This window comes from Cricetulus griseus, chromosome 6 (genome assembly GCF_003668045.3).
Source record: "Cricetulus griseus strain 17A/GY chromosome 6, alternate assembly CriGri-PICRH-1.0, whole genome shotgun sequence".
Lineage (NCBI taxonomy): Eukaryota > Metazoa > Chordata > Mammalia > Rodentia > Cricetidae > Cricetulus > Cricetulus griseus.
The window spans coordinates 86,410,078-86,482,166 of record NC_048599.1 but is presented as its reverse complement, the minus strand read 5'-3'; the positions used below and the strand labels follow the sequence as shown (position 1 = coordinate 86,482,166).

The window sequence follows — 72,089 nt, the reverse complement described above, 5'->3', positions numbered from 1 at the left end:
CTTCTAACTAGTGCTTAATTACTTGTTACCTAGGAATAACCATGGCAAGCCTGAGTCCCTCTTATTATTATTTAATGAGTTGTCACCTAGGAATAACCAGCTCAAGCCTGAGTCTTTCTAACTAGTGTTTAATAACTTGCTACCTAGGAATAACCAGCCTGAGTGCCTCTAACTACTGTTTAATGATTTGCCACCTAGCAATAACCAGGGCAAGCCTAAGTCCCTCTAACTGGCTTCTAATAGCTTTCAGATCCAAGCCATTCTTTCTATTGCCCAGTAAACTTCAACTTGTGTATTTTCAAGTCAGTGTCCTCTCCATCTCCATAAACCTATCCTGTTCATTGCACCAGAAACACCCACTCCTTGTCCCTTCCAGCCCTGTGCATCCTCTAGGGCCAGCTGCAGTCCTGTTGGTTCAGTGAGTTTGCATTAATTACATGATCCCACACATATCTTCTCCTCTCTAAACACTGGGGAAATGCTTCAACCATTTTCCTTATGTACAAATCTAACCACATGTCTTTGCTACTAAATCTTACCAACTATTCCCTCACTGCCCTCAGCATGAGTTTTGATATCTTCCAAGAAATGTAAGGCTATTATTACACTGACTATAAACTCTTTCACTCTTATTGCCATCCCCTAACTGAACACTCTGAGGCTCTATTCTAACTTAAAATGCTCTTACATCTTTCTTTGCTATTCCATCTTTCTAAGCTGTACAATGAACCTCATTACTATAAGAATGAAGCTCTGTGGATTTCTGTTCCAAAGGTACCCCATCATATTTCTTTCAAAGAAATTAATATAATCTTGTGTTATTACAGCTTCTTATTTATATCCCTTACTAAAAAATACATTGTCTAGTGTTGAAATTACAATTAATTATTTTGCAGTTGTTTGCATGCTAGGTTAATAGAATAGACTATCATTTCAAAACTACATAACATATCACACATTTTAAGTGCTCTATATGAATTAATATATTCAGCATGTACAACAGACCTATAAAACGGGTGTGATTATTGTCTCTCCTTTTTTCAAATGAGAAAACAGAAACACAGAGAAGTGAATTACATTGTCTAGGTTTACACTTCAGCACAACCAGGTTTTGAAAGCTGGCAACCAGATTACAATACCTGTGTTCTTTAACTACCACACTATACCTAGTAAGTGGTAGGTAAGTTCCTATTATAGGCTCCAACTTCTTTAAACCCAAATGGTACCTCACAAGAACCCCAAAATTTCAAAGGACTTTAAAAATATGTAGATTCTTCAGTGCTGGGCAAAATTATCAACTAAAATAGCAACTGTCTCCAAATTTTATATATATGAAATTATCTCAGTTAACAAATGAACTCTAACTCTAGAGAAAAAAATCCATGTCTAACATCATGTGACTGCTAAGAAATTTTGTACTTTGCTTCTAGGCAGATTATCACCTACCTTTAAGTCAGAAGAACTGCTGCATGCTTGCTCTGCCTTGGAAAACAAATCATCGAACAAGAGGGAATTCAAAGACACTCAAGATGCATCCAACATGAACTTATAATGCAGCAGAGATGGGGATGACCATTGTATTCTTCCTTTTAAATCCTGGCTCCTAGAAAATAAAGTCACTTAACTAAGAGCATCACCAAATAGATATCCCACCAATTACATGATGCTCCAAATCCAGATTAATGTCAGATAAACCCTCAAGGGTGATACAGAAAGAATTCAGAGAACTGTTTCACTTCCTAGTTATAGATGAAGTGACAGAAACTGACAGAGGTTATTTAGCTTTCTAAGTCCACACTCTAGTTTTTCCCAGTTACTAACTTAAAAATCAGTGCTTCTTCATAACTTCTTGATGCTTCCTAAAGGAACTGGACAGTGAGTACAACTGTGCCTTAAGGACAAATCACCAGTGGTTTGGGAGCTTTTTAAAGCAAGATATATAATGCCTAAGACAAATCACAAAGAAAATCCAAGGGATTTGAATCAATGATAATATTTGGATCTAAAAAAAATTAAGAGTCACAAGAAGCAAAAAAAGGGGGGAAATTAAGTTTTAAGATCCTGTCACACTGCAGGAATCCTACCTCCTCATTCAGACACCAAGAGTTGTGATTAAGTGCTCAGAACTTTGAGCTATTTATAATAAATGAAGCTACACACTGTAGTCAAGAGACCAAATTCCCCATAGAATTCCTGTTCTCCAGAGTAAAAATTTACCAAACAAAGTATGATGCAAGGACAGGATCAAACTGTTTCAGTTAATTCCATGCACAGCCATAAAATTTTAGTACTGCAATGGAAAGGTAATTAAAGAAACAAATTCAAAGGATTTCCCACATACAATTCCACTGAAAATAAGTACCAGATTATAAATAAACTTGCCCCTGGACACTAACTCAGGGTAAGCAGTTGATGAACTATGCCACTATACCCATACCATCTCCCCTCCCCACATCTTACTCTTCCATGTTTCTTCTTCTATATAAAATGAAAGTATTGGCTTTATGGACACCACTGTCCCATGTTGATGCTCGCTTCAGCCATGATCTTTGACATTGTGGCTGACAGCAAGTCTTTGGGCCATACCTCCTTTGAGCTGTTTGAAGACAATGGCTCCAAAGACAGCAAGAAACTTTTGTGCTCTAAGTACCAGAGAGTAATCATTCCTCCTCTCACAAAATTATTTCAGGATTCATATTCCAGGATGACAACTTCACATGTAGTAATATAGCACGCCCATCAACAGGGAGAAATTTGAGGATAAGAACTTCAACCTAAAGCAAACAGTCCCTGGCATCTTGCCTATGGAAAATGCTGGACCAACTGCCAGTTGTTCCTAGTTTTTCAGCTGCATTCCAAGACTGTGTGGCTCGATGGCAAACAAGTGGTCTTAGGGAAGGTGAAAGAAGCCATGAGCATCGTGGAAGTCACTGAGAGTTTGGGGTCAAAGAATGGCAAGACCATCAAGAATATCTCCATTGCTGACTCTGGACACCTCTAATTCTTTTGACCTACAGATAGCTTAGCCACCAGACCATTCCTTCTGTAAGTCAGGAAAGCACCTCTACCCATCTACTCACCATACCTGTACTCACTGTTCTCATACAAGTTCTTCAGGTTCCATATTTTTCCTCATTCCCCTCCAATCTAACTGGATTGCAGAGTTAAGTTTATGGTTGTTAAGCAAAACTAAATAAGAAATTAAATAAAGAAATATTGGAAGTATTCATCTAAAATGTGTTTATTGAAACTTCTAATTCCACATTCATATATTTGAGTGTAATAGTCTTGTATTAAATCACTTAGTCAACCTCTGTCTGTGTCAATGAGGACAATGCTCATAATCATAGACTATGACTAGAATTTTCTCTGAAAAAGATGCTATTCTTTCATTCACTCAATCATTCAACACATAGTGTTAAATCCTATGAAATTCTAAGAACTATTCTCAGTAATGAAGTATACACAGAGGAAAAATGAAATACATAAACATATGGTAATAAAAACCATCATAATAGACATAATGGAATTGGACATAAACATAAACAAATGCAATTTGATAAATAATTGAGTAATAAAGTCTATGGTAACTAATATTGGTTGTCAACTTGTCACAACTGAGAAGAGGGAACCACAAACTGAAGAATTATCTCCACAAATTTAGCCTGTGGGGGCATTTTCTTGATTGGTAATTGATATAGGATGCTTGGCCTCTTGTGGGCAGTACCATCTCTAGATAGGAGAGTCTGGGCTGATTAAAAAGCATCTTCAACAAATGGTGCTGGCACAACTGGATTTGGACATGCAGACAATTGCAGATAGATCCATATCTATCACAATGCACAAAACTTAAGAACAAATGGTTCAAAGATCTCAACATAAATCTAGCCATACTGAATCTTCTAGAAAAGAAAGTGGGAGATACCCTTGAACAAATTGGTACAGGAGACCACTTCCTGTACATAACACCAGTAGCACAGACATTGAGATCTACAATTAATAAATGGGACCTCCTGAAACTGAGAAGCTACTGTAAGGCAAAGGACACAGTCAGTAAGACAAAATGACAGCCCACAGAATGGGAAAAGATCTTCACCAACCCCACATCTGACAGAGGACTGATTTCTAAAATATACAATGAACTCAAGAAGCTAGCCACCAAAATACCAATTAATGAAATTAAAAAGTGGAGTGCAAACTAAATGGAGAATTCTCAACAGAGGAATCTGAAACAACTGAAAGACACTTAATAAAATGCTCAACATCCTTAGTCATCAGGGAAATGCAAATCAAAACCACTCTGAGATACCATCTTACTCCTGTCGGAATGGCCAAAATCAAAAACACCAATGACAATCTATGCTGGAGAGGATGTGGAGAAAAAGGAACATTCCTCTATTGCTGGAGGAAGTGCAAACTTGTAAGACCTTGGAAATCAGTATGGCAGTTTATCAGAAAAATGGGAATCAGTCTACCTCAAGATCCAGAAATTCCTCTCTTGGGCATATACCCAAACAATGTGCATTCATACAAGGACATATGTTCAACTATGTTCATAGCAGCGTTGTTTGTAAATAGCCAGAACCTGGAAGCAACCTAGATGCCCCTCAACTGAAGAATGGATAGAGAAAATGTGGTGCATTTACACAATGGATTACTACTCAGGAGAAAAAAAGCAATGGAATCTTGAAATTCACAGGCAAATGGATGGAACTAGAAGAAACCATCCTGAGTGAGGTAACCCAGTCACAAAAAGACAAACATGGTATGTACTCACTCATATGGATTTTAGACATAGAAAAAAGGATTACCAGCCTACAATCCTCATCACCAAAGGAACTAGGAAACAAGAAGGACTCTAAGAGAGGAATGCACGGACCCGGAAAAAGGGGAAGGGGCAGATCTCCTTAGCTAATTGGGAGCATGGGGATAGGGGCGAGAGAGCTGTGAAAATGGGAGGGAGAGAAAAGGAGGGAAGAGGGGGAAATGAGGGAGCAGGAAGATTGAGTAGGAGGAAAAGTAGAGGAGTGTAGGGGTCACCCTGATCAAGCCTCCTGGGGATGACTACAGGTGTACCTGGCCACGCCCCCTAGGATGTGGAGAGGGTGATGTCAGAGTAGTTTAAGAGTCTGGGAGTGCAGTATGGGACTGATCCAGACCCCCGGACATGGATGTCAATGAGGAGGCCTCAGCACTCTATGGGGCCCTTAGTAGTGAATCAGTATTTACTCCTGGTGTAAGAAGGGACGTTGGGAGCCCATCCCACATGGAGGGATGCTCTCTCAGCATGGATACATGGGGGAGGGCCTAGGCCCTGCCCAGGATGATGTGACAGACTTTGGGGAACCCCCATGGAGGGCCTTACCCTCCTAGGGGAGCAGAGGGGAGATGAGGTGGAGGGCTGGTGGGGGTTGGGGGGAGGGGAGGAGAGGGAGAGGGATTGACATGTGAAGCAGCCTTGTTTCTAATTTGAACTAATAAAAAAATCTCTTGGGAAAAAATAAAATGGTTAAAAATACTTTGTAACATACTGTAATAGTGAAAACTGACATTATCGATTTGTCAAATTTCACAGAATGTTATAATATGGATAGAAACTTTCATAAAAATTAGTACAAAAAAGACATTTAAATGTGAGCCTGGGAGAAGCCAGTAAGCAAAATTCCTCCAAGGTCACTGATTTAGTTCCTTCTTGCATTTTCCTATTTGGATCCCTGCTTTAATTTCCCTTGGTGATTTATTATAAGTTGTAAGATGAAACAAACCCTTTCCTCCTCAAATTACTTTTAGTGAAGGTATTTTATCATAGCCACAGAAAAGTAACTAGAACCAAGTCCTATAAAAAGAAATAAAACAGATTAAAAGTGACAGGAATTTCTGATAGATATTATTTTAGTTACAGTCACAAAGAAAATCAACCTCATTCCACAGTTCCTCCCAAGAATAATAAAGAATAGCTGTAAAAACAAGAAATAGTTAAAAGACCATACCAATCAAAGTCAAGGAGGAATATAGCTTCATCCAGGATGGACTAGTAAAGATCTTAAGAAGTAAACAGAATCTGGGCATGTTTTGAAGGTGGAACTAATAATATCTTCTGATGCTTTGACTAAAAGCAGAGAGATAAAGAAAAATCAATACCTACAAGAAGATAAATATCTGCAAAACTACAGGAAAGAATAAAGCATGCTAGAAATGTTAATTGTGGAATAGAAAGACCCAAAATCTATAAAAGCAACAAAATGACACAAATTAATGCACACCTTCCAATAACTATAACTTCCAATACCTATAACTCCAGCTCCAGAGCATCTGAAACCCCCTTCAGGCCTCCTCCACAGGCACCTGCACTCAGGTGCACATACACATATACACAGAGACACATAATTAAAGGTAAAAACTCTCTCTCCACCATGCCCTCTGAGACAGAGTCTCACTATGTAGCTGTGGCTTCCCTGGAACTCACTATATATAACCTTCCTCTGCCAAGAGTTGGGAGTAAAGGCATGCGCTATCATTCCTGGCATAAAGTAAATGTTAATTTTTTTAAATCTATAAGTTTATCACCTCTGAAAAACCAACCTTACTGTCAAAAACAAATGCAACCTGAGAGTGAAAAAATACGATGTGAAAGCAAATGGTACCAAAAAGTAACCAGGAGTCCACTACTCTAATATACTTCAAGCCAAATGTCAAACAAGAATTAATCAGAAAAGATAAGTACAGTCACTCCAAGATAATTAAGAGGACGACTTATCCAGAAGACATTATAATTTTCAACATTTATGCATCCAAAATTGATGTACTTAGTTTTGTAAAGTGGACACTGCAGGATGTAAATACACAGAAATAAGCCCAACACAATTCTAGTAAATGACGTCAGTACCACACTCTTTCAGAAACAGGTCATCCTGACAAAAATAGATACATAAATGTCTGAGTTAAAGGAAATTATAGATCAAATTGCCAGCAAGCACAAACAGAGTATTATATCCAAATACTTTGGAATATACATTCCCCTCAGCTGCCCACAGGACTTTCTTTGAAATAGATCACAAAATAGGACACAAGGCAAGTTGTTAACAACTACAGAAAAATTGAAAAAGTTTTTTTTTAATTCTATCTGGAAACAATGAAACAAACTGAGAGATCAAAAGGAACTAGGTAATATACAAATCCATAGATACTGAGCAATACACGACTGAATAATAAATTGATCATCAAAGAAACTTAAAGAATTTTAAAAATCACTAATTTTGAGTAAAAACTTAAAGTGAAATCCCTACCAAAAACCTCTGATATTAGAGAAAGCATAATAAGACAGATACTCACAGTTATATGTGCCTACATTAAAATTATAGAGTTCCCAAACAAATAACAATACACTCTAAGGCCTTGGGAAAACCATGAATCAATTCCAAGATAAGTAGACAGAAATAAATAATTAAGACCAGAGACAAATTAATAAATAGGAAACAGAAAACTAATCAATGAAACAGATTTGGATCTTGGAAAGGATAAACAGGACCAGCAAACCCTTAGCCAAAATAAACAAAAGAAAGAGAAAAGATCCAAATTAACACAAATTAGAGGTGCCAAATGAGACATTACAAGACACTGATGCAGTTCAGAAAGAATCATTGGGAAATAGCTTAAAAACTTATATATCACCAAGCTGAAAAATCTAAAATGAATTGATAAATCTAGATTCATATGACCTTCCAAAATTATACACAATGAGATAAAAAGCATAAGCAGATCTATAACAAGCAATGAAATTTTATCTCTCAACTGAGAAAAGTCTAGGCCTAGATAGATTCACTACTGAATCCTGCCAGGCCTTTGAAAAACTAACACCAGTGTAATTCTGATAGATTTGCCTTTATATGATACTTGACTTTTTTCCTTTACTGCTCTTAATATTCTTTCTTTATTCTGTATGTTTGAGGTTTGATTATTATGTGGCAAGGAGACCTTTTTTGTGGTCGACTCTACTTGGTGTTCTGTAAGCTTCTTGTACTTTCATTGGCATGTCTTTCTTTGGGTTGAGAAAGTTTTCTTCTATGATTTTGTTGAATATGTTTTTTGCACCCTTGAGTTGGGTTTCTTCTATACCTATTATTCTTAGGTTTGGTCTTTTCACAGTGCCCCATATTTCCTGGATATTTTGTGTTAGGGATTTGCTGGACTTAGGATTTTCTTTGGTCGATGAATGTATTTCTGCTAGTGTATCTTCAATGCCTGAGATTCTGTCTTCTATCTCTTGTATTCTATTGGTTATACTTGCATCTGTCATTCCTGATCGTTTGCTCAACTTTTCTATTTACAGCATTTCCTCAGTTTGTGTTTTCTTTATTGTCTCTAATTCAGTTTTCAGGTCTTAAACTGTCTGAATTATTTCCTTCAGTTGTTTGATTGTATTTTCTTGGCTTTCCTTAAGAGATTTGTTGATTTCTTGTAATTTTTTTGTTTTTTCTCCCATTTCTTTAAGGTATTTTCTCATATCCTCTTTGAAGCCCTCTATCATTTTCATGAAGATGCTTTTAAGGTCATTATCTTCTGCTTCATCTGTATTGTGATTTTCAGGTCTTGCTGAGTCTGCACTAGGTCTCTGAAAATATTCTATGGTACTGTAGCTTGCTATTTTTGTGAGGCTCCTAAAAGTGGGAATTGGGGTGTCTCTGACTCTTCTTGCCTGCTCTTGGGACATTTTCCTCCTACTGGGTCCCAGCCCTGATATGAGGGTTTGTGCCTAGTCTTATTGTAAGCTGTTATGCCATGTTCAGTTTATATCCTTGAGAGGCCTGTTGTTTTCTGAAAGGAAATGGAGGAGGAGTGGATCTTGGAGAGGGGAGGTGGGGGAAACTGGTAAGAGTGGAGAGAGGGAAAACTACAATATGGATATATTGTATGAGAGAAGGATAGAAAAAAGAAAGGAAGGAAAGGAGGAAGGAGGAAAAAAGGTATTTTTACAGATATTTAAAACATACTAATAAAATAATTTGAAAACCTTGCATGAATACATGCAAGGTTTTCAAATTATTTCAAACTTTTGAGTCATATAGTGAAATCAATGGTAATTTTAAAGTATAATTTGATTTTGCATATAAAGTCATAGAAATATACCTTATATATTTTTAGCATTTTTCTGCTTTTGAGATTATAACATAATCTCATTTCTCCTTCCCTTTCCTCCTGCCAAATCCTCCCATGTACCCCACCTTGCTCTCCTTAAAATTCATGACCCCTCTCCCTAGAAACCCAATGGCCATGATAGCCAGGGAATCAGATAGGAACTTCACTACCCTTGCCATTCTCCAATTCCAATTCCCTAGTCTTAGCCCAAGCTTAGCCCACCTTCAGTGGCTTCTGCTTCCATTTCCAGGGAAATAAACAGATCTTCACCCAAAGTCTCCCTTCCTTACCTCATCAGTATCATCTGCTAACACCCAAATCACTCTCTCCCTAGAAGTCCACTGGTCACACCAGCCAGAAAAATCAAGTAATCAATCTTTATTTTCCTTTCTGTCTTTCCAATTCCTGTTCCCCAGTCTCATCTCCAACCCTGTATCAGACCTCTGCAAAGGCCAACTTCCTTCTCTTTCTCCATTACCTGTGGACTCCACAAATCCTCTTGATAGACCCAGCTTTTCTCCCTTCTCTGTACCCTCTCATCACCCTGCCTTTCTAGCCCATCCCCATTTTTGCCTGTAAGCACCCAATACCTAGAAACAAGTTCTACCCAGGAACCCAAGTGGTTACTGCAGACAGAGATTCAGAAGTACTCCCTACCAAGCAACCCACCCACAGCTATCACATGCTCCTAAGATCTAAAGAACAACACAAACCAGGGGCTGGAAAATCCACCCAACATAAATCAACACCTAGGATCACAATCATCCCAAACCAAGAAAACTAGACGCCAGCATAAAAACACAATCAATAGTAGTCAGGGCAGTATGTCTCCATTAGAGCCCAGCAACGCTACCACAGTTGGACCAGAGAAATATAATATAGTTTCAGCACAAGCAAAGGACTTCAAAATAGCTATTATGAATATACTCAAGGACATTAAAGAGGATATGAATAAATCCAGTAATGAAAGCTATGAAAACAAAAAACAAACAGTGAAATGAAGTGAAGAAAACTGTTCAAGACATGAAAGTGAAAATAGAATAAATAAAGGAAACCCAAACTGAGTTAAAACTTGAAGTGAAAATTTTAGGAATTAAAAACAAAACCCTCAGAGGCAAGCCTCACCAACGGAATACAAGAGATAGAAGTAAGAATCTCAGGTATTAAAGACAAGATAGAAGAAATAGAGACCTTAGTCCAAAATGTTAAATCTAAAAATAAAATCCAGCCATTAGTATCTAGGAAATCAGGGACACTATGAAAAGACCAAATCTACAAATAATAGGAAAAGAGAATAAATCCAGGTCAAAGGCACAGAAGATAGTTTTTAAAAAAAAAAAATCGAAGAACAGAATTTTCTTAACCTAAAGAAGGAGGTGGTTATCAAGATACAAGAAGCATACAGAGTACCAAATAGACTAGACCAGAAAAGGAATTCTGCATTATACATAATAATCAAAAAATAAGCATATACAACAGCAACAACAAAAATAGTAAAGCTCCGAGGGAAAAAAACTAAATAACATCCTAAGACTCAGTAGAGTAACACCTGACTTCTCAGTGGAGACCCTAAAAGTCTAAAGGACCTAAACTGATGTTCTACAAATTCTGAGAGACCACAGATGCCAACCCAGACTACTACACCCAGAAAAACTATATTTAAGCAGTATCTATCTACAAATCCAGCTCTACAGAAAGTTATAGAAGGAAAATTTAAACCTGAAGAGGTTTAACAAACCCAAGAAAATACTTTGAATAAATAATCTCACACCAGAAAATCAAAAGAGGCGGGGAGGTGGGGGAAAACCCACACCACAACAACAAAATAATGGGAATCAAAAAACAACGCTCATTGATAATGCTCAACATCAATGTTCTCAACTCCCGAAAGATAAACACACATACTGAATTAGAAAACAGGATCCATCCTTTTGTTGCATCCAGGAAACACACTTTAACATCAAGAGTAAACATAACCTTAGGGTGAAAGGATGGAAAAAAGTACTCAAAAAATTAACCCAAGAAGTAAGCAGGAGTAGCCATTTTAGTATCTGACAAAAGAGACTTTGAACCCAAACTTGTCAGAAGAAATAGGGAAGGACAGTATATGTTCATCAAGGGAAAAATTCCATAAAGAGAATGTTGAAATTCTAAACATCTATGCCCCAAACTCAAGGGCACACAGATCATAAAAGAAACATTACTACTACTAAAATCATATGCTGATCCTCAAATAGTGATAATAGATAATTCCTATACCCCATCTTGTCATCCAGACAAAAACTAAACAGAGAAATGCTGGAGCTAAATGGCAGCATACAATAAACAGACCTAGCAGCAGATATTTACAGAATACTTCACCCAAACACAAAAGAATATACCTTCTTCACAGCGTCTCATGGAACTTTCTCCAAAATTGACCACATGCTCAGACACAAAGCAAATCTCAACATATTCAGCACCCTATCTGACCATCACTTATTAAAGCTACAATCAGAAAGAAAAAAAAAACAGAAAGACTACAAATTCATGGAAACTGAACAATTCACTGTTGAATTAAACACAGGGTAAGACAGAAACTAAGAAATAAATGTAAATATTTTAGAACTGAATTAAAATGAAAACACAACATACCCAGAGTTATGATGCATAATCCAGGCTGTTTTAAGAGGCAAGTTCATAGCATTGAGTGCCTACATAAAAGAATGGAGAGATCTCATATTAGTAAATTAAGTTTTATTCTTTGTTTCTTTTTCTCCATTTTTATTTAAATTAGAAACAAGATTGTTTTACATATCAATCTCAGCTGCTCTCCCTCTCCTCCTCCCCTGCCCCCCACTAACACCCTACCTATCCCATACCCTTTCTACTCCCCAGGGAGGGTGAGGCCTTCCATAGGGAGTCTTCAGAGTTTGTCATATCCTTTGGGATAGGGCCTAGGCCCTCCCCCATGTGTCTAGGATGAAGGAGTATCCCTCTATGTGAAATGGGCTCCCAAAGTCTTCTTATGCTAGGGATAAGTACTGATCTACTACAAGAGGCCCCATAGATTTCCAAGGCCTCCCTCCACACTGACATCCACATTCATGAGATCTGATTCAGTTCCATGCTGGTTTCCCAGTGATCAGTCTGGGGACCAAGAGCTCCCTTTTGTTCAGGTCAGCTGTTTTTGTGGGTTTCACCTGCTTGGTCTTGACCCTTTGCTCATCACTCCTCCTTCTCTGCAACTGGATTCCAGTTCAGATCAGTGTTTACCTGTGGCTGTTTGCTTCAACTTCCATCAGCTGCTGGATGAAGGCTCTAGGATGGCATATAAATTAGTCATCAATCTCATTATCAAGGGAGGGCATTTAAGGTAGCCTCTCCACTGTCACTTAGATGGTTAGTTGGTGTCATCCTTGTAAATCTCCAGACATTTCCCTAGTGCCTGATTTCTCTTTAAACCTATACTGGCTCCCTCTCTGATGATGTCTCTTATTTTGCTCTCCTCCATTCTTCCCCCTACACAAACTTCCTGCTCCCTTATGTCTTCTTCACCCCTCCTCTTCTCCTCTTCTTATTCTCCTAGCTCCTTCTCCCCTCCTCCCATGCTCCCAATTTGCTCAGGAGATCTTGTCCCTTTCTGCTTCTACAGGGGACCATGTATGTCTCTCTTAGAGTCCTCCTTGTTGCCTAACTTCTCTAGTGGTGTGGATTGTAGGCTGGTAATCGCTATGTGTAAAATTCATATATGAGTGAGTGCATACCATGTTTGTCTTTTTGTGACTGGGTTACCTTGCTCAGAATGGTTTCTTCTAGTTCCATCCATTTGCCTGCAAATTTCAAGATTCCATTGTTTTTTTTTTCTGCTGAGTAGTAATCCATTGTGTAAATCTACCACATTTTCTCTATCCATTCTTCAGTTGAGAGGCATCTAGGTTGTTTCCAGGTTCTGGCTATTACAAATAGTGTTGCTATGAACATACTTGAACATATGTCCTTGTTGTATGAATGTGCATTGTTTGGGTATATGCCCAAGAGAGGAATTGCTGGATCTTGAGGTAGACTGGTTCCCATTTTCCTGAAAAACTGCCATACTGATTTCCAAAGTGGCTGTACAAGTTTGCATCCGACCAGCAGTGGAGGAGTGTTCCCCTTTCTCCACATCCTCTCCAGCATAAACTGTCATTGGTGTTTTTGATTTTAGCCGTTTTGATGGGAGAAAGATGGTATCTCAGAGTTGTTTTGATTTGCATTTCCCTGATGACTATGGATGTTGAGCACTTTCTTATGTGTCTTTCAGTCATTTTAGATTCCTCTATTGAGAACTGTCTATTTAGCTCTGTACCCCACATTTTAATTGGATTATTTGGTGTTTTGGAAACTAGCTTCTTGAGTTATTTGTAAATTTTGGAAATCAACCCTCTGTCAGATATGAACAAATAATATCTAAAAGGTGTAGAGGGTAAGAAATAAACTAAGGCTGAAATCAATAAAATTGAATTTTTAAAAAGCAAAGAATTAATGAAAGAAAAGTTGGATCATTCATAAAATCAATAAGATTGACAATCATTAGCAAAGTTAACTACAATGCATTGGGAAGTAATCAAATTAATGAGATTAGAAACCAAGAAGGGGGAATTAGCAATAGATACCATGGAAATCCAGAGAACCATAAGGACATACTTTAAAAAACATGTATTTCACCAAAGTGGAAAAGTTTAAAGAAATGGATAATTTGGGGGTATGTACTACCTACCAAAGTTAAATCAAGATCAGATAAGCAACTTAAACAAACCTCTAACCCCTAGTGAAACAGAAGCAATAATTAAAAGTCTCCCAGGGATTTTGTTTTTTACTTGTTTTTTAAATGGAGTGTGCTGGATGTCTCTACAATTTTGTTCAAATGACTGCAAAACATGGAAAAGCTGTTGCTGCTATTGATGCATAACATACTGCCATTATTGGTATATATATATATATATATATATATATATATTATATATATATAGTCTCCCAGGGAAAAAAGTCCAAGTCCAAAGGATCTTAGTGCCAATTGCTACCAGACTTTAAAAGAAGAATTAATACCAATACTCCTCAAACTATTCCATAAAGTAGAAACAGAAAGAATATTGCCCAATTTGTTTTATGAAGCCATGGTTACCTTGATCCCTAAACCACATAAAGACCCAACGAAGAAAGAGAAATACAGGCTAACTTATGTTATGAACATAGACACAAAATTTCTCAATAAAGACTAATGACTACTTTATATGCCATCCTAGAGCCCTCATCCAGTGGCTGATGGAAGCAGAGGCAGACACCCACAGCTATACACTGAACTGAACTTTGGAACCCAGTTGCAGAGAGGGAGAAATGAAGATCAAGGGGGACAGGACCAGGTTGGTGAATCCCACAAAAACAGCTGAACTGAACAAGGGGGAGCACATGGACCCCAGACTGCTGTCTGGGAGGCCATCACAGGACTGATGCAGACCCCTGAAAGTGGATGTCAATAAGGAGTCCTGGGCACCCTATGGGGCCTCTGGTAGTGGATCAGTATTTTTCCCTGGTGTAAGAAGGGACTTTAAGAGCCCATCCCACGTGAGGGGATGCTCTCTTGGCCTAGACACATGGGGGAGAGCATAGACCTAGACCAGGATGATGTTGTGGAATTTGGGGAGCCCCTGTGGAGGGGGGGCTGGTGAGGAATTAGGGGGAAGGGGGAGAGGGAGAAGGGATTGACATGTGAAATTATAATTTTGTAAAAAATTAAATAAAAAAGAGAAAAAATTTTCTCAACAAAATACTTACAACCAGAACCCAAGAAGATACAAAAAGATTATCTGCCATGTTCAAGTAGGCTTCATCCCAGAAATACAGAGATGGTTACATTTGTGAAAACAACAAATATAATCTACCATATAAACAAGCTAAAAGACAAAAGCTACATAATCATCTCATTTAATGCACAAAAATCCTTTGACTAAATCTAATATGATTAAAATCATGATAAAAGACACAAAGAGACCACAGGTACAAGGGATATACAGCAACATAATAAATACAACATACAACAAGCCCATAGCCAACATCAACTTAAATGGAAAGTCAAAACAGTTCCACTAAAATAAGGGAAAATATAAGGTTATCCACTCTCTCCATACCTATTCAATATAGTCACTGAAGTCTTAGCTAGAGAATTAAGACAACCAAAGGTGATCAAGGGAGAACAAAGAGAAAGGAAGGAAGTCAAGGGTATCTTTATTTGATGAGGTTATGGTGGAAAGCTCATGGATTGATACAGTTAACATAGTGAAAATGGCCATACTACCAAAAGCAATCTACAGATTCAATGCAATCTCCATTAAAATTTTAACCCAACTATTCACAGAATTGAAAAGAAACTTTTTAGCTTCCTATGGAAACACAAACACACACACACACACACACACACACACACACACACACACACACACACACACACACAAAGGATAGCTAAAACCATCTTAAATAATAAAAGAATTGCAAAAGGTATTACCATCCCTAATCTCACATTGTATCACAGAGCTATGGTAATATAAAACAACAACATGTTGGCATTAAAACAGACACATTGATCAAAGGAATTGAAAGAAGACACAGACATAAGTCCACATACCTATGGACACCTGATATTTTTACAAAGAAGCCAGAAATATACAATGGAAAAAAGACAGCATCTTCAACAAATGGTGCTGGCCATACTGGATGGCTTCATGTAAAAGAATGCAAATAGATCTGAATTTATCTCTCTTCACAAATCTCAGCCCCAATTCTCAGTTCTGGCCTTGGTGTAAGGTCAGATACCCTGAATCTTATAGAAGAAAAGTGGTGAATAATCTTGAACTCCTTGACACAGGAAAAAACTTTCTGAACAGGACACTGGCAGCACAAGCACTAAGATCAACAGTTATTAAATGGGACTTCATGAAACTGAAAAGCTTCTGTATAAAATAACACTATCACTGGGACAAAGTCAGAGGTACAAAATGGGAAAAGTTCTTAACCAATTACAAATCTAATATCTAACATATATAAAGACTAAAAATCTTTGCAAGAAAAACAAATAACCCAATTTTAAAATGGAGTACAGAATTAGAGCGTTCTCAAGAGACGAAATCACAAATCACTGAGAAACACTTGAAGAAATGTTCAATATCCTAGTCATCAGGGAAATCAAATAGGAACTACTGTGAGAGCTTATTTTATACCAGTAAGAATTTCCAAGGTCAATAAAACAAATGACAGCTAGTTCTAACTGGCAAAGTTGTTGAGTCAGGGGAACACTCATCCACTTATAGTAGGAGTGCAAACTAAGAAAATCAGTGTGGCAGTTACTCAGGAAGCTGAGACTAGATCTATCTCAAGATCCAGCTATACCAACCATGGACATATCCCCAAAGGATCTACATACTATGACAGAGACACTTGTTCATCTGTGCTCATTGCTGCGTTACTCATAATGGACAGAAATTAGAAACAACAGATATGTCCATCAACAGATGAGTAGATAATGACAATGTGGTTCATTTACAGAACAGAATATTACTCAGCTTTAAAAAAAATCATGAAACTCAAAGGTAAATGGATGGAGCTAGTAAAGAATCATCCTGAGTAAGGTAACCTAGACCCAAAAAGAGAAATATGCTCTGTATTCTCTTTTATTTTGATGTTAACTTTTAAATATTTGATAAGCAGGCTACAGTCTGTAGAGCCACAGAGATTAGACACAGAATTAAGGGAGCAGGGCAGGATCTCCTAAGGAAGTGGAAATAGAACATATAGTTATGGAAAGACAGAGGCTGAATAGAACAGCAGAATTAAATTAGGAGGGGGATGGAAGATGGTGAAAAGGGACAGAATATAAGGAGAGACAGCTAACACTAAGGGCTACTTGAAGGATCATACAAAAACCTACTACAGTATAAGCTTCTTAAAATGTGTATAAACATAAAAGATATTTAAATGGAATTACAAAATAACAGGGGAGACAAATCCCCAACTGGACATCTCTCACCACGAAATAAAAATTACTGAGAATGTGTTACATGTAATTGTTGGCCAAAAGACCTCCATAGATACTCCCAAACAATTCAGGCTAATGCCATGGCTATTGGTTGCTCTCTGCAATGATGGTATGGCCCTATTGCTGAAAACAACCCTCACATAGCTCATTGAACACAGAGAAATCAAACTGACACCTTACTGGAGCCTTCATTCCAGATTGTAAGAGCCAAAAATGTTAAATGGCACCAAGGAAACATCTTCCAAACACAACAGGGCTATCACACACAGGGTTTGCACAGGTCCAAACCATCTGGAGTCCTAGGACAAAGAGGATGAAGTGGATATAGCTCCTATCCTTAACCAAGAAGCTATCTCCAATTGACAATAACAATATTAGTTTTTCCAATTTAGCCCCACTGGGAATACAAATCACACAAAGAGCAGGCCCCGTGTCCAACAGTAGATGACCAACACAAAACTCAATGCTATTTTGAAGATTTTTTGTCTCAGTGCTTTGTTTATTGCTTATATATTATGGTTTCCAATTTTGTGTTTTTATTGGTTTTGTTTGTGGGTCTCTGCATATCTATGTGTTTCTTGTGCCTTTTTTTCTAATTCATTTTATTTGCCTATTTGCTTTATAAAGAGAGGAAAAAAGAATGGGTGTATTTGTTTGGGTGGAGAAATCAGAAGAATCTCGGAGGAAATGGGGGAGGGGAAACAGGGATCAGGATACATTGTGTGAAAAAAGAATTTATTTTCACTTTAAAAAACTAAAAATAGACCCAGATATACCATTCATGGGTATTTGCTTAAAAGACACCAACTTACTACATTACAAAGTAGTGTAAGTACTTGTAAGTCAATCTTTATTCTGCACTTTTCACAATAGTTAAGGTTGGCATTGTGAATTAAGATTCAAGCATGAGGTCTAGGTAGAACTAAACAGTTTGAGAGTCACTGGCACATGACTTACTCAAAGCTACATCACTTGCATGGGTTCATGCGCAATAGTCAAGTAGTATTGAGGGATAGGACAGTGGTCACCCTGGCATCTCTGTCAGGAAATGGGATAGTAAGACAGTAAATAGATAAAACTGAGTTACACATGCAAAAACTGATAAGTGAAGAGCCTAAAATTAGAGAAAGTTATCCACTAAATCACCAGGGTCCTGGAAAATGAACTGTTTCAACTCTGACCATGAGAGTTAGTCACAGGTTTGAAGCGGAAATAAACATGAAGGCAAATAGACTTCTGCTATCCATTTTGGTAGCCATCAGTATGTCATTAAACATAACTTCAATTTAATTATAATTTAACAAGGTAAAAAAAAGAATTCTCTGTATATTTCAAGTGTCCAGTGGCCCTGTGGCATGGACCACCATGAATTAACACAGAGAAACTGCGATCAGATAAATTCCTATAAGCAATGTTGACCCAGATAGACCACAGGAGCTTTGAAGCAAAAGGTTTGCCTGGGGATGTGAGCTCAATGATGAGATGTGCTCAGTGTATGTGCCATCATTTCACTACTCTTAGAACTATGCTCAATTGATTTTGTTAAATAAAGTATTAAATCAATCCAAATCCCTGAAATGGATCATTGGTTAAGAAAATTATGTTACCATTAGGCTGTATGATAACACCATGCCATAAGTCATATTTTGGGGAAAAATATTACATGAGAAATGCAATGGATCTAATGTTACATGAAAACACTTTGATCCATTCTCCTCTTCCTCTTTGGGATTAGGGAATAGACCTAGGAATAGAACAAAATTAAATTCAGATATTTAGATGAACACAGCATAAAATACTTCAATTGTCAGCCTCATTTGTTATTAAGGGAGGCCACATGACTATTTTCTCAGCTAATATGAAAACAAAAGTGTTGTGTGGGATATTAAATAGTCTCCTAAAATCGAAAAAATCAGATTATCCTTCTGTTTCTTACTGCTTTCTGATGACATAAATGAATTCAAAATGTTTTGATCCCACAAAGCAACCACCAACCTCATATGATTGCTAAAATTTAAACTTTTTAAGATTGAATTGAGAATTCTGTTGCCCAGTCTTTCACTACAATGGGCCTATGATCACTATCACATTAGATTACCTCCAGTCAGGCTGCACTTTCCACCTCCATACTTAGTAATTCTAAACTAGTCATTTTCTCCTTTTTCTGTTAATATTCAGTCAAAACTGAAGGATACAAATATTTAATGGGAAAAGAACATAAGACTATATATGCATAGTGGGTTCCTATATTCTGTAATTTCTCTTGCAAAAAATAATTATATAGTGTTTATTATCTAAACTATATTTTAATGTGATGAGTGAAAATTACACACTCTCCAATGCTGGGGTGATATAACTAGACTGTCACTATTTCTTGAATTGAGCAGCTTTTTGGTTTTTTATGTTTTTAATTTCACAAGATTTTTATTCTTTAACAAATGGTCAGCCCTGAAAACATATATACAAGTGATATTATACAGGTTGAGTATGTTGTATTTATGAATATGTATGTATATATGCTTACATATGAATGCAACAACAATTAATGAAAAAAGAAGCCATAAATTTGAAAGAGAGAAAAGAGGGACATATAGGAGGATTTGGAAGGAGAAAGGGGAAGTAGAAAATGAAGTAATTACATCATAATCTCAAGAATAAAAGAAGTAATTAAAATACAATGGGAAAATATTTTCCTTTAATCTCTGTGGTTTTCTTCCTGTGAGAGTAGAACAAAGTGAGTAATTAGCTCTCAATAGACTCATCATGTCTCAACACTCGGTAGGTGAGGTAATTTCTGAAAATATTGACAGTTCCATTACCGCAGACTTTATCAACTTCTGCCGTCCCCAGCCCCTCAGAGGTCACTGATGAAGTTATGGTTGTAGCTTTAGCTGAAGAAACCAAACCTGCCAAAGAGTGAGGAACTTCCTACAGTCCTAACATGCTATAATACAAGCAATGTATCAAGAAAACAGGGCATTCTCCACTGTATTTAGTTCTGAGCCAAAAATGTTAAATATGCATTAAGAATGTGAACAGCATTTAGCATAATATATACAGAGGCCACTGCAGCAAAAACATTACTATAAAAATATAAATCAAATACCTATGATATGCCAGATACAGTGTTATACATTAAAAAGCAATGCAAAATTTAAAAAAAAAAATGTTACTTCAAAGGAGCCCTTCTCAAAAAAGCCTTGAACTTATCAATCAATCGAAGAATCAGGCATAAAGCCGGGTGTTGGTGGCACACACCTTTAATCCCAGCACTCGGGAGGCAGAGGCAGGCGGATCTCTGTGAGTTCAAGGCCAGCCTAGATCGAGTTCCAGAACAGCCTCCAAAGTCACCCTGTCTCAAAAAAAACCAAAAAAAAAAAAAAGAATCAGGCATACTATGAGCAGCTATACAGGACAAAAAGACAAGCATGCAAACATGGGTACAGTAATCACACAATTTAATGCTTAGCACTAATGATGGTGGTGGTGGTGATGTTAAACCTTATTAAGGGCCCTGTTCTCTGTATCATGTTCTTCCATAATGTCTTGGGCTGCAGTCCTACTGCAGCTGTGTTCAGGTCCTGAAATGGAAAGGAGCATAGAGACAAAGAAGTGTCTGACAACCAGATGAGTTTCACACAAATAGTCCAGCCTAGAATAGCTCAACTTATCTTTAATATACTTCCAAAACAAGCATATTTTCCCACCTTCCAGCATTAACTCTGGAAAAAAACAAATATTTTTCCTAACTTTAAATCAAAACAACTTTTAAGCCAAAAACAATGCTCAGCATTTTGTTAGCTTGGCTAAATATCCAGTCAGGCACATATTGCCCTTACAAAGCTAAATGGTAATAGACATAGGCGCACATTCTCAAGAACAACAATATCATTCAAAACTTAACAAAGCATATTTACAGAAATAGGGGTGATTTGCCATAAGATGCCTGTATACAGTTAGCTTGTGTTTCTCTAACTGCTCTCCTGTCCCACAAAAGGGTCCCATATGCCTAAGCCTCTCTATGAAGGGCCAACTTTGATAAAGCACTCTTTCTGCCTTAATGCTTTTTCCCAAAATTAGGAGATGTAGTTAATGTTCCTTTTGTTGCTTCTTTGTATGTTCCCAAGAACTTTTATTGCTACTAATCCTACCCAGGGTCTGAGGTGAAAGCTGATTTTTCCAGATAAGAAATCTGAGAACCATCAGTTCCCAAAGAATGTTAGAGGAAAATATTGGAGAAAAATAAATGGGGTTTCTGGGAATGATCAAATCTGCCCCATGTATGACTGGCAAAGTAAAACTAAAAATCACAAAAAGAATCATCAATATTATGAGAGAAAAGAGAGCTTTCAGGCCTCACAGTCCCAGCAGTATTCTGCACTGTCCTGAGGTCCACTAGTTATGCTAAGTGAGAGAATATCTCCATAGGCCTTGCCTCCAGGAGACCTGTTGGGCAAGGACACACACTGATTCCAAACTAGACCACATGACTCCCAAAGGTGTTACATGTGGGCTAATGAGATAGCTCAGTAAAGTATTTAGTTGTAAGTATGAGGAACTGAGTTCAATGACCAGAACACAAACAGATAGTGAAAGATGGTGAGGTACTTAAAAGCTCTGGGTGGGAATGGACAGGGATGTTTCCAAGGCTCACTGGCCATTCAGCTTATTCTAATCAGCATACACCAGACAAAAAAGGATCCTGTTTTCCAAAAAGCAAAGTGATCAGCAGCTGAGGAACAATAACTGAGGTTGACCTCAGGCCTTCAGATGCTAGTAAACACAGTTAGATATAGATATAGATATAGATATATGTGTATGTATATATATTCACATATTCACACAGACACACAAGAAAATGTTTTCATGTTTGTTATCAGACTAAAGAGTCAACATAATCATATGGATGTCTTCCTAGTGTTTGTCTTGCTAAATGTGGGCCAAAACTATTGTTCACAGAAGTTGGACACCTTAATTCTCTGGCTATAACTGGCAGGCAATATTAAAACATCCTAAGGAATTCATGGCCAGAGCTCCCTTAAAATTTAATAAGGAGAAAAACTGTGCTGCTCACTGTGAAAATGTTCAAGTAGAATCTGCAAGAGTTGATGTAGCAAGCATTGCACATCAGCCTCAAGAGTTGTTCACACATGTGGCATTTATACAGCATCAGTTATAATATTCACAGCTACAAGGAAGAGACAATGAATAGTCTTCTGCTTGAGAGCATAGAGTTTGAGAGAAAAACACACTTATACTCATTATAAATTATAGAACAATGAAATCATGACAATTTTGGAAAATTAATTCTTCTCAAAAGGGAAAGCAATCAGCAAATACTTCACAAAATGGGTGGTTTTAAAGTAGGACTCTATAGGTTTCGTGCATAGGAAAAGGAAGTAAAGTCATCCCAGGCAGAACAAGCAGCAACTTCTTGGGGAATAGATGGTGACTTCTAACATACACCCATGAACAAGAAATAGTGAGGGCACCAAGAAAAGGAAGGGAGCACGGGGGTGGGAGGTGGGGACGAGGGGAGAGGGAACTAGAAGAATGAGAAAGGGAGAAGAGGAGTGAGAAAGACATCATGGGGCAGGGAGATTGAGTTGAGGGAAGAACAGAAGAGAGCAAGCTAAGAGATAATATAATAAAGGGAGACATTATAGGTTTAAAGAGAAATCAGGCACTAGAGAAATGTCTGGAGAGCTACAAAGATAACACCAACTAACAAACTAAGCAACAGAGGAGAGGATACCTTAACTACCCTCTCCTGATAATGAGATTGATCACTAATTCATATGGCATCATATAGTTTTCATCCAACAGATGGTGGAAATAGAAGTAGACACCCACAGCTAAACCTTGAACTGAACTGGAATCCAGTTGCAGAGAAGAACTGATGAGCAAAGGGGTCTACACCAGGCTGGTGAAACCCACAGAAACAGCTGACCTGAACAAGGAAGAGCTCTTGGTCCCCAGACTGATAACTGGGAAACCAGCATGGGACTGATCCAGAACCCCTGAATGTGGGTGTCAGTGAGGAGACCTTGGAAATCTATGGGGCCTTTTGTGGTGGATCAGTACTTATCCCTAGCATAGGAATGGACTTTGGGAGCCCATTCCACATGGAGGGATATTCCCTGAGCCTAGACACAAGGAGGTTGACCTAGGCCCTATCCCAAAGAATAAAACAGATTTCAAAGACCCCCTAGGGAAGGCCTCACCCTCCCTTGGGAGCAGAAAAGGTATAGGATAGGTAGGGTGTTAGTTGGGGGGCAGGGGAGGAGGGGAGAGAAAGGAACCTGGGATTGACATGTAAAATAATTTTCTTTCTAATTAAAATCAAATAGAAAAAGAAAAGGAAGATTCTGTGCTGCCATTAAAGACGTTGCAGCTTAAACCAACTCATACAAGAAAGAAAAATTAAAATCCATAAGATTTAGTGAAACCACAGATATTCAATCTCTCTGCTAAGGATAATTTTTTCTAGTTCCATCCATTTGCCCACAAATTTCATGATGTTATTTTTTTAACAACACCATATTCCATTATAAATATGCCACATTTTCTTTCTCCATTCTTCTGTTGAAGTACACCTAGGTTCTTTCTACTTTCTGGCTATTATGAGTAGAACAACATTGAACATGTTTGAGCAATTGTCCTTATGGTACAATGGACAGTCCTTTGGGTTTATGCCCAAAAAATTGTACAGCTGTATAGCTGGGTCTTGAGATAGATCAATTCCCATATTTCTGAATAATTACCATGGTGGTTGAATGAGTTTGCACTCCTATCAGCAATAGATGAGTGTTCCCCTTATTCCACATCCTTGCCAGGGATGAGCTGTCATTTGTGTTAATGATTTTAGTCATCATACATTTACACAGTGTAGTACTACTCAGAAGAAAAAAAAAGAACTCTGAAATTCACAACTAGAAGAAACCATCCTGAGTGAGGTAACCCAGTCACAAAAAGACAAAAATAATATGTACTCATTCATATATGGATTTTAGACCTAGAGCAAATAAGTAGCGGCCTACAGTCCATACTGCCCGAGAAGCTAGGAAACAAGGAAAACCCTAAAAGAGACATACATGGTCCCCTGGAGAAGGGGAAAAAGACAACTCCTAAGCTAATTTGGACATGGGGGAGGAGAGAGGGAGTTCGAAGAAGGAGAAGGGTAGAAGAGGAGGGGAGGGGAGGACATGGGGGAGCAGGAAGATCTAGTCAGGGGAAGAATAGAGGAGAGCAAGAAAATAGATACCATAATAGAAGGAGCCATTATAGGTTTAAAGAGAATTATGGAACTAGGGAAATGTCCAGAGATCTACAAGGTTGACTCCAACTAACAATCTAAGCAATAGTTGAGAGGCTACCTTAAATGCCCTTCTCCAATAATGCGATTGATGACTACCTTAAATGGCATCTTAGAGCCTTCATACAGTAGCTGTTGGAAACAGAAGCAGACAGCCACAGCTAAACACTGAGCTGAACTCTGGAATCCAGTTGCAGAAAGGGAGGAGTGATGAGCAAAGGGATCAAGACCAGGATGAAGAAACCCACAGAAACAGCTGACCTGAACAAAGGATTGCTCATAGACCCTAGACTGATAGATGGGAAACCAGCCCAAGTCTGTTCAAGACTCCCTGCATGAGGATGTCAGTTTGGAGGTCTGGGCAATCTATGGAGCCTCTGGTAGTAAATCAGTATTTATCCCTAGCATATGAATGGACTTTGGGAGCCCATTCCACATAGAGGAAAATCCTCGAAGCCTAGACACATGGGGGAGGGTCTAAGCCCTGCTCCAAATATGACAGACTTTAAAGATTCCCCCATGGAAGGCCTCACCCTCCCTGGGGAGCAGAAAGGGGTTGGGATAGGGGGTTGGTGGAGGGGAGGGGAGGAGGGGAGGGAGAGGGAACTGGGAACATGTAAAATAAGCTTGTTTCTAATTTAAATTTAAAAAGAAAAGAAAAAAACACACACAGAAAGAGTCCTGGATCCACAGTTTTTTTTTAATTAAGAAAAAGATTAAATCTCAAAATAATTTAATTTGCATTGTCCTGGTGGTAAAGGATGTTGGACATTTCTATTTTTAATCTTTTATACATTTTACATAACAGTCACAGTTTCTCCTCCCTCTCCACCTCCCCACAATCCACCCACTCCTCAGTGCCCTATACACTCCTCAGAAAGTGTTTCTCAGCCATTTGAGTATCCTCTATTGAAAATTCTCTGTTTAGGTCTGCACTTCGTTTTAATTGAATTATTGGGGGGAGGGGTTATACCTTAGTTTCTTGAGTTCTTTATATATATTTAGATACCAGCCTTCTATCAGATGTTGTTAGTAAAAAAATGTTTTCCCTTTCTGTAGGCTGCCTCTTTGTCCTCATGACATGTCCTTTATCTTACAAAAGCTTTTCAGTAGCATGAGGACCCATTTATTAATTGCTGATCTTGGTTGTCTGTACTAACAGTATTCTGTTCAGAAAATCATCTCCTGTGCCAATATGTTCAAAGCTATTCCCCATTTTCTCTTCTTTCAGTTTCAGTTTCTCTGGTTTTATATTGAGTTTGTTGATCCACTTGGATTTGAGTTTTGTACAGGGTATGGATGGATCTATTTGAAAACTCTACATGTAGAAATAAATCCACACACCTATAGATAACTGATACTTTTTTATAAAGAAGATAGTAATATACACTGGAAACAGACATCATATTCAACAAATGGTGCTGGTCAAACTGGAATGTCTTTGTCATTTCAATATTGTCTTCATTTATAAATTTTGGACATTATACGAGAGCCTAGAGTAATTTCTTAAATGCCAAAATGTCACAAGAACAGAAATTATTCACAGGAATTGTCTAGTGATCATAATTATTATATGATACAAGATTCTAAGAAGCAATCAGAATAATAAAAAATCCTTGCACACAATCTTGTTAGTTTTTCCAGACAGAGTTGCTCTGTAACTTTGGAGTCTGTCTGGAATTTACTCTGTAAATCAGGGTTGCCTCAAACTAATAGAGAGCCACCTGTCTCTGTCACCCAAGTGCTGGAATTAAAAGCATGAACCACCACCACCCAGAGCTGGATGTACTTTTAAATGATACATTTTTCCACATAAGAAGAGATAACCACATTGATAACCTTATCACTCACTATTTCCTGATTAATGCCTCTGGCTGGTTCCCTTTCTAAGTTAAATGTAAAGAACTTCCTTCTTAAGTTATTATCCTGATGTATTTTAAATAAATAAGGCAAAAAGAAACAGAAAAATACATTTTACTTAAATGGTATTTATGAAAATATTCTCCTTATACTGGGTGCAACTGGGTTAAGGAATATCTCCTAATGTTTTACATTTCTTCATAATAAATATTAGTGTCAACAATTAATTAAATGTTCAAAATAGCTAGGAGAAAGAATGAAGAATTTTTCCAACAAAAGCAATGGTAAATATTTAAGATGACACACATGACAATTTCCCTGATCAGATAGATTACTACACATTTCATAGATGTATTGAGATTTTTATACTATACTCCATAATTTTGTTACTGTCATTTAAAAATACATGTTTCCAATTTTAGAGAAAAAATGTTTTCTTCTTTTAATTATGTTTCTCCTTTCCCTTTCCTCCCACCAAACCCTCCCATACATCTTCCTCTCTCTCCTTCAAATTCATGGCCTCTTTCACTAATTCTTATTGTATATTTATATGTTTATATACATATATACTCCCAAATATAACTCATTCAGTCTGCAAAATGTTACTTGTATGTATTCTTTCAGGGATGACCTAAAACCACAAATTTTTAATGGTCCTTACATCTTTACTTGGCTTGAATATTCGAATTACTCAAGTCATGTTAAAAACAGGTATCAGGAAGATAATTGAGTTCCATAAACTTCCATAGGGGCAGCTCAGCACTGTGTTGCATGTAACACTGGGTTACCATGGAGTTTTGACCTACTAAGGAAAGTCACAGAAGCAGCAATGTGATAATCTTATATCTGTGGCCACCATTTTTTAATATCTCACAAAGAAGAGATCAACTTCAACAATAATTTACATTTTTGAAAATCGTTCCCATTCTTTAGCTATCATACACTCAATCCCTAGGTTTTTTGACCCACAAATTTCTCATGGCATTTTTCACCTCTGAATTTCTGAGTGTATAGATGACAGGGTTCAACATGGGGGTAATGACTGTATAAAAAACAGCTACAAGTTTGTCTTCAGTGAAAGTAGAGGAAGGTCGCATGTAGAGGAAGATGGCAGGACCAAAGAACAAGATGACCACTGTAATGTGAGAGGCACAGGTAGAGAGGGCCTTGCGCCTCCCCTCTGCAGAATGGTTCCTCAAGTTCACCAGGATGATGACATAGGAAGACACCAAGACAAGGAAGGAACACAGAGCAATTAAGCCACTATTAGCCATTACAGTGACACTCTCCACAAAGGTGTCAGTGCAGGCCAGCTTGAATAATGGCTGGAGGTCACAGAAGTAGTGGTCAATCACATTGGGACCACAGAAGGGCAACTGAACAGTGATAAGTAGCTGAATTAGAGAATGTAAAAAGCCTCCCAGCCAAGAAACACCCACTAGCAGGTGACACACTTGATGACTCATGATGTTCATGTAATGAAGAGGTTTGCAGATGGCCACATAGCGGTCATAGGCCATCACTACAAGCAAAAAGATCTCAGCAACCCCCAAGAAATGGAAAAAGAATATCTGAGCCAGACAGCCCTTCAGGGAGATGGTTTTAACTTTAGCAAGTAAATCAGTGATGAACTTAGGGACAACAGTAGAGGAGTAGCAGATCTCCACCAGGGACAAGGAGCTGAGGAAGATATACATGGGAGAACGCAGACTCTTACTGATGCTGACCATTACTATAATGAGGCCATTGCCCAGCACTGTGGCCAGGTACACAGGGAGGAACAGGACAAAGCACACCTTCTGCACCTCTGGATCCTGGAAAAGGCCAGTGATGATTAGTTCAGTCACGTTTGCCCTGGTCATGACTTCCTTTCAGGAGTAAAGGACATCAGACAGGGACGGTCCTGAAATAAAACATTGTAGCATCAGTTTACACCATTTATAGGATGTCAGAGAAAGCAAACCACTTAGTGATCATTCCCTTAACCAATATGTATTAATTCATAATTCAGCACTCTAACATTTTATGATATTGTAATTCACTTAGTTTCATCGCTAGAAAACAGAAATCCAGAGAAATGACTGCTTGCCCATAGACAGAGGTCAATTCTGGGTTCAGAACCAGTCTTCCTACCTTCTGGTACGTTGATGACTGTAACAACATATTCTGAGTCTAGACACTCATTCAAGCTAAGAAACTATTTATTTGAACTTCTTTACTGTACTTTGATACCTCTTCTTCTTGGTGAATTCCCTTGGCATACTTTTTACCCTCTTTTCTCTGTATGTCAAGAAGTATCCATTTTCTGTTGTATCAGTATAATGTATGTGAAAACATGTCTCACCATTAATTGAGTAAATTCCCATAAAATGTAAAATGAACCACACATTTTAAAAATCAATTAAGGCTCTTTACTTGAAAAGGTGTTTAGCAAAACAGAGATAACTAGTGCTAGTGTAAAAGTTACCATTGGTCTCATATTCAGTTGTAAACATGAAGACCACTACAACCACTCAAGAGAACAAACTCCTGTCAAAGGTACTTCCATTAGAACATTGCAAAGAAAGTCTAACCCCACACAAATATTGGGGGCAGAGTATGGAAGCCCTTTGCAACTGCCTTTAATAAATCTTTCCCAAACTTCACACTCAAGAGCATCATCTTGATATACTTATGCCAGTCAAAGTCACAATATTTACATATTGTAAATCATCAAATATGACAAATCAGATTTATTTTTTATTAAGAACTGCCATTTGTAAGGACACGTGTGACAGAGACTATCAGGAGAGATTTTTCTTCCCAGATACAGTAAAAATTCACTGCAGCCACACCCTGCTTGAAAACTGAGTAGACTTGGAAGAAGAGAGTAGACAAGCATGGCCCTTACCCACTTCTCTTTTTAAATAAGTATTTCAGATAATACACTTTTTTCCTTGGAGCTCTGTCTCTATGGTTGAGTACATCCAATGCTGTCACGCCTGTGTATATGTGTTATCTGTTCTGGTGAGTAAACCACACAAAAACTACTTGGACAGATGTAAGCCACCATCTCTCTTATCATCTTCATCAACAAAAGGCGATGCTTTCTGCTCACTCAAGTGTCTCCCTTCTGAATTACTTCAGCTTTCATGAGGGGCAGAGCTATTAAGTTTCCTACATACATAGAATGTGTGAACTGGTACCACTGTACAACAGGAAAAATGTAATAATCTAATATATCAAAGCTATGGTGCATCATTTATATACCCAAATAGAAAGCATACTCTCTTACTTTCTTGAGCAAGGACTTGTTATGTGACCAAAAACAAGAAATGAACCAGTCATTCATTAACAGAATCTATGACAAAGGCATAAGATAAGAGTTCAAATTAAGTATAATCTTTGTTAGAAATGTTATGTATATTTATCTAAATAAACACATAACTCTTTTCTGATCTTAAATACAATTTAATCTTCATCTATACAGAAATTAAGATAAATTTACAAGAACAAACATGAGACATCACTTGGAGATAGAAGAATTGTGTAGGTTCACAGTGTTTCCAGGCTTCATCTCAAGATCTTTTGGAAACAATCCTTGCCTATGAAAATTACCCTCTCTCTCTCCTCCCTGTTCTTTTTCTTCTTCCTCTCCCTGCCCCCAAATACCTCCAACTTTGCTTCATACTAGCACACATGATAGAACATAGACATTGACTAGGGAAAACAACAAAACAGCTTGATACTAATGTGACTACACTTGGGTTAAGTAATAGAACCTCTACCAATAAAGGCACCAATCTGATAATCCCCAAATAGTACTTTATAGAATGCATAACTGTAAAGGAATTTCAGAATCATCTCTTTTCATGCTATGTATATTATACCATAAGAACAGTTAAGAGCTTAGTTCATTACCTCAACTCAACCACCACTTGATCTCAAAAATAAATTCTCATGGCTCTAATAAAAAAAAATTAACTAGCCCAACATCCCATGTCAGCACCTTACTTCTAGTCACACTACCTACCTTGTATCAGAACAGCTACTGTGCTCTTAGCTTCCTTGGAACAACAAAGGGATTGCATGAATTTCAAATGGATTCAATGTGCCTCCAAGGCAGCATGGTATCAGGTACCCTGCTGGAACACATCACTACTCAAGGTTTGTTCAGACTTAGGAAAACTGTGCTGGGAGAATAAATGGATTCTTGCTGAAAATGATGATCCCAGAGCAAGCAAGAGCTAATGTCACCACCCAGCTGATTTCTCACTAAAGACCCTCAGCTCATACTCAACTAAGCCACCTCAAGGGTAGTGCTGAATTGAATTTATACAAAGATTTTTCTAACTCCCTCTTTTCATACATGAGGTGACATTGGCTAAGAGGGGGCAACTGATTTTCAAGAAACACAATTTTCCAGGTACTATCTAGCAATCATTACTCTTTCAAAAATAGGCTATCAATGGTGACATGGGGTGACTATTGTTACTACAGTCAAGGAGTTGGCTTTGTCTCCTAGACCATATATCAAAAGGATCCTGGCAGCTTTTAAAAGCAAAACACACTGGGCAGAGTCTACTATAAATCACAAGGGGGAAATTCACAGCATCTAATCTGGATTTGTAATTTTGAAGAAACAAAATCCTTAAGAACAATAAACTCAGAGTCTGTGGGATCCTGTTTGATAAAGAACTACCCACCCACACAAAGTCCAGGCACTGCAACTGAATGTTCACATACTTGAACTGTACGTAGTAAATCAACCCTCCCCCTATAACCAAGGGACCAACTTCCCCATGGAATTTCCTTTCCCTGTGGTAAAACGTGCCAAATAAACCATGACTTGAAGAAAGTTTCAAAATCTATTCCAATTATTTTGTTGTTACATCCATGTTGTTTTGCACACAGTAGAGAGAAAGAACATGAAGTGTTGAAAGCAAGGCATGCAGGGGCCGTTTGACTAAACTTGCCAACTGAAGATTAATCCCAGATGAATAAGGAAAGAAAAGAAGCCCAGTGGACACTTCTGTGATCAGTACTGGATTCACTAGCCACCTACAGCTTTGCCACTCCACATCCCCTTCTCATTCTTCTTTTAGTAAGAGTCCACCTCGCCTATCATTGCTGTGCCCTTCAAAAGCCACAGTCTTGTATTGTGTGTACTGTTTGTGTACAAAAGTGTTTGGTGTCTTTGTGGCTCTGTCCCTCTGTCAACAACAGTGGTCCAGTCATGGGATATAGCAGGAATTTTTTCTGAAACAGAAGTGATTTGTTGACCCATTCTTTCATCCATCGTTTAAGAAATATAATATTGAATTCTATGATGTTCCAAGCATTGCTATAGGTACTAAACAATACACTGTGAAAAAAATAGTCACTTAATCTCATGGATACAACATCTTTTATTTCCCTTTAGTACATAACTGAGTTAAGAAGAAAATTTAAAAAAAAAAAAATGATTCCAGACTTGCAATTCAGTCCCTTGATTGTTAAGGAAATTCTGTCACCGATCCTCTATCCAAGTGAAAAGATCATTTTAGTCTAAGAGGCAGGGATTACTTTGGGGATGGAGGAAAGGAGGGGAAAAGGTAGAGCGGAAAGCAGCAAAGGGCCGGCTTTTCTGACTCTGATGTGAGCAGTGGAGTATCTTCACAGTAGCTTGGATCCATCTCAGGTTTTCCTTTACCTTTAATATCTGTGCACAGGATTTGTTTGTTAATAAACAGTAAAAGAATCATTTTCATCCAGCACGGAGTCCTGGTCCCCTGCTATTCTTCTCAGAGTGGACAGGTACTGGAGCAGAATCTAGTGCTGCCTGCAGCTGCCCTCCCGGGTGGATTCTGCCCAGCTATAACAGACCTTGGAGCAGAATCTTGTGTGAACCTGAGCTGCCTTGGTGTTGCCCCTACTCCACCTGCTGGTCAAACATTGTCACTACATCCACACAACCCTATCTTCGAGGATTGGCATAAGAACAGGTAAGACACTTAGGAACTTTTAAATGGTAAACTAGACTACTCAGTTAATTAACTAGTTGATTAATTAATTATTAGTTAACTAATTAAAATATTTAAAAGGGGGAAGGATAATATTTAAACATTTGGAAATATCACAATGCAGGTATTAGGGCCCTGTTCACTGCTACTGTGAACAGGATACACACAGAAAAAAAAAAAAAAGAGGAGATAAACAACTTATCTAGGATTTGTATAATGAAAGTCATAATTACTATTATTATTAGTCTGGTAATTCATATTTTATCCTTAACAATGGTTTGATAACTGTGCCAAATATTAGAAATTTATTGGTAAGATACAATTGGTAAGAAAAGGTTACTGCTGATAATATACAAGCCTTCTAAGTATTACTAAAGAAAATAATATAATTTTGACTAATAAAATAAAAGCTTTAGTAATATTTACTAATGAAAAGAGTAAAAAGGTGTGTGATAAGTTGCAGAGAGGGATGAGTGATGAGCAAAGGGGTCAAGACCAGGCTGGAGAAACCCACAGAAACAGCTGACCTGAACAAGGGGGAGCTCATGACCCCCAGATTGATCACTGGTAAACCAGCATGGAACTGATCCAGACCCCATGAATGTGGACATCAGTGTGGAGGCAGAAAAATAGACAGATAGACCAATGGAATCAAATTGAAAACCCTGATATTAGCCCACATACCTACGAACACCTTATTTTTGACAAATATGCTAAATCTATACAATGAAAAAAAGATAGCGTCTTCAACAAATGGTGCAGACACACAACTGGATTTGGACATACAGAAGATTGCAGATAGATCCATATCTGTCACCATGCACAAAACTTACGTGCAAATAGATCAAAGATCTCAACATAAATCCAGCCACACTGAATCTTCTAGAAGAGAAAGTGGGAGAAACCGCATAGGAGACCGCTTCCTGAACATTACACCAGTAGCACAAACATTGAGATCTACAATTAATAAATGGGACCTCCTGAAATTGAGAAGCTACTGTAAGGCAAAGGACACAGTCAGTAAGACAAAATGACAACCCACAGAATGGGAAAAGATCTTCACCAACCCCTCGTCTGACAGAGGACTGATTTCAAAAATATACAAGGAATTCAAGAAGCTAGCCACCAAATAACCAAACAATGAAATTAAAAAGTGGGGTGCAGAACTAAATAGAGAATTCTCAACAGAGGAATCTGAAATGGCTGAAAGACACTTAAGAAAGTGCCCCAAATCCTTGGCCATCAGAGAAATGCAACTCAAAACAACTCTGAGATACCATCTTACACTGGCCAGAATGGCTAAAATCAAAAACACCAATGACAATCTATGCTGGAGAGGATATGGAGAAAAAGGAACACCCCTCCATTGCTGGTAGGAGTGCTAACTTGTAAGACCACTTTGGAAATCAGTATGGTGGTTTCTCAGAAAAATGGGAATTAGTCCACCTCAAGATCCAGCAATTCCTCTCTTGGGCATATACCCAAATAATGCACGTTCATCCAACAAGGACATATGTTCAACCATGTTCATAGCAGCATTGTTTGTAATAACCAAAACCTGGAAGCAACTTAGATGCCCCTCAACTGAAGAATGGGTAGAGAAAACATGGTACATTTATACAATGGAGTACTACTCAGCAGAAAAAAAAGCAGTGGAATCTTGAAATTTGCAGGCAAATGAATGGAACTAGAAGAAATCATCCTGAGTGAGGTAACCAAGTCACAAAAAGACAAACATGGTATGTACTCACTCATATATGAATTTTAGACATAGAGCAAAGGATTACCAGCCTATAATCCTCTTCACCAAAGAAACTAGGAAACAAGAAGTACTCTAAGATAAAAATGCATGGACCCCAGAGAATGGGAAGGGGCAGGAACTCATGAGCTAATTGGGGGGTCAGGGAGCTGCCATAATGAGATCAGGAGAAGAGGAGGGGAGAGGAGGAAATGGAGGTCCCAAAATGTTGAGTTGGGGGAAGAATAGAGGAGAGCAGGATGAGAGATACCATATCAGAGGGAGCCATTATAGGCCCGAGTTGAGATGTGGCATTAGTGAGATTTCCAGAGATCTACAAGAATGACAATCTAGGCAATGGTGGAGAGCATAACCTAAATTCCCTTCCCCATAATGAGACTGATGACTACTTTTTATGCCATCCTAGAGCCCTCATCCAGTAGCTGATGGAAGTAGAGGCAAACATCCACAGATATACACTGAACTGAACTCTGGAACCTAGTTGCAGAGAGGGAGGAATGAAGATCAAAAGGGTCGGTACCAGGCTGGTGAAACCCACAGAATCAGCTGGCCTGAACAAGGGGGAGCACATGGATACCCCTGGACTGCTGTCTGGGAGGCCAGCACAGGACTGCATCAGACCCCTGAACATGGATGTCAATGAGGAGGCCTCTGAACTCTAGGGAGCTCCTGGTAGTGGATTAGTATTTTCCCTGGTGTAAGAAGGGACTTTAAGAGCCCATCCCACGTGAATGGATGCACTCTTGGCCTAGACACATGGGGGAGGGCCTAGGCCTGACCCAGAATGATGTGGTGGACTTTGGGGAGCCCTGTCGAGGGCCCTACCCTGCCTGGGGAGTGGGTGGATGGGGTGAAAGGATGTGGGTGGTTGGGGGGCAGGTTAGGAGAGGGGAGGGAGAAGTGATTAACATGTGAAGCAAGCTTATTCCCAATTTGAACTAAAAAAAAAATACAAAAAATAAAATTATGTATTTAATGCAACAAACCAAAAACAAAAGGCTCAGTCTTGTATTGTGTGTACTGTTTATGTACAAAAGTGTTTGGTGTCTTTGTGGCTCTGTCCCTCTGTCAACAACAGTGGTCCAGTCATAGGATGCAGCAGGAATTTCTTCTAGAAGAGAGGTTGTTTGTTGATCCATTCATTCATTCATCCACCAAATAACAAGTATAATACTGAACGCTATGATGTTCTAAGTTCTGCAATAGGTACTAAACAATACACTGAAAAAAATTAAGCCCCTTATCCTCATGGATGCAGCATCCTTAATTTCTCTTTTAGGATATAACTGAGGTAGAGAAGGAAAAAAAAGTGATTCAGACAATGAACTCAGTCCTTTCATGGGTAGAAAGAAATAAATTAAATATGACAAAAATAATAATGGAAGTAACCACCTGATAAAATCCTATTGCTGAAAACATCATACATTTTCACTCAAAGACATAGATAAAACAGTGTAGAGCCAGCTGGGAAACTTCCTCCCTGCTGCACAGTTTTCATGGTGCCACAAGGTTCTCTGTAGGCTACTGGAGAGAAAAGGCATCAGTAATCTTAACAGTGCTAGGCTTACATGCTACAGTACTGACATACATACCAGGACAGTATACCCACTAGTGCAATGGTGACATCATGGCTACGGAGTAACCAGCTGGTCTCAGAATGGATTTGAGGCCAGTTCCACAGCAGAGAATCAAGCCTGATCAAAAGCCCAAAGCCAGGAGAGTCATAGATCCTAGGGCGAAAATGGTTGTTGTTGTTGTTGTTGTTGTTGTTGTTGTTGTTAAAAGGTCATGTTGGCAAACTACCTTCTAGATATTTATATTTATACCCACTGTAATGACTATTCTTAGATGTCAACTTGACTGTACCTGGATTGAATTACAATCCAGACATAGAAGGCTCACTGTGATCCAGATCTTGAGGCAGGAACACAACATGCCTTTAATCCAGATCTTGAAGCAGGAAGGCACACCTTTAATTTGGGCCACAACTTCTATATATAAGGAAGCTTATATAAGGACAATGAAAAAGAAAGGGTCCATTCATTCTTTGCCTGCTTGTCCTCACCTTATCAGCACATCTATTCCTTCACTGGCGTTGGAGTCTACCTTTTCAGGATTCAGGAATGTACAGAGGACCAGCTGGGACACCCAACCTCATGGAACTAAGCAACTCTGGTATTCTTGGACTTTCCATTCACACCAGCAATTGTTGGACTGCAGCCTGTAAATCATTCCAATAAATTCCTCTGTGTGTGTGTGTGTGTGTGTGTGTGTGTGTGTGTGTGTGTGTGTGTGTGTGGAGAGAGAGAGAGAGACAGAGACAGAGACAGAGACAGAGACAGAGACAGAGACAGAGATCCATTCTATTAGTTCTGTGACTCTAGAGAACCCTGAATAAACACCCACATATTGATGCACAGATTAAGATTCAAGGGATTTGGTTAATTATAGGTTAATTTTATTCAGGGGAGAAGTCACTTACATAAGAAACTGATGACCAGCAAGTTCCAGCTCCAAGGATCCACACCCAGGCTGCTCTCCTGACCGGAATGGAACCAAGAGAGTAAGCTGGGGTCCAGTACTCCAGACCTAGCCTTCCCCCATCACATCCACACCTGTGACCATGCCTAAATGGGTGTAGTCAGTGCAATGGTGAAGTTGGGGTGGGTATTTCACTACACCCACAGACCTGGGTTATTCCCAACCCTGTTCATAACATCTTTCTGCAGTGGACAACAGTCAATGCAGAGAATCACAAGTAGCAAAGTGCTGAGAATAGGTGACTGTGAATACTAAACCCTAAATGGAATCATTTTAACCCCCTGCCCCAAAACTCAGGGACTATCACAGAAGAGGAGGCCAACAGATAAGAACTAGAAGATGGGGAGGAATTCTGTCTTCTAGATATGACATGATATTACGCTCATGAAGTGGAAGGAATTGCAGTTTCCTGCATAATACCTCCAGAAAATCAAGCCAGTCAATATTCCAATATGAATGGAGGAGGAGCTAATGAGGCCCTTTCCCTAACTGAGGAGCTATTTGCAGTTGATAGCTACTGAGGGAGGATGAACCCTTCTTCCTTGGGGATGTGACCATTGATAGGTTGCCCGTGCACCAGCAAATGGCTCCACACTCAGGTATGAATGTCACAAATTAATTAGATTTTGTAGATTATAATTTTAGAAGAGAAAGAAGTGTCAAAGGTGGTGGTACATAGCTTTAATCCCAGCATTTGGGAGACAAAAGCAGGCAAATCTCTTTGAGTTCAAGGCCAGCCTACATAGCAAGTTCCAGGACTACATAGAGAGACCCTGTCTATAAATTAAAACAAAAAGATGAGAATATGAAGTTCAAAGAGATATGTGGTAGGGGGGAGTCTAGGAAAATATGGGGAGATGGAGAGTAGGTATGATCAAAATACATTTTGTACATTTACATGAAATTTTGAAATAATATTTTTAAGTTTTTGAGAAACTTGAATGATTTATTTAGGCCAGCATACAAAACACTTAATCATCTCAGCCTATAATTCTTGATACAAATTTTTAGGCATTTCACATTCTGATTTTCATACTTTTTACCACCAAGAAGAAATTTTTATACTGCAATACATTTCAAGTTGGTTTAAACATATTTCAAGTGCTCGTTAGCCAGTTGTTGATTGTGTCTTGCATATTAGCCAGCACAGACCTAGAGTTACAATGATTTTCAAAATCAAAATCAAAATTATATTTCTTGAGTTATATCATAAAATAATTATTGAGTAACTATCAATAGTCAATGTTGAATTCCTGAAATATTAGAAAATACCAGTGAACATCATTGAGCAATGTCTCTGTGGTAGGATAAAACATCTTTGAGGTATATTCCTTAGAGTGAATCATGTATAGATTCATTTCCATATTCCTGAGGAACCACCACAATGGTTTCCATAGTGGCTATATGAGTTTGCACTCCTAGTCCCAATGATTAAGTGTTTCCCTTACAACACATCCTTGCCAGCAGAAGGTGACAGTGAAGAAAGAAATTGAAGACAATATCAGAAGATGGAAAGATCTTTCATACTCATGGATCAGTAAAATTAATATAGTAACAATGATCATCTTGACCAAAAGCAATCTACAGATCAATGCACTCCCCATCAAAACCCAACAAATTCTTTGCAGATCTTGAAAGGAAAAATTTGTCTTTCACTTGGAAACGCAAATAAAACCTGGGATAATTAAAACAATCCTGAACAATAAAAGAACTGCTGGAGGTATTACTATCCCCAATTTCAAGTGGTACTACAAGGCTATAGGAATAAAAACAGCATGGTATTGGCCAAAAACATGCACACTGATGGATGGAATCAAACTGAAAATCCTGACATAAATCTATATAACTATTTTTAATTTTTAATAGAATATTGATAAATATTATCATCTACAAAGGTAGTAGAAAAGGGAATCTCATGCCAGGAACTTTGGCTGATGTCGTGACAAGAATTCAGGGAAATTGAAAATTGAAGAAATGCAAAAGCAAGTTGAGAGATTGTGATGACAAGGATAAAGATAGGAGCAATGAAGAATTTAGGACAGAGTAAGACTCCACATATATTCTGAAGGCAAATTTCACAAGATTTAAAGAAGTTTTGATTGAGAGAAAGAAAAATAAATCAAGGAAGCAGGCAAGATTGATCAAAGCATGATTGCTTCTTCTGTGGCTTTTTTTATTTTGTTTAATTTCTTGTTGTTTTTTTAATAAAATTAAATGAGGGCCATCAAGTCAGGTCAGTAAGTAAAAGTGTTTGCTTTCAAGGAGGATGGCCTGAGTTCAATCGTCAAGACCCACATGATAGGAGACTTTACTCTGACGACTTATCCTCTGACTTCTATAGGAGTGCACAGAAGCACACACATGCACACATAACTAAATTAAATAGGTGTCTTAGTTAGGGTTTCTATTGCTATGATGAAACACCATGACCAAAGCAATTGGGGGAGGAAAGGGTTTATTTGATTATTTCCATATCACTGCTCATCATTGAAGGAAGTCAGGACAGGAACTGAGCTGAAATCTGGAGGCAGGAGCAGACACAGAGACCATAGAGGAATACTGCTTACTGGCTTGTTCCTTGGGACTTGTTCAGCCTGCTTTCCTATAAAAACCAAGGACCACAGGCCCAGGGATGTACCACCCACAGTGCAATGGGCCCTCCCACATCAATCACTAAGAAAATGCCCTCCAGGCTTGCCTACAACTGAATCTTGTAGAGCTATTTTCTCAATTGAAGTTCCCTTCTCTCAAATGACTTTGGATTATGTCAAGTTGACATGAAACTAACCAGCACAGTAAATAACTGAGTAAAATTTGAAATTCACTTTTTTTAGTTTCACATTTGAAGTACTCAATGGACATTAACAAACTGAACAAAGAGAGAATCTCTCCATCAGTTATGAACTTTCTATCTCTGTACTTTGCAGTTATACCTCATTAGCTTCTTTATTGTAGGTTGTGTGTATTTGAACCTATACCTAAGAAAGTAAAATTAATCAGGAAGAAATATAAAACTGTCTAAATTTGTTGCATTATTCCAGTTTTTCATTGTGTTTCTTTCCTTCCTTTCTTTCTTTCTTTTTTTTTTTTTTTGGTTTTTTGATACAGGGTTTCTCTATGGCTTTGGAGGCTGTCCTGGAACTAGCTGTTGTAGACCAGGCTGGTCTTGAACTCACAGAGATCAGCCTGCCTCTGCCTCCCGAGTGCTGGGATTAAAGGCATGTGCCACCACCACCCGGCTTCTTTTCTTTCTTTCTCATGTTGTGATTTGTTTTATTTTTTTGTTGTTATTGTTGGTTGGTTGATATAAGGTCTCATATTGCTGGCCTCCAACTTGATTTGTAATGAGGCTAGATTTGAACTTATGAACCTTCTGCCTCCACCTACCTTGACTGAGATTGCAGGTATGTACCACTATGCCTCGTTCCAAATTGTCTCTAGAGTGATACTTTAAAATTAATCTTCCAAAATTAGATTTTTAATGCTATGACAAAACCATAGAGAGCTCTTGAATACTAATAGAATTTTAATGCTTCTATTAATTAAAGACATATTTTAATATATGTATATAGTTTGGGGTTAGGTTATTTACTGAAAATAAATTTTTGCATACAATTTGCAAAAAGGTTTCCCATCATTCATCTCTTCCCAGATCCTCCCAACCTCCACACCAATCCAAATCAAATCTCTCTCTATCAGCTATCTATCCATAATCTATCTATATATCTATATATCTATCTAAAATTCTGGGGGTTTTGTTTCCAGTGATGTCTGCACAAAGTGAAAACTTTGATCTTAATGATCTTAACAGGTTTCATCCCTCAAGACAAGGGAGAATACCATAAGGATTTTCACAATTCAGATGGACAATGTCAGCCTATAAGGTTCCCAACATCTCAGTGGTTACTTACAAAGTTCTAACCATAGCTTTAACTGCATAAACAAAACTTTCACAGGAGTGAAGGATGCTATCACAGCCAGCATCCTAAATACCTAGCCTACTAAAAGCATAAGGTATCAAGAGAAATAGAAGGTGTCTCTACTCTATTTTGTTCTAGATGTAATGTTTTGAAATGCATCTTGGCAAAGCATAAAAGCATTCAGCATAAAATATAATGTAGAGCTACCTTATGGTCAATAATTATTCCCTAAGATGTACCAAGTTCTGTGCTGAACACATGAAAGGAATTGGAAAACAAAGCATGTTTACCAACATCTCCCCAAAATGCTCAAACCAATATGAATGAACTACCAATTAATGTTGGTCCACAGATGGAATAAACCATTCTGAGCAGATCTACATTTGAGAAAGATCAGAGCCAGAGATGTAGTTATCACAAAAAAATAAAACTAACAACCAGCATAATATTGGTATAATTAATTTATTGAGTACCATATTCTTTGTTAAAAGTTTAGTATGTATATTTTCTGATTTAATGCCCAGAGTAAGCCTATTTGAGTTTAATCAAGGTATTGATATAATTACATTTAATTACCAAAAATAATTGTCCACAGAAATTAAGGACTATGTACCTCAGGTTGTGGCTGACAAGCAATTAAATTAGCATAATGAATTTTAGAGCCTAAGGAAAAGATGTGATAGCAACACATAAGCATTCAAAAAATCCTATGTGATTTAACATTGTAAGGATTCACACTAAACAAGAGCTTATGGGGCATCAACTACGGATAGACTCAGAGGAACTACGAAGAATGGAGCACAGCTCTGCACATGCGAGCATACAGTCTAAGAAACGCATATGAATAATCACAATGAAAGTGATAGTGTTTATATCATGTAAATCTAAAATGGCTACATAAGGAGACACAAGGATACTCTAGGAGGAGTTAGTTTGGGGGAGACTTTAGAACATGATTTTAACTAACCTAGGTTTCTAAGGCTATATATGATTCTGCATTATTCTACAGGAAGGTAAAGTCATTCTACGTAGAATAAGCAGAATTTCCTACTGCCATTTCCTGTTGCTGTGATAAAATACCCTGCCAAAAGCAACTAAAGGAAGAAAGGGTTTATATAGTTCACAATTCCAGGCCATATTCCATCATTGCAGAAAAGACAAGGTAGCAAGAACTTGAAGTGGCTAGTCACATCACATCCACACTCAAAAGCAGAAAGCGGTGGATTAATTTGAGCATGCTGGTCTTTTGGGGTTTTTTTTGTTTTTTGTTTTTGTTTGTTTGTTTGTTTTTTAACTGTGCTAATAGGAAGCCCAAAATACAGCAGGTTTTTCTACTCTGGCACTATAATGGCTTTTAAACTTCTTCATTGTTTTAATATTTACTGGTTTTAATGGTCATTTCTTTGTTTGTTTGTTTTGCCAAAGACTTAAAAGTCACAGAAGAAGAAAACAATAGATGGATAATTAGTGTTTGGTAAATTCATGTAAGATGTGAACAAGGAAAGTTCAGTTTGAAGCTATGATAGTCTATTTGATGCAGCACTTGGGGCTTTTGAGGCTTCTCCCTACCTCTCTACCAAGCCTGCCCCTGTGAGAAGCAAGTATCTGCAAACACTAACAAATGTTCAGAGAGCAACATAAAATCAATGACTTAGTGAAAAAAAACCAGTATCCATTACATGCTTATCATTTACAAAGGTGTGACTCATGAGTCATAAAATTGTGTGCTAATTTTTAAAAGGAGTGATATACTTAAAGGTAAGATATTCTTTTCCATTAACATGTAAAATCATATTATTGTACAAATGTAAAACTACATACAGTATAGTCTGCTTCTCTCTGCTTTCAGGTGTCACAGCTCCAGTCATCTGCGGTTAACCTCAGCCTCAAAACATTAAAAGAGAACTTCAGAAATAAGATACATAAGTTATAGTTTTCAAGTGGCTTCACTGCATCCTGCTAAGAACTTGAATTCCCACTTTGCCAGGGTTGTCACTGTGTAGTCACTCAACTCTCAGTCACATCTTGTTTCAGGTCCCCAGCCAGGCATCACAGCACTTCCACTCCAACACCCTTTATTTACTTCATAGTGGTCCTAAAGAATAATAATGACACTAATGATACTGCAAAGGAGTTGCCAGGGAACAAAACATGGAGAACAGAGCAATTCTATGCTGTGTGACAGATCCGTGGGGAAAAAAAGGAAAAAAAAAAACAAATCAAATAAAATTCCTCACAATCATCCATATTATCTATTTTCTACTTGCTGGGATAGATTAAAAATTGTGGAAACATGGGATGTCTTAAGTAAACATAAACATAACAAGTAATTTCAAGAGCAGAAAAGTTAATTTGAAATAATAAAAACACAGCTCTGAAATTCAATGACCTGGCTTCATGATAGTAGATTAGTTTTAGAACTAAGTATGTAAGGAAAAATGACAGCACAGGGCAAGTAAACTAGTAAATTGTGTCATAAATAAATTCTTACTACAATTTGCAGTAGTTTTTTTTTTCTTTTAGAAAAAAGAAAAAGAAAATTGTACTGAAAACAAACCCATTTCAATAAACACAAAGAACAAGACATATTTGTAATTTTTTGTGGTCCATCAGTTCTCCTTTTGGCTCCAGAATTTTCTTATGGCATTTTTCATCTCTGCATTTCTTAATGTGTAGACAATGGGGTTCAGCATTGGGGTGATGACTGTGTAGAATACAGCCACGAGTTTGTCCACAGTGAAGGTAGAGGAAGGTCTCATGTAAATAAAAGCACCAGGCCCAAAGAACAAGATGACCACTGTAATGTGAGAGGCACAGGTGGAGAGGGCCTTGCGCCTCCCCTCTGCAGAATGGTTCCTCAAGTTGACCAAGATGATGACGTAAGAGAACATTAAGATCAGGAGAGAGACTATAGAGATTAAACCACTGTTGACCATCACAATAACACCCTCCATAAAGGTGTCAGTGCAGGCAAGCTTAAATAATGGCTGGAGGTCACAGAAGTAATGATCAATCACGTTGGGACCACAGAAGGGCAATGGAATGGTGATGAGGATCTGGATTATGGAGTGAATGAGGCCCCCCAGCCAGGAACCAGCCACCAGCATGTGACACACTTGATGACTCATGATGTTCATGTAATGAAGAGGTTTGCAGATGGCCACATAGCGGTCATAGGCCATCACTACGAGCAGAATGACTTCAACAACTCCAAAGAAATGGGAGAAAAATATCTGAGCCAGACAGCCCTTCAGAGAGATGGTTTTAACTTTCTCAAGTAAATCAGTGATGAACTTAGGGACAATGGTAGAAGAGTAACAGATCTCTACCAGGGACAAGGAGCTGAGGAAGAAGTACATGGGAGAACACAGACTCTTACTGATGTGGACTGTCACAACAATGAGGCCATTGCCCAGCACTGTGGCCAGGTAAACAGGAAGAAACAGTACAAAGCACACCTTCTGCACCTCTGCATCCTGGAAAAGGCCACTGAAAATTAATTCAGTTACATTATTTTCATTGGCCATGGAATCAGCTCAAGGTGGACATCAGATAATATGAAGGCTAGAAAAAAGTAAAAATTTTAGCACAAATTAATTCCACTAAAAGCATTCCTGAAAATACAGACTGTTTTACTATACACTTATTACTCAATCTTTCATTTAGCAGTATAGTTCCATACAGCATTAAATATTAGTACTTTAATAGTTTTATTTATTTTACTTTAGTTTCCTTTAGCTAATAACAAGAGATATAAATCTAGAAAAATGTTTACTTACCTAGAATCACATAGAAAATGTAACTCAGAATAAGTCTTTCTAACTTTCAGTCCATGTACCTTTCTAATTCATCACAAAGAATTCTGAATTTAAGATTTCAAGACATATGATAGGTAGATCGATGATGGATGTATAGGTAGATGCACAGATCATGTACTTGTATTATCTTCATTGCATTTAATAAATCTTCATTTGAGTCATCCCTTTGATACAGTTTGGTCCAATTCTTGTGTCCTTCTGTTCCTCAGAGTAGTACTACACCTAAAGTATAGACTCGGTAAGTCATAATGAATGTACATTTATTAGTTCATAGTTCTACAATCTCGGAAGTCCAAGTCAAGCTCAGAATCAAATAGGTTGGCCTTCCCTCTGTTTTGTGGGATGGCAGAGACATCATACAATGAGATAGAGCAAGAATGACAAGGAAAGATCCATTTGTAGAAATGCCATGCAATCTTCAAGCCTTGTGACTGATGCATGAACAGAATAAGCTGTCAAAATTCACTTACCAAGTAGACATCAAACTTCCAAAACCATAAACCCACCAGGAAATAAAACTACACTTTAGCAAGAAATATTTTGCCTATTCTTTCTGCCCTATCCCAATGTCTTCCATGCTGTTTTCTCTCCTCAGTTGCACTAGCCTTCCTTTACTCAAGACAGAGTCCTTTATATATTCTTTCATTGAGAAATATGTTTCCACAACAAATGTTCACATCTCTGAGAGTATTGAACTATATTTTCCACACTACCCTACTATCAGTTCCCACCAAAGCTACTGAGAGGCATTCATTACAAAAAGACAGAAATTTCTCAATAGCTAATTGGGATCAGGTGAGTGGGAGCCAAAGAGAGAGGACTCCATACAGAAATATAGAGATGATGAAATGGGAAAGGTTATATTTCTAGACACAATAGGGCCAATATACATACGAACTCACAGAAACTGACAGCATGAACAAAACCCAAACAAATTCAAGACAGACAAAAATCACAGCTTGAAGAAAGGGAGTGAATAAAAAACATCTCACCACTAACCATAAAGCTATTTGCAATTGATACCTGCTGGGAGAGAGAAAAATGGAGTGACACTGAGTATATCAACCACACTCTGGGATAGGCCCCATTCCCAGAAGTAATTAGGTAACACAAAACAGACTCTGTACTTGGGGGGAACAGACGGGGAAACTATGGTAGTTTTGGGTGGGATGGGTTTGTTACTGTTGTTTACTTGGTTGGTTGATTTCTTTTTGGTTAGTTGATTTTTGGGGAAGAAAAAAAGCATGAAGTTGGGTGGGTAGGGAGAGGGAGGATCTGGGAGTTATAGTAGAAGTTGGGAAAGATTATGACTAAAATATATTGTATGAAATTTATTAATCAAAAATTACATAAATGAAAATTCAAAAGCAATAAGAATAGATTATAGGACCAAAATGTTATATTTGAAGAGATAGGCCATTATTTTTCTGTTCCACTTGAGATGAAGCCTAGAAACATGGGACCCTATACAATTCTCTTCCTGTCCCTGACTAATGTCTCAAATTTGAAGCACTTACTCTAAATTTATGTGCAAGAAAAAATATTCTTAAGTCATCTTTAAACATACTGTATGCTTGTTTCCCTAATTCAGGAATTAAACTTTGGAAAAGTCACTTGTAACAAACATAAAATTCTATCTCCCTTATCATCTTTGTCAGCAGTAAAGATGTTTTGTGCAGTCTCAAAAGGTTTAGTTCTTAGTAGTCCATAACAACTGGCCAGCAGGTGAGAGACCTGCCTACAGGCTACACCACCACCACCACCACCCAACACCTACTGAATTGTGTTCCCCCAAGACACATTCTGCCACCGAACCCCAGTCACTTCATCTCCTTCCATATGGATAGCCCTCCACAAAACTGCAGTAGATTTCATAGGCACAGACACAACCCACACCTATTGGAAGTACAGACTCTATAGGCACTGTACTGGTACAGCCTACACCAATCAGAAGAAAAGGAGGATATGCTGGATCTATGCAGCCAAACCAGCACAAAATTCAGCTAAGATAATCATACTAGAACTGAAGACATGCCAATCACCAGAATACTTGGCCATTCAGGCCAGAAGACAATAAAGGAAACCAGATAAAAAAGGAATAAAATACCCATTCATCAAAGACAACACAAGAATTAGCAACCATACCTATAATCATCCCAACCCCAGATGTGTAAATGCTAGTGTAAGAATACATTCAACAACAGAAAGACAATATGACACCACCAGAACCCAGTTATCTTACAACAGCAAGATTTGAACATTCCATTGAAGCTGAAGCAAAAGAAAAACATCTTAAAAACAACTTTATGAAGATGATAGAGGCATTAAAAAAGAAATTAAAAAGTCCTTTGAAGAATTTTTTTATTTTATTAGTTCTAGTTAGGGAACAAGCTTATTTCAAGTCCCTTCTCCCTCTCCCTCCCCTCACCCCCAAACTTCCTCCCCCACCCCCAGCCCACCCCCCACCCCATCCACCCACCACTCCCCAGGCAGGGTAGGGCCCTCAACGGGGGCTCTGCAAAGTCCACCAAGTCTTCCTATGCTGATCCTGGGCCCTTCCCCATGTGTCCAGGGCCAGAGTGTAACCCTTCATATGGGATGGGCTCTCAAAGTCCCTTCTTGCACCAGGGAAAAATACTAATCCACTACCAGAGGCTCCCTGGAGTGCAGAGGCCTCCTTATTGACATCCATGTTCAGGGGTCTGGATCAGTCTTGTACAGGCCTCCTGGACAGCATCTGGGGTCGATGTGCTCTCCCTTGTTCAGGTCACCTGTTCCTGTGGGTTTCTCCATCCTAGTACAGAAAGTACTAGAAGGGAAACTCCAGCTAAATGGAGTTAGCTACACCCACGAAAATGCAGGCAATAGAAAATTTCATACCAACAAAGCCCAAAGAAGGGAAACACACACACACCATACACACACACACACACACACACACACACACACACACACACACACCAACAACAGCAGCAACAAAAAATAAATAAATAAAAGGAATTAACAATCACTGGTCATTAATATCTCTTAATATCAATGAACTCAATTCAACAATAAAAAGACACAGGTTAACAAAATGGATATGAAAACAGGATCCATCCTTCTGTTGCATACAAGAAATACACCTCAACATCAAAGACAGATTTCCTCAGAGTAAAGGGTTGGGAAAAGACTTTCCAATCAAACAGACCTAAGAAGCAAGTTGGTATAGCTATCCTAAAATCTAGCAAGATAGACTTCAAACTAAAGGCAATCAAAAGATATGGAAAAGGACATTTCAGAGTCATCAAAGGAAAAATCCATCACGATGAAGTCTCAGTTCAGAACATCTATTGTCCAAATACAAGGGCACCCACATTACTAAAGCTTAAACCACATATCAAACCACACACTAGTAGTGAAAGACTTCAACACCCCACTCTCACCAGTGGACAGGTCTGCAGACAGAGAATAAACAGAGAAATAATGGAACCAACAGATGTTATGGCTCAAATGGACTTAGCAGACATCTACAGAACATTTCACCTGAACACAAAAGAATATATCTTTTTCCAGGAACCTTCTCTAAAACTGACCACATACTCAGTCACAAAGCAAATCTCAAATGATACAAAAAAAATGGATTCTGTATCTTATGGGATCACTAGGGGATAAAGTTAAAGTTCAACAACAAACACAAATTACAGAAACCCTCAAACTCATGGGAAACTGAACAATTCTCAAATGAATCACCACTGCATCAAGGAAGAAATAAAGAAAGAGATTAAAGGTGTCCTAGAATTTAATGAAAATGGATGAACAACATACCCGAACTTAGAGGACACATTGAAAATGCTGATGAGAAAAGTTCATAGCACTAAGTGCCTGCATAAAAAATTTGGAGAAATCTCATACTAGTGACTTCACAGCACACCCAAAAACTTTAGGACAAAAGGGAGAAAGCACATCTAAGAGAAGTAGAAGGCAGTAAATAATCAAACTGAGGGCTAAAATCAATAAAATAGAAATAAAGAGAAGAATACAAAGAATCAATGAAACAAAAAGTTGGTTCTTTGAGAAATTAAGAAGATAGACAAATCCTTATTGAAACTAACTAAAAGGCAGAGAGAGAATATCTAAATTACACAAATCAGAAATGAAATGGGGGATATAACAACAGACACTGAGGAAATCCATAGAATCATTTGGTCATATTCCAAAAGCCTGTACTCCACAAAATCAGAAAATCTTAACGAAATGGACAATTGAAATCAGTATGGCAATTCCTCAGGAAAATGGGAATCAGTCTACCACAAGATCCAGCAATTCTACTCATAGGCAAATACCCAAAAGAAGCACGTTCATACAACAAGGACATCTGTTCAACTATGTTCATAGCAGCATTATTTATAATAGCCAGAACCTGAAAGCAACCTAGATGCCCCTCAGCTAAAGAATAGATGCAGAAAATGTGATACATTTGCACAATGGAGTACTACTCAGCAGAAAAAACAATGGAATCTTGAAATTTGCAGGCAAATGGATGGAACTAGAAGAAACCATCCTCAGCAAAGTAACCCAGTCACAAAAAGACAAACATGATATGCACTCACTCATATATGGATTTTGCACATAGAGCAAAGGATTACCAGCCTCCAATCCACACCACTAGAGAAGTTAGGCAACAAGGAGGACTCTAAGAGAGACATACCTGGTCCCCTGTGGAAGGGAAAATGGATAAGATCTCCTGAGCAAATTGTGAGCATGGGGGAAGGGGAGAAGGAGCTAGGAGAATAAGAAGGAGAGAAGAGGAGGGATGAGGAGGACATAAGGGAGCAGGAAGTTTGTGTAGGGGGAAGAATAGAGGAGAGCAAAATCAGAAAGGGAGCCAGTATAGGTTTAAAGAAAAATCAGGCACTAGGAAAATGTCCAGTGATCTACAAGGATGACACCAATTAACCATCTAAGCGACAGTGGAGAGGCTTCCTTAAATGCCCTGCCCTGATAATGAGATTGATGACTAACTTATATGCCATCCTAGAGCCTTCATCCAGCAGCTGATGGAAGAAGAAGCAGACAGCCACAGCTAAACACTGATCTGAACTGGAATCCAGTTGCAGAGAAGGAGGAATGATGAGCAAAGGGTCAAGACCAAGCTGGTGAAACCCACAGAAACAGCTGACTTGAACAAGGGGGAGCTCTTGGCCCCAGATTGATCTCTGGTAAACTAGCATGGAACTGATCCAGACCCAATGAATGTGGATGTCAGTGTGGAGGCCACGGAAATCTATGGGGCCTCTTGTAGTAGATCAGTACTTATCCCTAGCATAGGAATGGACTTTAGGAGCCCATTTCACATAAAGGGATACTCCTTTAGCCTAGACACACAGGGGAGGGCCTATGCCCTATCCTAAAGGATATGACAGACTCTGAAGAACCCCCCATGGAAAACCTCATTCTTCTGGGGAGCAGAAACGATATGGGATAGGTAGGGTGTTAGTGGGGGTCAGGGGAGGAGGAGAGGGATAGGGAACTAGGATTGACATGTAAAACAATCTTGTTTCTAATATAAATAAAAATGGAGAAAAAAATTAAAAAGAAAAAAAGAAATCACCTTCTTTAAAGAGAGAGAGAGAGAGAGAGAGAGAAATTGATCATTTTCTTGATAAGTACCACATACCTAAATTAAACCAAGCCCAGACAAACAATTTGAATAGCAATCATTAAAAGTCTTCCAACTAAAAAAGCCAAGGGCCAGATGATTTCAGCACAGAATTCTACCAGAATTTCAAGAAGAGCTAATATCAATACTCCTCAAATTGTTCTACACAGTAGAAACAGAAACAACATTGCCAAATTTTTTTGGTGAGGCTACAATTACCCTGATATCCAAACCACAGAAAAAGCAACAAAGAAAGAGAATTACAGACCAATTTTCCTTATGAAGATTAATGTGAAAATACCCAATAAAATTATAGCAAACCAAATCCAAAAACACACAAAAAATTATCCACCATGATCAAGTAGGCTTCACCCCACAGATGCAGAGATGGTTCAACATATGAAAATCTGTCAATATAATCCACCATATAAACGAACTGAGAGAAAGAAACCCACTTGATCATCTCATTAGATACTGAAAAGACCTTTAATAAAATTGAACACCCCTTTATGATAAAGGTCTTGGGGACATCAAGGATACAAGGAACATACCTAAACATAATAAAAGCAATATACAGTAAGCCAACGTCAAATTAAATGGAAAAAAAAACTCAAAGTGATGCCACTAAAATCAGGAACAAGACAAAGCTGTCCATTCTCTCCACTTCTAGTCAGTATAATATCTCAAAGTTCTAGCTAGAACAATTAGACAACAAAAGGAAATCATGGGAATACAAATTGGAAAACAAGAAGTTAAACTATTACTATTTGTATATGGTATGATAGTATACATAAGTGACCCCAAAAATTCTACTAGGGAACTCATACAGCAGATAAATACCTTCAGTGATGTGGCTGGATACAAGCCAGATTAACTCAAAAAATAAGTATTCTTCCTACTTACTAGGAAGAATAAACTGGCTGAGAAAGAAATCAGGGAAATGACACCCTTTACAATAGCCACAAATACTATAAAAATAACTCTAACCAAACAAGTGAAAGACTTGTGTGATAATAACTTCAAGTTTTGAAGAAAGAAAATGGAGAAGATACCAGAAAACGGAAAGATCTCCCATGCTCATAGATCAGTAGGATTAACATAATAAAAATGGCCATTCTACCAAAAGCACTCTACAGGTTCACTGCAATCCTGATCAAAATTCCAGCACAGTTCTTCACAGACCTTGAAAGAACAATACTCAACTTCAATTTGAAAACAAAAACAAAAAACAAAAAAATCCGGCATTGATAAAAACAATGCTGTACAATAAAGGAACTACCTTAGGTATCACCAACCATAACTTCAGTCTCTACTATAAAGCTATAATAATAAAAACAGATTGGTATTGGTATAAAAATAGGCAGGTAGACCAATGGAATCAAATTGAAGACCCTAATATTAAACCACACATATATGAATACTTAATTTTTGACAAAGAAGCTAAAAGTATACAATGGAAAAAAACATATTCAGAAAATGGTGCTGGCATAACTGGATATTGACAAATAGGTCCATGTCTATCAGAACTGCACAAAACTCAAGTCCCAAGTGGATCAAAGACCTCAACAAAAATCCAATTACATTGAGCCTGATAGAAGAGAAAAAGGGGAATAGCCTTGCACACATTGGCACAGGAGACAACTTCCTGAATAGAACACCAATAGCACAGACACTGAGATCAACAATTAATAAATGGGGCCTCTTGCCACTGAAAAGCTTCTGTAAGGCAAAGGACACAGTCAACAGGACAAAACATCAGCCTGCAGAATGGGAAAAGATATTCACCAACCCCACATCTGACAGAGGGCTTATCTACAAAATATATAAAGAACCAAGAAACTAAACACCAAAATACCAAATATGTTCATAGCAAAATTATTCATAATAGCCAGAACCTGTAAACAACCTAGATGTCCTTCAACCAAAGAATAGACAAAGAAAATGTGGTACATTTACACACTGGAATAGTACTCAACTGCAAGAAAAAAAATGACATCATGGAATTTGCAGGCAAATGGATGGAACTAAGAAAAACAATCCTGAGTGAGGTAACCTAGACCCAAAAAGAAAAACATGGCATGTACTCACTCATAACTGAATATTATGTGTAAAGGATAATCAAGCTACAATCCACATCCCCAGAAAGGCTAAGTAACAAGAAGGGGCCAAAGAGGGATGTATGGATTTCCCTGGGAAGGGGAAATAAATCTCCTGGGTAAACTGGGGGATGGGACAGGAAAAGGGGGATTGGTTAAATGAGGGTTCAGTTTGAGGATATTGGAGGTGGGATGACAGGGGAGAGTAATGAAAGAGATGTTTTGAAGGGGGGAACATATTGAGGTTAGGTAGAAACCTGGTGCCAGGGAAACTCCCATGGAATATACAGTTAAGACTCCCAGCAATAGTGGATAGGTAGCCTGAACTGGCCATCACCTGTAATCAGATTGGTGACTACCCTACTTGTCATCAGAGAGCCTTCATCCACGAACTGATGAAAGTAGATGCAAAGATCCACAGCTGAGCACTGGGACGACAAAGGCAGGGGGAAGGGGGATGCCAAGTTCATGACAAGGGGATCCCACAGAGACAGCTGACCTGAGCTCTTGGGATCTTATGAACTCTGGACATACAGCAAGGGACCATGCATGGGACTGATCTAGGCCCTCTCATGTGTGTGACAGTTATATAGCTTGGTCTGTTTGTGGGACACCCAGCAGTAGGATCAGGAGCTGTCCCTGGGGCTTGAGCTTGCTTTTAGGAGCCTATTCTTCATGCTGGGTTGCCTAGCCCAGTCTTGATGCAGGAGAAAGTGCCTGGTCCTGCCTCAACTTGGTGTGCCATGCTTTGTTGAGGTCAATGGGAGGCCTTTCCATTTCTGAATGGAGATGGAGCAGGATTGTATAGAAGGGGTAGGGTAAAGGGGAGGCAGCCAGGGAGGATGGCAGGGGAAGGGTTGAGTGGAGAATAGGAGGAGAGGAGGGAGGGAAAACTGCAATCAGGATGTAAAATAAATGAAAATCTTTAATTAATAAAAAAATGTTTTAGTTTTTATTAGTTCAACATTCATAAAGAAAGAAACCAGGACAGCTATAAATTTCTCTAACTTAATATTAATTATTTTCATAATCTGAGGTTCCTCAACAATTTGCAACCTTATCTGCTCTAGCTTCTATTTAGCATTGATCAAGTAAAAGTCCTCACCCACTGCCACACACACTCTGTTCATCTTGTACCCTCCAACTCTACCCATCTTGCAAACCCTTTCAAGTCCTTTTTCTACAGTGAGAGTTTTGTAAGTGATGGCACTGACAATACATGTTCTCTCTGAGAACTAAATAAACACTAAAAATACACAAAGACTTCCCTGTTCCCACCAAACTAATGCTCATACTTCAAGTAGTTCAAGGTCATTCTGGGATTTCTCTTACTGAGTTCACTCCCTCATAGTCAGTTCCAAATAGGCAGTACATAGCAATTGACTGACACAAGGTATCCTGTCTTCCCTCTCTGTTCTGTAATATTTCCTTCGCCATTGCAATGAGAATTTCAGTACTACAGAATAAAGTTCTCATGCCTGTCTGTCCTTCTGACATATTACCATTCATAACAACTATCATGTATTTTAGCATTGTTCTGTCCATGTTACATCTACCAATAAAGTATACTCAAAATCATCTTACTATTTTTCTTAAATCTTCCTTTATTTGCAATTTAGTGAATATGATCAGCTAGCATCTACTTTTTTAACTTTGTGTATATATGTGTGCTTCTGGAAGTATGTACTGCACCATTAGAATTTAGGGTCCCTGCAAATATCAGATCCCCTGCAAATGGAGTTACAAGCAGTTGTAAGGCCCCATTTAGGTGCTAAGAACTGAAACCATCTCATCCACTAGAGTAGTAAGTGCTCTTATTCACTAAGTCATCTCTCCAGCCCAACAGCCAGCATTTCAAACGTACTTATTGTGTGTGCCATACTTTTAGTGTCCTACCACAGCTCCAGAATGTTTTCAGGGTTTTAAATGACATTCCTTGATTTACCAATGAATGTGTGCTAACATACCTCAGCGTGGGTGCGATACTCAGAGGACAATTTACAGAAGTCAGTTCTCTCCTTTCTTCCACCTTCTGGGACCTGTGTGGAGGAAATCAAACCCATGTCATAACACTTGGAAGCAAGTGTCTTTATCCACTGAGCAATCCTGTGGCTCATACAGTGTGCTTTAAAAGTATATGTTAATCCATCCTATTTTTGATAAGACACTTGTGAACTTCCTCTGATTGTTACCACCATTTACATATGAAGAAATGTGAACACAGATGAATGAATTAATTTGTATTTATAGCTTCTGAATAATGATACAGCAGCAGAGCCAGGATTTTTAAAAAGCCAGTTTAACCACAGCACCTGTGCATTTTACCCAGAATCATACATCATTGGTAGCTACAGAGTATAAACATAATACAGTCAAAGGAGCTCAAATTCAGTGAGATGTTTGTAAGAAGTCACAAGTGTCACAAGTATATTTATTTCCCTACAAAAGCAATATCTCTTCTCTAAGGTTTGAAAATTATTTCTGATCCATTAAAAAAACACTAGACAGACAGACAGACAGACAGACAGACAGATGATCACTTTAAATTAATATACCAAGTAAACCAAGTAAAGACATTACTCAGAGGTGAGAAGAAAATTTGACAGGGTCCTGTGTTTTCAAGCTGTATCTACCAACAGAAAGAACTTGTGATAACCTATCTTTTTAAACATGACCTGCTCCTATTCAACTCTGTCTTTATGTGTATCTCTCTCTCTCTCTCTCTCTCTCTCTCTCTCTCTCTCTCTCTCTCTCTCTCTCTCTGTCTTACCCACACCCATTTAGCAATTGAGAAATTCTTCCTCTTAATAGCTCACCAAGAAGCATAACCAGGAGGACAAGTCTATAAAGTCACAAATCACCAGATTAACATACAGGTCTATACAGATGGGGCTAGAGAAAATTTTGAGTTACCTCATACCTATAGCAGCCAATAGACTTTATGCCTTACTTCTAGTCACTTCACCTACCTTCAGTCATCTAATTCACCATAAAATCCTCTGCTCCCATGAAACAGACCATGGCTTGAGAAAAGGTTGTGCTCTGGGGGGGGGGCGACTAGATAGGGAATGAGTATCAGACTCCTCCTTACAGATTCTGTTTTCTTCTGTAAATGAAGTCCCTTGACTAAAGATATCACCGCCAGGCAGAATTCCCATTGACGACCCAAACCCAGGTCACACTCAGCAATACCACCCTAGGAGCATTGTCCTAAATAATTTAGAGAATAGCTTGTAATAACCTTATATTAACTTCTGAATGTATAAGAAGAGGGATAAATCTGAGAAAGGTGAATTGATTTCCCATTGCCACACTCTATCATTTATCCAGTACTATCACAGAAATAAATAAATAAATTCTCTCCAAATCAAATGGCTTTGGGGATATAAGGTGAAAATGTTACTGAGGTTCAAGGGTTGGATCTGTCCCCTATGGAATATTTAGAAAACAAGGTTGATGGCTAAGACAAATCCCATGTAAGGAAATTTTTCTGTATCAGGAATAATATTCATATTTATAACTTATAGGATATAAATGAAATCCAGGAGAACAAAAAAATTCAAGAGTAACAAAATCCCGTTGTGATGTATCAATCCTATCTATCCACACAATGTCCAAGGGTTGTGATTAAATGCTCAGATACTTGGGCTATTTATGATAAATGAATCCACACATATAATCAAGAGACCAACTTCCCCATGGAATTTCTTCTCCCTCTAGGAAAACTTAGCCAAATAAACAATGTCTTGGGGAAAGTTTCTAAATCTTTTTTGATAGTTTTAGTGTCATTTCAATATTGTTTTACACCTAACAAGGAGAAGGTACATAAAGAAAAGTAAAGGTGATATAGCTTATTGCCTAAAGTTCCTGATTGATACAAATATAGGAAATTTTTAATTTATTTTTATTTAAATTAAAAATAAGCTTTCTTCACATGTCAATCCCAGCTCCCTCTCCATCCCCTCCTCCCCTACCTCCCACCACCCCATTTCCCCTCCACTCAACAGGGAGGATGAGGCCCTCCATAGGGTATCTCCAAAGTCTGTCATGTCATCCCAGGCAGGGTCTAGGCCTTCCCCCAAGTGTCTAGGCTGACAGAGCATCCCTCCGTGTGGAATGGGCTCCCAAAGTCCATTAGTACATTAGTACTCCAGGAATAAACTCTAATCTACTACCTGAGGCCTCATAGATTGCTAAGGCCTTCTCACTGACACCCTCTTTCATGAGGTATAAATCAGTCCTATGCTGGCCTCTCAGCCATCTATCTGGGGACCATGAGTTCTCCCTTGTTCAGGTCAGCTGTTTCTGTGGATTTCACCAGTTCTGTCTTGACCCCTTTGCTGATCACACCTGTCTCTCCATCTGGGTTCCAGGAGTTCACTTCAGTTCAGTGTTTAGCTTTGGATGTCTGCCTCTGCTTCCATCACCAACTAGATGAAAGCTCTAGGATGGCATATAAGGTAGTCCTCAATCTCAATATCAGGGAAGGGCAAAAGGTAGCCTTTCCACTACTGCTTAGATTCTTAGTTGGGGTCATCCTTGTAGATCTCTGGAAATCTCCATAGTGTCAGATCTCTCCTCAAACATATAATGGCTCCCTCTATTATGATATTTCTCATCCTCCTCCCCTTTATTCTTCCCCCAGCTCAATGTTCCTGCTCTCCCATGTCCTCCTCTCCCCTCCACTTCTCCCACTCTCTTTCTCCCAACTCCCTGTCCCCTCCCTCCATGATCCGAATTAGCTCAGGAGATCCAGTATCATTCCCCTTCTCTGGGGTACCATGCATGTCTCTCTTAGGGTCCTCCCTGTTCCTCAGACTCTCTGGCGGTGGGATTGCAGGCTGGCAATCCCCTGCTCCATGTCTAAAATCCATATATGACTGAGTACATACCATGCTTGTCTTTTTGTGACTGTGTTACCTCATTCAAGATGGTTTCTTCTAGTGCCGTCCATTTACCTACAATATCAGAATTTTTAAAAAAAGAAGAGAAATTCCCTGGGCACTAGGTTTTGATCAGCTACTGAGTAAGCATCTATCCTACTTAGGACAGGCTATTTCAATAACAACTTATTGTTCTCCTATTAGCACATAGTACAAAACTATGGTGTTGATCAACATTATTATCATTTCACTTTCTCATTCTCAAATTTGCATATTTGCATATAATAGCCGTTTATAAACTCACTTGGTCTCCAAGTACTCTCTGTCTGTGATGATGGTGATCAATGACCACAGAATATGGCAAGAATTGGGCTCTGAAAGATAGCATTCAACAAATAATCCAGCAAAATCCCTAGCTATGTGCAGTCCTTCTGCTAAGCAAGTGGTCATGAGGCAGGAAATTGCACAGACTTTAACTACATTCATAGATGGACAATGAGAGATCAAGATGAACTGTCTGGGCATGGCCCATGGCTGCTGCCAGTGCCCCTTTGCTCCAGCCACCCTGACATTTGTGTGGGAATTGAGGGTAATCAGGAAGGATAAATGAGTATGTGATAAAGAGGTGGTTAGTGGAATTTGAGATTAGAGGCAGTTAGCCATACAGCCATCAAGGTACTGGGATAGAAATATCACCTCTAACACTAAGACATCTAAAGTTTTGAAGGAAACATACTTGTGCTATCAAGTTTAGTAGCTACTATAGTGTGTGCCTAGGTAGATATAAGTAAGTTAAAATTAAATTGTAAAATTTCCAGGTTTCAGTGCCACTCTATACACTTTATATGATCAGTATCCTTGTGTCTTGGACTACCATGTATTAGCACAGACAGACAATGTTTTCATACCTTGTCCTGCAGCCAAAAATTGCTATTGTATATAATCTCAGTGCCCAAAAGACACTTGGTGAAAGCACAGCCTACTCTGGCATGTCACACACTGGAGAAAAGCTGGGTGAATAGATGCAAATCAGCACAGCCCTATACAACTCCTAAGCCTCAGTGATCAACTGTAAGAGATACTCACAGTGGGGAGAGACAATGGGGCAGTGAAGAGATTCTGACAGATATAACAATATAGATTAGCATAGACTATTTTATCTCCCTTCCCTGAAAAATATAGCAAGGGCCATTAGAGAAAAATAGCTGTAAAGTGGCAGGATACAAAATTAACTCAAAAAAATCACTAGTCCTACTATATACATATGATTAATGCGCTGAGAAAGAAATCAGAGAAACACCACCCTTCACAATTGTCACAAATAACATACAATACCTTGGGATAACACTAACCAAAAAAGTGAAAGACCATTATTGTAAGAATTTTGAATCTTTAAAGAAAGAAACTAAAGAAGATACCAGAAAACAGAAGGATCTCCCATGCTCTTGGATAGGTAGGATCAACATAGTAAAAATGGCAATCTTTCCAAAAGCAATCTACAGATTCAATGCAATCCCCATCAAAATCCCAGAACAATTATTTGCAGATCTCAAAAGAACAATTCTCAACTTTATATGGAAAAACAAAATACCCAGGATAGCAAAAACAACCCTGTACAAGAAAAGAACTTCCAGAGGCATCACCATCCCTGATTTCAAGCTCTATTATAGAGCTATACTTCTGAAAACAGTTTGGTATTGGATCAAAAATAGACAGGTAGACCAATGGAATCGGGTTGAAAACCCTGATATTAACCCACATATCTATGAACACCTGATTTTTGACAAAGATGCTAAAGTTATACAGTGGAAAAAAGAAAGCATCATCACCAAATGGTGCTGGCATAACTGGATGCTGGCATGTAGAAGACTGCAGATAGAATCATGTCTATCACCATGCACAAAACTTAAGTCCAAATGAATCAAAGACCTCAACATAAATCTAGCCACAGTGAACCTATTAGAAGAGAAAGTAGGAAAAACCCTTGAACAAATTGGTACAGGAGACTGTTTCCTGAACATTACACCTGTAGCACCAACACTGAACTGACAATAAAGGAGACCTCCTGAAACTGAGAAGATTTTGTAAGGCAAAGACACATGCAGCAAGACAAAATGGCAGCCCACCGACTGGGAAAAGATATTCAGCAACCCCACATCTGACAGAAAGATGATCTCCAAAATTTACAAAGAACTCAAGATGCTAGTCTCCAAAACACCAAATAATCCAATTAAAAAGTGGGGTACAGAAACAACATAGAGAATTCTCAGTAGAGGAGTCTAAAATGGCTGATAGACACTTAAGAAAGTGCTCAACATCCTTAGCCATCAGGGAAATGCAAATCAAAACTACTCTGAAATGCCATCTTACTCCTTTCAGAATGGCTAAAACGAAAAACATCAAGGACAATTTATGCTGGAGATAATGGGGAGAAAGGGAAACACTCCTCCATTGCTGGTGGGAGTGCCTACTCCTACAGCCACTTTGGAAATCAATATGGTGATTCCTCAGGAAAATGGTAATCAGTCTGCCAAAGACCCAGGAATTCCACTCTGAGGCATATACCCAAAAGAAGCACATTCATACAACAAGGACATCTGTTCAACCATGTTCATAGCAGTGCTATTTGTAATAGCCAGAACCTGGAAGCAACCTAGATGCCCCTCAACTGAAGAATGGATAGAGAAAATATGGTACATTTACACAATGGAGTACTACTCAGCAGAAAAAAAAACAATGGAATCTTGAAATTTGCAGGCAATTGGATGTAACTAGAAGAAACAATCCTGAATGAGGTAACCCAGTCAAAAAGACAAACAGGGTATGTACTCACTCATATATGGATTTTATACATAGAGCAAAGGATTACCATCAGAGAAGCTAGGAAACAAGGAGTACTCTAAGAGAGACATGTATGGTACATGAAGGGGAAAGGGACAAGATCTCCTGAGAAAATTGGGAGCATGGGAGAAGGGAAAAGGGAACTAGGGAAATGAGAAGGGGAGAAAAGCAAGGGTTGGGAGGACATGAGAGAGCAAAAAGGTTGAGTTGAGGAAAGGATAGAGAAGAGCAAGATAAGAGATACCACAATAGAGTGAGCCATTATAGGTTTAAAGAGAAATCAGGCACTAGGGAAATGTCTGGAGATCTACAAGAATAGCACTAACAATCTAAACAACAGAGGAAAGTCTACCTTAAATACCCTCCCCTGATTAATGAGATTGATGACTGTCTTATATGCCATCCTATAGCCTTCATCCAGTAGCTGATGCAAGTAGAGGCAGGTGCCCACAGCTAAACATTGAACTGAACTGGAATCCAGTTGCAGAGAAGGAGGAGTGATGAGCAAAGAGGTCAAGACCAAGCTGCTGAAACCCACAGAAACAGCTGGCCTAAACACGGGGGAGCTCTTGGTCCCCAGACTGATTGCTGGGAAACCAGAATAGGACTAAATCAAAGCCCATGAATGTGGGTGTCAGTGAGGAGGTCTTGGAAATCTATGGGGACTCTTGTAGTAGATCAGTACTTATCCCTAGCATAGAAATGGACTTTGGGAACGTATTCCACATAGAGGGATACTCCCTGAGCCTAGACACATGAGGGAGAGCCTAGGCCCTATCCCAAAGGATATAACAGACTCTGAAGACCCCTATGGAAGACCTCACCCTCCCTGGGGAGCAGAAAGGATATGGGATAGGTAGGGTGTTAGTGTTGGGGGCAGGGGAGATGGGGAGGGAGAGGGAACTGGTGTTGATGTAAAACAATCTTGCTTCTACCTTAAATTTGTTTTTGGTTTTTTGAGACAGGGTTTCTCTGTGCAGCTTTGGAGCCTATCCTGGCACTCTCTCTGGAGACCAGGCAAGCCTGGAACTCACAGAGATCCACCTGCCTCTGCCTCCCGAGTGCTGGCATTAAAGTTGTGCACCACCAACGCTCCACCTAATTTAAATTTTTTTAAAAAGTTATCCAGCTAGACAAAATACCAACAATTTTCAAAAACAATAATGAAATTAGAGTCCATATATACCAGTTGGAGGGATGCATTCTTACTGTAAATACAATATTTATAGTTAAACAATAAGCTGCTAAGACATATGCTCATATTGTATAATCAAATTGGGATGATTAGAAAACAATTGATTAAATATGTATTGTTCCTAGAAAAAAAGAAAAATAGCTGTAGTATGGTCACTAACAATAATTAGACAAACATATGAATCAGAAATAGTATGGCACTGTCCTTCATTCTTCAAGTTTAGACAGCAAGCATTTCTAACATCCTGTAGTGTTAAGACCTCATAGGGCTGAAGATCATTTCCTTTTTGTGAAAACATTTTATTTATTTCCAAATGCATAGGTAGAATGGTGTCCCTTTAATATTACTTTGATTTATGATTGTTGGACATTGTGAGAAAGCCTCCAAGACGGTCTTTGGTCCTTGTATAACACAAGAAATTAAACTGTCATGTCTGGTGGCTGAGATCAGACGGTCTACAATATAAGAACCCAACAGACACTCAGAATAGAAAGTCCCTGGGTGAAGTTAAAAACAACATGCTATCCACATTACAAAAAGACAGATTGATAACTGCATCACTGCATACCCCCTGGTATATCTCTGATTGATTTCCTTTTGATAAAATATAGGTTATTAACAAACAGGCAGAATGAAAAGAAAAGGTACAAGTAATTTGTACCTTCATGCAGATGGATAGAAAGAAAAATTCCAAATGTTTTATAACACAGTAAGGTGACCAGAAATGGTAAATATTTCAAAATAGTTACAAGAAAGAATGTTGAGTCTTCTCAACTAAAAGAAATGCTACCTTGTGAAATAACAATGTCTGCCACTGTAAAATGATTGTTATACATTGTATACAAGTATTAAAATATACTTTACCCTATAAAATAAAGTATTACCATGTCTCAAAGAAAGACACAAGCATGTTTCTAACTGTTCTCTGTATTTGCACTTCCTTTGAGCCTTTAAATTTCTCAGACCCATGAGTAACTATGCAGAACCCAGGAAACTTTCAGCCAATCAAATTCAGCATGTCAGTGAGACTACCTGACCTCTGTCCTTGGAGTAAGTGGTTACTAAGAGGGATACAGCTGTAGAGGATGATGCTCTTCTTATGCCCTTATATTTGAATATTGACCAAAACAGAAAAGGCAATATCAACAACAGACTAATTTTTAAAAATCCCTTCCCATAGTTTATTGTTCCTTTCACTCTGTCTCTGAGTTCTATTTTCCCCACAACTTCTTCATGGCATTTTTTACCTCTGCATTTCTAAGTGTGTAGATGATGGGATTCAACATGGGAGTGATGACGGTATAGAACACAGCCACAAGTTTGTCTTCAGTAAATGTAGAGGAAGGTCTCAGATAAAGGAACATAGCAGGTCCAAAGAACAAGATGACCACTGTAATGTGAGAGGCACAGGTGGAGAGGGCCTTGTGTCTCCCCTCTGCAGAATGGTTTCTCAAGTTGACAAGAATGGTGACATAGGAGGACACCAAGATCAGGAGAGAGATTATAGACATTAAACCACTGTTGGCCATCACAATAACACCCTCCATAAAAGTGTCAGTGCAGGCAAGCTTAAATAATGGCTGGAGGTCACAGAAGTAGTGATCGATCACATTGGGACCACAGAAGGGCAATGGAATGGTGATGAGGATCTGGATTGTGGAGTGAATGAGGCCCCCCAGCCAGGAACCAGCCACCAGCATGTGACACACTTGATGACTCATGATGTTCATGTAATGAAGAGGTTTGCAGATGGCCACATAGCGGTCATAGGCCATCACCACAAGCAAAAAGGTCTCAGCAACCCCCAAGAAATGGAAAAAGAATATCTGAGCCAGACAGCCCTTCAGAGAGATGGTTTTAACTTTAGCAAGTAAATCAGTGATGAACTTAGGGACAACAGTAGAGGAGTAGCAGATCTCCACCAGGGACAAGGAGCTGAGAAAGATATACATGGGAGAACGCAGACTCTTACTGATGCTGACCATTACTACAATGAGGCCATTGCCCAGCACTGTGGCCAGGTACACAGGGAGGAAAAGGACAAAGCACACCTTCTGCACCTCTGGATCCTGGAAAAGACCAGTGATGATAAGTTCAGTCATGTTATTTACACTGGCCATGGCTTCTGTTCAAGAGTAAAGGACATCAGGCAGGGAAGGTCCTGAAATATAACATTGTAGCATCAGTTTACACCATTTACAGAATGTCAGAGAAAGCAAACCACTTTTTGCTTACTAATTATTACTTTAGCCAATATGTATCAATTAAGAATTCAACACAGCACTTAACATTTTGTGATTTGCTTAGGCTTTTCACTGGAAAATAGAAATCCAGAGAAATGATTGCTTGCCCATAAACACACAGACAGAGGTCAATGCTGGGTCCAGAACCAGTACCTTTTGCTACAGGTATCATTTATTACAACATATTCTGAATTTGAACAGACATTTAAGACAAAAACCTATATTTGTACTAGTTTACTGTATTTCGGGGAATTCTTCTTCTTGGGGATTTCCCTTGGAATACTTCTTCCCCTTCATTATTTGTTTCTTTCTTCTGTGTCTCAAGAAGTATACATTTTCTGTTGTATCAGTATATCAATGCATGTGAAAATATGTCTCACCACTAGTCAAGCAAATTCCCATAAAATACAAAAAGAAAGACACATTTTAAAAATCAATCAAAGCCTTTTACTTGGAAAGGTGATTAGCAAATGAGAGACAGTAAGTACTAGTATGAAAGTTATGACTGACCTCATATTCATTTCTAAACATGAAGACCAGTTCCACCACTCAAGAGAACAAACTCCTGTCAAAGGTACTTCCATTAGAGAATTGCAAGCAGAGCCTAACCCTACAAAAGTATTGGAGGCAATGTATCACAAGGATTTGGAACTGCTTTAATGAATTTTCCCAAATTCCACATTCAAGAGCACCATCTTGATAACCTTACATCAGTCAAAGTCACAGTATTTCCATATCATAAACCATCAAACAAGAAATCACGTTCATTTTTAATTAAGAAGTGTCATTTTCAAGGACACACATGATAGAGACTATCAGGAGAGATTTTCTTCTCAGACACAGTAAAAATCCACTGCAGCCACACCCTGCTAGAAAGCTGAGTGGACTTGAAAGAAGAGAGTAGACATACATGGTCTTTACCCACTCCTCTTCCTAAATTGGTATTTCAGATAATATACTTTATCCTTGGATCTCTGTTTCTGTGGTTGAGTACATCCAATACTGTCACACCTGTGTGTATGTGTTGTCTGTTCTGGGGAATAAAATACACAAAAGATACTTGGACCAATATAAGCCACCATCTCCCTTATCATCTTCATCAATAACAGGTAATGCTCTCTAATCACTCAAGTGCCTCCCTTCTGAATTAATTTGGATATCATGAGGGGCAGAGATATTAAGTTTCCTACATACATAGACTCTATGAACTGATACCACTTTACAACAGGAAAAAATGTAATAATCTATTAACATATCAAAACTATGGCAGTATTATTTATCTATCCAAAGATGAATGATACTCTACTTTTTTGAGCAAGCACTTGTAATGTGATCAAAAAGAAGAAATGAACCAGTCATTTATTAAGGGAATCTATGACAAAGACATAAGAGAAGGGTTCAAATTAAGTATGACTTCTGTTAGAAATGTTAGGTATATTTAGCTAAACATACACATAACTCTTGTCTGAGCCTAAACACAATTTAATCTTTATCTATTACAGAAATACAGATAAATTTACTACAACAAATTAAGAGACATCACTTGGGTATAGAATTGTTTAGGTTCACAGTGTTCCAGTCTTCATCCCTAACTCCTTAGGAAATGACCTTTGTCTCTGAAAATCTCTCTCTCTCTCTCTCTCTCTCTCTCTCTCTCTCTCTCTCTCTCTCTCCTAACCTCCCTCTCTCTCATAATTCTTCCTCTCACTGCTCCAATTCAAAACAGACTCTTGCTGTCACTGAGATAGTAAGAAGTACCCCATACTTTGCTTCATACTATAACTCATGATAGCAAATAAAGCAATGACTAGGGAAAAATATGAGACAGCTTGATGTACTGATGTGACTGAACTTGGAGTGAAGTAATAGAACCTCTACCAATAAAGATCCCAATCTGTTAATGCCCAAAAAGTACTTTATAGAATACATAATTATAGAGGAATTTCAGCATCATCACATTTCATACTATGGAAATTATACTATAAGAGTAGTTAGGAACTTATTTCATTACTTCTACTCAACCACCACTTCACCTCAAAAATGAATTGTCATGGCTCTAATAAAAAGTTAACTAAAACATTTAAAAAATAAAAAAGTTAACTAGCCCAAAATCCTGTGTCAGCTAAGAAAGTCTGCACCTTAATTAATAAAATCAGGAATGAAAAGGGGGACATAACAAAAGACACAGAGGAAATCCAAAGAACCATCAGGTCATACTTTGAAAAACTATATTCCTCAAAATTCGAAAATCTAAAGGAAATGGACAATTTTCTGGACAGATTTCACTTACCAAAATTAAATCAAGAACAGATAAGCAACGTAAATAGACCTATAACCTCTAATGAAATTGAAGCAGTCATCAGAAGTCTCCCAACCAAAAAAAGCCCAGGGCCAGATGGCTTCAGTGCAGAATTCTACCAGAAATTCAAAGTACAGCTAATACCAATTCTTCTCAAAGTATTCCACACAATAGAAGAAGGGTCATTACCAAACTCTTTTTATGAGGCTTCAATAACCTTGATACCTAAGCCACACAAAGACACAACTAAGAAAGAGAACTACAGACCGATATCCCTCATCAACATTGATGCAAAAATTCTCAAAAAAAAAAAAAAATACTGGCAAATCGAATCCAAGAACGCATCAGAGAAATCACCCATCACGATCAAGTAGGCTTCATCCCAGGGATGCAAGGATGGTCCAACATATGAAAATCCATCAATGTAATCCACCATATAAACAGACTGAGGAAAAAAACACATGATCATCTCACTAGATGCCGAAAAAGCCTTTGACAAAATCCAACAAACCTTCATGATAAAGGTCTTGGAGAAATCAGGGATAGCAGGAACATACCTCAAAATAATAAAAGCAATATACAGCAAGCCAACAGCCAACATCAAATTAAATGGAGAGAAGCTCAATGCAATTCCTCTAAAATCAGGAACAAGACAAGGCTATCCACACTCTCCATACCTCTTCAATATTGTCCTTGAAGTTCTAGTTAGAGCAATAAGACAACAAAAGGAGATCAAGAGAATACAAATCGGAAAGAAAGAAGTCAAACTCTCACTATTTGCAGATGATATGATAGTATACATAAGTGACCGGAAAAACTCTACCAGGGAACTCCTACAGCTGATATACACCTTCAGCAAAGTGACAGGATATAAGATTAACTCAAAAAAATCTGTAGCCCTACTATATATGGATGACACATTGGTGGAGAAAGAAATCAGAGAAACATCACCCTTTACAATTGTCACAAACAACATAAAATACCTTGGGGTAACATTAACCAAAAAAGTGAAAGACCTGTACCATAAGAATTTTGAGTCTCTAAAGAAAGAAATTAAAGAAAATACCAGAAAATGGAAAGAACTCCCATGCTCTTGGATAGGCAGAACCAACATAGTAAAAATGGCAATCTTGCCAAAAGCAATCTACAGATTCAATGCAATCCCCATCAAAATCCCAACACAATTCTTCACTGACCTTGAAAGAACAATACTCAACTTTATATGGAGAAACAAAAGACCCAGAACAGCCGAAACATCCCTATACAATAAAGGAACTTCTAGAGGCATCACCATCCCTGACTTCAAGCTTTATTACTGAGCTATAGTCCTGAAAACACCTTGGTATTGGCACAAAAATAGACAGGTAGAACAATGGAATAGAATTGAAAACCCTGACATTAACCCACACACCTATGAACACCTGATTTTTGACAAACAATCCAAATATATACACTGGAACAAAGAGAACATCTTCAACAAATGGTGCTGGCTTAACTGGATGCAAACATGTAGAAGAATGCAGATAGACCAAAGCCTTTTGCCCTGCACAAAACTAAAATCAAAATGGATCAAAGACCTCAAAATAAACCCAGCCACACTGAACCTATTAGAAGATAAAGTTGGAAGTACTCTTGAATTAATTGGTACAGGAGAAAGCTTCCTGAAGACTCAACTACCAGTAGCACAGACACTGATATCAACAATTAAAAAATGGGACCTACTGAAACAGAGAAGCTTCTGTAAGGCAAAGGAGACAGTCAGAAAGACAAAACGGCAGCTGACAGACTGGGAAAAGATATTCACCAACCCCACATCTGACAAAGGGCTGATCTCCAAAATATACAAAGAACTCAAGAAGATAGTCTCCAAAACACCAAACAATCCAATTAAAAAGTGGGGTACAGAACTAAACAGACAATTCTCAATAGAGGAATCTAAAATGGCTGAAAGACACATAAGAAAGTGTTCTACATCCTTAGTCATCAGGGAAATGCAAATCAAAACAACTCTAAGATACCAACTTACTCCTGTCAGAATGGCTAAAATCAAAAACACCAATGATAGTTCATGCTGGAGAGGATGTGGAGAAAGTGGAACACTCCTCCACTGCTGGTGGGAGTGCCAACTCGTACAGCCACTTTGGAAATCAGTAGGGCAACTCCTCAAGAAAATGGGAATGAGTCTACCACAAGATCCAGCAATTCCACTCCTAGGCATATACCCAAAAGAAGCACATTCATACAACAGGGACATCTGTTCAATGATGTTCATAGCAGCACTATTTGTAATAGCCAGAAACTGGAAGCAGCCTAGACGCCCCTCAACTGAAGAATGGATAGAGAAAATGTGGTGCATTTACACAATGGAATACTACTCAGCAGAAAAAAACAATGCAATCTTGAAATTTGCAGGAAAATGGATGGAACTCAAAGAAACCATTCTGAGCGAGGTAACCCAATCACAAAAAGACAAACATGATATGTATTCACTCATATGTGGATTTTAAACATAGAGTGAGGGATTACCAGCCTACAATACACACTTCCAGAGAAACTAGTAAACAAGAAGGACCCTAAAAGAGACAAACTTTGTTCCCTGGAGAAGCGGAAAGGGACACGATCCCCTGAGCAGGTTGAGAGCATGGGAAGAGGGCAGAGGGAGCTATGAGAATGAGAAGGGAAGAGGAGGAAGGATGCCGAGGTCATGAGGGAGCAGAAAGGTTGAGTCTTTAGATTAGAGTCTATAGATTAGAAGAAAGGATATGTGATAGGTAGGGTTTTAGTTGCGGGGGTTGGTAGGGGAGGAGGGGAGAGAGAAGGGAACTGGGATTGTCATGTAATTCAATCATGTTTGTAACTCAAATAAAAAAAGAAAAAATAGAAACCATATACCGCCAACTAAATATATTCTTACACTTTATGAGAAACCTAGAATAATTGTATGTTAACAAAAGATCATTTTACTGCAAAATATCATTAAAGTGATATAATTGTGTCACTTCAAGATTATATTGATTTGAACAGGAAGATGAGGAAAATGGAAAATTTAAAAAAAAAGTTCCTATTCCTTTTATTTAAAAAAAGGAAGAAAGAAAAAGAAAGTCTGCACCTTGCCTCTAGTCACACCACTTACCTTATATCAGAACAGCTCTTATGCTTCTTTGGAACAACAACAACAAGTGGATTGCATGAATTTCAAATGGATTCAATGTGCCTCCAAGTTAGCATGATGTCAGGTAACCTGCTGGAACACATCACTACTCAAGGTTTGTTCAGACTTAGGAAAACTGGGCTGGGAGAATAACTGGATTCTTGCCAGAAAATGCTGATCCTAAAGCAAGCAGGATTTCTGGGCTAATGTCACCACCCAGGTGATTTCTCACTAACAACCCTCAGCTCATACTCAACTAAGCCACTCAGGGGTAGTGCTGAATTGAATTTATAGAAAGATTTTTCTAATTGCCCCTTTTCATATATGAGCTGACATTGACTAAGAGGAGGAAATTGGTTTTCAAAAAAACAAACTCTAATTATTTTTTAAGTAGTAATCATTATTCTTTCAAAAAATAGGCTCTCATTGATGATATGGAGTGACTATTGTTGCTATAGTTAAAGAGTTTGCTTTGTCTCCTAGACCATTTATCAAAAGGATCCTGGCAGCTTTTAAAAGCAAAACACACTGGGCAGAGTCTACTATAAATCACAAGGGGGAAATTCACAGCATCTACATCTGGATTTGTAATTTTGAAGAAACAAAATCCTTAAGAACAGTAAACTCAGAGTCTCCGGGATCCTATTTTGATAAAGAACTACCCACTCACACAAAGTCCAGGCACTGCAACTGAATGTTCACATACTTGAACTGTGCATAGTAAATCAACCCTCCCCTTATAACCAAGGGACCAACTTCCCCATGGAACTTCCTTTCCCTGTGGTAAAACATGCCAAATAAACCATGACTTGAAGAAAGTTTCAAAATCCAATTATTTTGCTCTCTCATCCATGTTGTTTTGTACACAGTAAAGAGAAAGAACATGAAAGCAAGGCATGCAGGGGCCATTTGACTAAATTTGTCAACTGAAGATTAATCCCAGATGAATAAGGAAAGAAAAGAAGCCCAGTGAACACTTCTGTGATCAGTACTGGATTCACTAGCCACCTACAGCTTTGCCACTCCACATCCCCTTCTCATTCTTCTTTTAGTAAGAGTCCACCTAGCCTATCATTGCTGTGCCCTTCAAAAGTCACAGTCTTGTATTGTGTGTACTGTTTGCATACAAAAGCAACAGTAAAACAGTAAAAGATAAAGAACTGTCAGAAGTGGTGTCTTTGTGGCTCTGTCCTTCTGTCAACAACAGTGGTCCAGCCATGGGATATAGCAGGAATTTCTTCTAGAAAAGAGGTTTTTTGTTGATCCATTCATCCACCAAATAACAAATATAATACTAAATTCTATGATGTTCTAAATTCTGCAATAGGTACTAAACAATACACTGAAAAAATTAAGCCCCTTATCCTCATGGATGCAGCATCCTTAATTTCCCTTTTAGGATATAACTGAGGTGGAGAGGAAATTGAAAAAAAATGATTCAGACAATGAACTCAGTCCTTTCATGGGTAGAAAGAAAAAATTAAATATGACAAAAATACTAATGGAAGTAACCACCTGATAAAATCCTATTGCTGAAGACATCATACATTGTCACTCAAAGACGTAGATAAAACAGTGTAGAGCCAGATGGGAAACTTCCTCCCTGCTGCACAGTTTTCATGGTGCCACAAGGTTCTCTGTCAACTTGACTACACCTGGAATGAACTACAATCCAGACATAGAAGGCTCACTGTGATCTAGATCATGAGGCAGGAACACAACATGCCTTTAATCCAGATCTTGAAGCAGGAAGGCACACCTTTAGTTTGGGCCACAACTTCTTCTATATATAAGGAAGCTTATATAAGGACAATGAAAAAGCAAGGGTTCATTCATTCTTTGCCTGCTTGTCCTCACCTTATCAGCACATCTATTCCTTCACTGGCATTGGAGTCTACTTTTTCAGGATTCAGGTATGTACAGAGAACCAGTTGGGACACCCAGCCTCGTGCGACCAAGCAACTTCTGGATTCTTGGACTTTCCATTCACACCCAGCTGACTGGACTGCAGCTGGTAAGTCATTCCAATAAATTCCAGTTTGTGTGTGTGAGAGAGAGGGAGGGAGGGAGAGAGAGAGAGAGAGATTCACTCTATTATCTCTGTGACTCTAGAGAACCCTGACTAATACACTCACAGATCTGAGTTATTCCCAACCCTGTTCATAACATCTTTCCAGAGTGGCCAGCTGTCAGTGCAGAGATTCATAACTAGGAAAGTGCTGAGAATAGCTGACTGTAAACACTAAACCCTAAATGGAATCTTTTTAATCCCCTGCCTGAAAACTCAGAGACCATCACAGAAGAGTAGGACGAAAGATAAGAACTAGAAGATGGAGAGGAATTCTGTCTTCCAGATATGACATGGATATTACACACATGAACTCACAGGAGTTGTAGTTTCAAGCACAAGACCTCCAGAAAATAAAGCCACTATGAATGGAGGAGGAGCAAATGAGGCCCTTTCCCTAATTTAGGAGCTATTTGCAGTTAATAACTACTGAAGGAGGATGAACCCTTCTTCTTTGGGGATGTGACCATTGATAGGTTGCCCATGCACCAGCAAATGGTTCCAGACTCAGGTACATATGGCACAAATTAACTAGATTTTGTAGATTATTTTTTAAAAGATAAAGAACTGTCAGAAGTGGTGGTACACAACTTTAATCCCAGCATTTGGGAAACAGAGGTAGGCAAATCTCTTTGAGTTCAAGGCCAGCCTAGTCTACATAGCAAGTTCCAGGACTACATAGAGAGAATCTGTCTTTAAATTTAAAAAAAAAAAAACAGAAAGATGAGAACATGAAGTTCAAAGAGACATGTTTTTATGCATACACATGAAATTCTGAAATAATATTTTTAAGTTTTTGAAAAAACTTGAATGATTTATTTAGGCCACCACACAAAGCACTTAATTATCTTAGCCTATAATTCTTGATATAAGTTATTAGGTATTTCACATTCTGATCATTACCACCAAGAAGAAAGTTCTGTACTGCAGTACATTTCAAATTGGTTTAAACATATTTCAAGTGCTCATTAGCCAATTGTTGATTGTGTCTTGCATATTAGCCAGCACAGACCTAGAGTTAGGGCTGTTATCCAAACTACAAATCAAAATTATATTTCTTGAGTTATATCATAAAAAGAATTATTGAATAACTACTCAATGGTCAATGTTGGATCCCTAAAATATTAGAACATACCACTGAATATCATTGAGCAATGTCTCTGTAGTAGGATGAAACATCTTTCAGGTATATTCCCTAGAGTGAATCATGTATAGATTCATTTCCATATTCCTGAAGAACCACCACAATGGTTTCCATAGTGGCTATATGAGTTTGCACTCCTAGTCCAAATGATT

The 72,089-nt window shown here is 38.4% G+C and overlaps 3 protein-coding genes across 3 annotated transcripts; all 3 read right to left on the bottom strand.

Annotated features, from left to right (window-relative positions):
- Window positions 1–27,301: 27,301 nt before the first annotated feature.
- Window positions 27,302–28,219, bottom strand: LOC100764006 (olfactory receptor 4B1). The gene has a single exon (XM_027420904.1). The coding sequence runs from the start codon at window positions 28,217–28,219 to the stop codon at window positions 27,302–27,304; it is 918 nt and encodes a 305-aa protein (XP_027276705.1).
- Window positions 28,220–43,146: 14,927 nt separating this feature from the next.
- Window positions 43,147–44,085, bottom strand: LOC100761506 (olfactory receptor 142). Its single transcript, XM_027421040.2, has one exon. It carries the CDS (start codon window positions 44,083–44,085, stop codon window positions 43,168–43,170), a length of 918 nt encoding a protein of 305 aa, XP_027276841.1. The 3' UTR covers window positions 43,147–43,167.
- An 18,158-nt stretch (window positions 44,086–62,243) lies between these two features.
- LOC100761216 (olfactory receptor 4B1-like) lies at window positions 62,244–63,167 on the bottom strand. Its single transcript, XM_027421038.1, has one exon. It carries the CDS (start codon window positions 63,150–63,152, stop codon window positions 62,244–62,246), a length of 909 nt encoding a protein of 302 aa, XP_027276839.1. The 5' UTR covers window positions 63,153–63,167.
- Between the last annotated feature and the right edge of the window lie 8,922 nt (window positions 63,168–72,089).

Bases quoted from the DNA above. Each gene is read 5' to 3' on its own strand.
- LOC100764006 (XM_027420904.1), bottom strand. From the start codon at position 28,219: ATGACCAGGGCAAACGTGACTGAACTAATCATCACTGGCCTTTTCCAG.
- LOC100761506 (XM_027421040.2), bottom strand. From the start codon at position 44,085: ATGGCCAATGAAAATAATGTAACTGAATTAATTTTCAGTGGCCTTTTC.
- LOC100761216 (XM_027421038.1), bottom strand. From the start codon at position 63,152: ATGGCCAGTGTAAATAACATGACTGAACTTATCATCACTGGTCTTTTC.